The 72,089-nt window shown below is 42.3% G+C and overlaps 1 protein-coding gene across 1 annotated transcript; it reads left to right on the plus strand.

The window, feature by feature from the left end:
- The first annotated feature begins 12,112 nt into the window (after window positions 1-12,112).
- Window positions 12,113-55,686, plus strand: LOC126262988 (CLIP domain-containing serine protease HP8-like). Its single transcript, XM_049959945.1, has 7 exons — window positions 12,113-12,228; window positions 32,317-32,590; window positions 42,670-42,767; window positions 44,934-45,039; window positions 48,878-49,068; window positions 49,944-50,045; window positions 54,359-55,686. Exons 1-7 carry the CDS (start codon window positions 12,147-12,149, stop codon window positions 54,667-54,669), a joined length of 1,164 nt encoding a protein of 387 aa, XP_049815902.1. The 5' UTR covers window positions 12,113-12,146; the 3' UTR covers window positions 54,670-55,686.
- The last annotated feature ends 16,403 nt before the right edge of the window (window positions 55,687-72,089 follow it).

Genomic DNA, 72,089 nt, shown 5'->3' on the forward strand with positions numbered 1-72,089 from the left:
GACGTAGAAGTGCAAGAATGTTGCGGTTAGGGAATCGTCAGTTGTCGTGAGTGTTCCACGAAACAAGTATTGTTCAGCTCATCTCCCAGTACGATAAATTATTAACGCCTGTGGTGGTTACTTTTGAATGGAACCATTCCGTGGTCAGGTTGTAACGCATGTACTGTTTTCATCTGACTGCCCCTTATCAAAGATGTAGCCAGGTTTTGATCAAAAGGGGGCGGAATCTATTTGCTAATGTGGACCTTAAAAAGGCTCCTGTTTTCCAGTTATTCTGAAAACACATTTATTTAGTTTACAGTTTTATCTACATAATTTGCCTTCGGGAAGTTTTCATATAAGATGTATTTGGTCTAGAAAATTAATCAATAAATGCTTTTCTTAAAACAGTGTAACATATATTCTCAACAGCATATATATGCAAATGTACATTTAAATATTTCTTTATCTGACAATATGACAACTTTACCCTACTGCTGGACGAATTAACATTCTAGTATAATATAATGCCTCTTTACTAATAAAACACAGCTCACTAACGCCAAGCAGAAGAATCTTAATGTTGGGTTGAATAACTTACGTAGTTAAATAGGTTCAAAACTCTTTCCACAGTAGCTATTGTATCTTTCTCCTATTACAGCCTTATATATAAATTTACGACTTATCTGCAACCAAACAGAATTTCTTCGGTATGTCAAAGTATCCCAAGTTTTTCAATTTAGTCTCAAATGTCAAAGTATCCCAAGTTTCTCAGTTTAGTCTCAAATTTTATTAAAGTACCTTTCAGTTCATTAAAATTCTTGAGTTTCTTTAAGTGATCGAGAATTTTTTTAAATTATTATTTCAACAGTCAAGATGACACTACAGCAACAAAATTTACTTTTAAAACAAAATGGAACACACAAATACTATGAGCTATAGTGGTATTGATTCGCACAGTGATTTAAACTAGGCTTATAATGTATGTGACCTCATAAATGAGTTTATATTTATCCATGATAACATGGTTAAACAGTCTTTCTGTCAATAAATTCATCTACAATGTACAACATATATTGTTGTTTGTATGATGTCTATTTACAAATTGACAGTTGGACTCACCGTTCCAAGAATATTCCAAATAAGTTATTTCACAGTAAAATATAATTTTTATGTTAAAACTTGAAGAGATGATATAGTCCTGTTCCACAAGTGAGCAATCTGAATGCACAGATGCACAGCACAAAAAGATGATTGCTAGCTGCCTTCGAATTTAAATGTCGCAAAACTATGCATATAGTCGAAATCTTACACAAGCCTACATTAAAATTAAACACTGTCTGCCCAAGAAATAAATTAACTATTCCCCAAATCAATATAAGTACTGCTACAGAAGAATGAGAAATTTATATTTTATATAAATGTTTGTACAACTTAAAAATATTACAGTTAAAAGATAATAATAGTACATCGCAAAAAGAACTAAAACTAGTAAACAAAATAATATGCATAAAAATAATTAATTTGATTAATTTTAAATAGATTAAAGAAATATTTATAGTTTAGTCACACAAATCGGTATGTGAACGTCTTGTACATCAATTATCTTTAGCACAATGGCAATAGGCAAATTATCAGTTGAGTTAAGCAACTTTACTAAAAATATTTTAATGCAGTACAGCAAAATGAAAATATTATTTCTTTTACACTATTCAGGTCATACAACATCAGGGTAGTCATTGAAGGTAAGTCTATCAAATAAACACCATTTGTTTTCCATGAATAATAGGCTTCTTAGATAATTAATTATTTGAAAATGTTTCCTGTAGTTGAAATTTGTCACTTATGTTCTTAAATACCATTGAATTTGTTTATATGCTTGTATAAATACCTCAGAACTTTATTTGATAACTCCTGTAAAAGTCTTCATTTCCATTTTCTTTAGATACATTTAAGACACTTCTGCTATAAAAGGAAAAGATTAGTGTCCAGTCAGTAATTCATTACCCATCGCATTCCGCAAGTAAGTCTTCACTCGTCTTGTTGTGGAAAGTGACCTCTCAGCTTCACATGTCGATACTAGTAGGGACACGAGTACACGGAAAACGTATCGTATGTTCGGATAGAAGTTCTAGGCACAAGCATCAATAACCAATGTAAGTTTTGTAGGCAGGAGAGATTTTCCTTGATAATAACATTTTTCACATCATAATATATATTTTGCTTGGAGTTCGGTTTGAGATACCTTATTATCATAGTAAAATTTCAGTTCTATCTTTCTATCTATCTACATGGATACTCTGCAAATCACATTTAAGTGCCTGGCAGAGGTTTCATCGAACCACCTTCACAATTCTCTATTATTCTAATCTCGTATAGCGCACGGAACGAACGAACACCTATATCTTTCCGTACGAGTTCTCATTTCCCATATTTTATCGTGGTGATCGTTTCTCCCTATGCAGGTCGGTGTCAAAAAAATATTTTCGCATTCGGAGGAGAAAGTTGGTGATTGGAATCTCGTGAGAATATTCCGTCGCAACGAAAAACGCCTTTATTTTAATCACAACATCCCAGTCTGTGTCTGCAATTACTTTTATACCCAAATGTAAATGCTTTGAACCACTAGCAGTTAAATTACAGACTGAAGTGAACAGTAGCGGTGCACAGGACTTGACTGGTATCTTCTCATCCACTACATCCTCACTTTGTCCATGCTGTATCACTAGGATATTTTACAATGGCGCGTATGATGGGGTCCAGTACCGACTGTGTCATGCTGATTATGACCCCCGGAGCACTTCAGCGAGTCAAGGGCTGCCTGGGTGTCTTCAACAGACAATAACTGCTGATTCTCCTGCTCCATCAAGCTGACCCGATGTGCGACAGAATCCCAGGATGCTGCTTGCTGCTGCCGCGGGTGTCGACGGGCTGGCACACGTCACTGTTGCAGACCCCGGCAGGCTGGGTGAGCAAAGAACAAAAACCGTTACAAGCGACAATAGCAGCACAAAGACTTCTCATACGACAGGAAACACACACATTAAACAAGGCGTACTCACTTGTCCACAGCTTCTTCCTATTCTGCTGCTGCTGTGACTGGGCAACACTGGACGATCTTGGTTGGCGCTTCATGCTGACTACAACTGAGGCTGCAGAGCTGCGGGGCCCGCCCTATATCAACGATGTGATCCGATGGTGCGTTCCTATTGGCTACTGCCAATTTCAGGTGCCACTGTTTGCATAATTTTAAACTAAACCAATTTCTTGGCCCTCTGGGTCGGAGGCAGACATCTTTGTGAGGTGGAAAACTGACTGTGAATTTCAAAAATGGCAGGCAGTTATAACAACAGCGTTGGTCTGCCTTAGTTGCAGAATGTATCTTGATACCATTCTGCCACCAGTCAGTATCTGCTCGACAGTATTTTTCTTCAGGCACTCATCCGAAATAACTTCTTTCCATTCTGCACGTAGGAGGCCATGGGCGCAGTCCTCAGCTGTATGCTTACAGGCGACACGGTTGTTAAACTTCTCTCATTCAGAGACCAACAGCTCTCCGGTAGAACACATTCCACACAGCAGCGAGGATGGATTGGTGGAGGGGAAGCTCGATGAGGATGAGAAGTTTAAACTCTTCAGTGGTATTTATCACGTATACGAAACTGCCCGCCTCTTCTGTTTTGGAAGAATGAATGCTTCATGAGGAATATCTCGGCAGTTTTCACATGCGCATGAGCATGTATCGGTTGCGACATGCAACTCGGCTCCATCCTGCTGCGTTGTCACAATCTGCTGAACCGAATTCTTCTGCTTCCTTCTCCTACTCTCTTCCATCATCATAGTCTTCCATCCCCGTGTAGTGAACTGTAGCTACAGTCCTTCCTCGAATGCGCCCATCTAATACAGCTTTTGAAAGGTTCTCTATCCTTCACAATCGTCTCATTGATCGAACACATCGCCATGCTTCCACAACGACAGGTCAGCATAGACTGAACCTCTCCCACCAGTTCTGGTCACGTGAGCAGAGAAAAACAAATTCTCACCCAAATTTGAATTTACCGCCAATTTCTGTGGGAGGAGGTGGAGATGGAACGTCGACACAGCCCTGGGACAAAGAAATTACCACTATAATTCGAAATTCCCGCCAAAATTCTAAATTTCGCCAAAATTCGAAATTCCCGCCAAAACTAAAATTTCCTGCCAGCAGGGTAGGTAGAGGAGACGGAGGGCTGGGGAGGGAGAGGGAGCGGGAAACCCACGTGCAGGCTGAGAAAAATACATAACGTTGTCTGGGGCGGCGGGGGGGGGGGGGGGATGAGAATGGGGGTTAATTAATTGATCAGTTTAATTAATTTGTGTATCAATTTGATATCAAAATTGGCATCCCCAGGTCCTAGAACTACTTCACTGCAGTTCGGATTTGAGTTAAAAATTTATGTTAATCTTTAAAGTATGTGTGCATAATGGACATACACATTTCAGAGGTGAGACCGACCAAAACTGACACGTTTAAAAGATTTAAGAAAGCCTATTTTGACGATAGACCCTAATCTAAGATCTTGTACTGAAAGAGGTTTTTATCGTAAATTTTTCTGTAAACTCCACAACTGACCAAGATCTTTTTTTTTCAGTTTTTCCTGAGTTTCATCTCATACTGTACACTACATGTCATACAGCATTTGACGGGCGGATCCTGACCTGTAGGATATACAGTAATAAAATAATAGACGAAATGTTACTTTACCTACACCGACTTCTTGAGAAAACGTGAAGTGAAACATCTACCTCTCTTCCTTGGTGTCTATTCATTTATTACCAGCAACAATGCGTGTTTAAGTTCTCAAAGTGTAAAACAGAGATTTTGTGCATTGTGCTACGACGAAAATTAATACTTCTGGTAGTTTTAAATACACTAGCGGACACATGACTTTTAACGTTTTCCGTGTGATAGACAAATAATCTACTGTCAAGCATTACAGCACATGAATATTAAGAGTGTTCAATAGTGTCAAGAGTATGTGTCCGTTGTCACGACCGTGACTGTAATTGGTCAGCTGCTTTCAATAAGCGCAGTTTGTTCCTTTTCAAACAACGATGCACAGCCGCCTTGACTTGTGTTGGAAGGTGGAAATGTTGGTCGCAAGGCAGAAAGTTGGGTGCTTCTTCGTTGCTGTAATCGTGAAATCGTCTTTTACTCTTGTCTTTTTCGTCGTCACAACAAATATTAATTTTCTTCTTTATTTATCTGAATTGCAGAAGTAATACTTATAATTCACGAGTGATAGATGGTAGGAAATAAAGTTAAAAATTTAACGTATCTACAGTGTAACCTAGAATCAAACTCACTTCGGTTATAGTTGTCATTAAAGCCACAATTTCGAAGCAAATGTATGTTTTTGACTATATCTGTTACATTTCTCTAGCTCTGGTATTATTCATTTTATGACTTAATAATACCAACTACCCAAAGTTTTTCCATGCAGATTTACATATTTTGAACCTACAGCAAGTAAGAAGGGCGTTTAGCAAGTAATGCAATACATTGTTTTCTCAAAGCAGGTTGGAGTTTGTTGAGGATTCCAAGACGTCATATTATTGCCCCCTCTTTGTGCTATATAATCATATTATTCCCCCTTCTTTGTGCTACATAACCCTATTTTTCAACATAACCTCCGATCAATGCGACGTCCTTATGTCACCCTACTGAGTGGGTCCACATGGTACCATTCTAACGATCGACGTCGGAGCCAAAGTCTTCCTGCATAAATAATCTGCCCATTACTCACGCACAGCTTCGTGCAGAGTGCATTCTTCTTTGGATCAAACAGATAGAGGTCGCAAGGGCTGTAGGGTGGATGAGGAATAACAGCCCAATAAAGCTCTGTGAGCTCCTCTCGGATGGGCAGGCGTGTGTGAGGCCTTGCGTTGTCATGGAGAAGGAGTTCGTTTTATTTTTGTGGCGATGAGCACCCTGAAGTCGTTTCTTTAATTTCCTGAGAGTAGCAAAATACACTTCCGAGTTGTTCGTTGCACCATGAGGGAGGACATCAAACAAAACAACCCGTTCAGAGTCCCACAAGACAGTTGCCATGGCTGAGGCTGCGGCTTTGAACTTTTTCCTCGGAGGAGAGGTAGTGTGGCGCCACTCCATGGATTGCCGTTTTATTTCCGGTCCGAAGTGATCAGCCCATGTTTTCATCGCCTGTGATAACATTCGACAAAAAATTGTCACGATCGGCCTCGTAAAGCCAAGCAGTTCCGCACAGACGGTCCTTCCGTGCTCCTTACGTTCTTTTGTTAGGCGACGAGGAACCCGCAGGGCACAAACCTTTGAGTTCTCCAACTGGTGGACAAGTGTGTCAGCCCTACCAACTGAGACGTCCAGTTACGCAGAGAGGTGTTTCACTGTGGTCCCTCGGTCACCTCGAATGAGTGTCCGCACGTTCCAACAACATTGCAGGAGTCACACCTGTGTGCGGCCGGCCGGCACATGGGAGATGGGACAGGTTTCGGTGACTTTGCTGTGATGATGACAAACGCCTCTCCCAACGACACACTTTTTGTTTTCTGGCAGGCCTCCGAAGACATTCTGCAAGAGCCTATGAATATCTGAGACGTTCTGGTCTTCCACCAAAAGAAACTCAGTGACATCTCTCTACTTGTACGCACCTCCGTTGTCGACAATATTTTGAAGGCTACGTATAATAGGTATAATATCGGAACTTTATGAAGCCATAGGGGTGAAGCTGGAATATTCCACGATGCCCCACAACAAATTACGCATTTTTTCAACCGAATTTGCCCGAGAGAAAAAAAATGTGTTGCATTTGTTATTGAACGCCATTCGTAAATCCATGCATAGGGCATGTTTTAATTTTTTATACTTAATACGAAATATTTTACGCCTTAATATTACATACTTACCACCTTTTTCTGACTTTGGTGCACAAAAAAAAACAACCGAGCTCAAGTAAGATAAATAACGAGCAGTAGTTGGTCTCGGCTAAAGTAGGGATGGGCGATAGTCAATAGTGCCGTCGCTGTATCAGTAGTTTATATCGATCGAAGACCTCGTTCACTATAGAGAGTACACATATGTTTCTCTTTAGATGACTTAAAATCAAAATATATTTCAATTTCACTACACGGCAACTAGGTCGTGTGTAATTTCATTTAGTGACTGGGGGGTTCGGAAACCCCCCTTCCCCCTCCCGGTCACCGCTTTGCACATGTCTTTCCCTTTAAACAATGCTTTCAAAGGCTGTAGTACGACAAAGCCGGTACTTCGTTTCTTCTTTAGAAGCACGTCGGCTTGTCAACAGATTCTTTACCACTGCCGGGTGTCTTCTACCTTTCTCTCGCCAGAATTGAATCGGCGGTGATCAAAACTTGCTTTCGATCGCACTGTTGCTGGTACTGAAAACAGAAGCAGATTGCGGCGTGGAGTCCGACTTTCGTTTAAGGTCCATTCGCACATTCCGGAGGCATTCCACTGCCTCATATGAGAGTTTGATTCCAAGATATGTGGCCTTCAACACTGTTTCCTCGCACCTGCACCATTACGGCTACGGATAGCAGTTTTCGTAAAGGTAACTTGTTATCAAAGTCAGCAGTAACTGAGAACGATGTAGTAAACCAGATGAGGAAGCTCAGGACTTACTGGACCTTATCTTCTCAGTTGATAGTGTCATTTTAACAATAACGATCAGACGGCCAAGAGCATCCTATACAGCATCGTGAATCCAATTTCGTTTATGTGGACTAACGGTCAACGTGGAGAAGGCACGTCACAACTTACAAAGGAATAGTCGTGTCCAATATGGAGAAACCTGCACTGGCATTTTTTATACAAGAAGAATACATCGGAAGAAACATAATATAAAAATTTTATCTTCTGAGACACAATGCAAATATTTTTTTTTAAATGTTGAAAATTACGAAATTCATAGTACGTCAGGCGGCTGGTGAAATGCACATGGCTACCGTAGCTGTAGCAGACAGTGCATGCGCAACGTCGCAGGCGCTCAGCCTTGGTTCACGACACATGGTGAACAGATGATGTGGCACAAAGCGATCATAATTTATAGAGCGAATTTCAGTTTCAGTTGATAGTACCTCTGACACAATTTTTCAGTTACTATTCGCTCGAATTCGCAAGTAATTTAATATCCAAGACAATTAACAATTGCCTATGCGGTATCGTTAAGTGTTAAAAGTGGAGATAAAACTGATTTAAGCCCACACTGCATGGAGTTGCCCTTTGGCAAAACTAACTTTCGTTACGTTTTACACTGATACTTATTGTTTCCATATGGAAACACCATGCATCTAGTATACAGTGGAATCTTTCCTGAACTTTTATTTGAATGTTTCCTCCACAGGTGGCAATACAGTAATTATTTGACCAGAAATATAACGAAGGGCGTGCTAGTGGATTTTACTCCCTGTTGAGCATTAAATTTCATATGTACTTACATGCTGACAGTTAAAAAAGTATTATAGTGTTACAGACGTCTAATAGGAATAGAAAACAAAGTAGATATTAATATGTTCCTTGTAAGTAACTTTCTGTGTACATAAAGCTTTTGTTGCCGTTTGGCAACATAATGCATTCACTCATAATGTTGTTGTGCACTTGTATAGTTAGCTGGCACTCATCACTCATGAATCTGGTGCGATTTCAATGACATTATGGTGTTTCTGTAGTAAAATAAGGCAACATGAGCACGAAAAAAACTTATTTTGCGGATGATGATAGACAGTTAAAATAGCTGCAGACTAAATTCGGTTCTCAGTACCGAGCTGAGTGAAAGTGAAGGGAAATTGGCGATGAAGATGAAATTTGTGACAGTGGCAATAACTTCGTGAAAGCCCAGAGAGAAAACGTTAATCTTATTGTTCCTGAAGTCAATGATTCTCATCTAGGTGCAAATACAAATTAATCTGATTGTGCCTGGCAGTCAATGAATGCAGACACTTTGGTAGTTACAGTAAAAACTTCACTTGTAAGTACAAGTGGATGCTCTCCTGGAATACTTGTGCAACGTAACACATTAAATACAGTACAGTCTCACATAAGAAAATTACGCAATGTATTATGGAAGAATGGAGATATGAAGTTATAGAGAGGGCGAATAAGGGACTTATATGTGTGGAGGACGGTGGAGGGGTCCAGACACTATGTGCGGCCAGAGAGGAGCTTGAGGATACGCAGTCGTGAACGTGCCTTGGCTTGGATTGTCTGGAGATGGGGGGTCCAGGAGAGACGACGGCCAAGGATGACGCCAAGGTACTTAAGGGTAGGGGTGAGGGCGATAGGACGACCATTTGCCTACAATGATCGCCTGGGTCTTAGAAAGATTGACCTTGAGCAACCACTGGTTGCACCAAGCGGTGAACCGGTCAAGATAAGACTGGAGAAGGTGTTGGGATCTCCACCCCTCCTACCTTTTACAAATCCCATCAAATCCTAGAATGCCATTCTCTCCACCTCGCCTATCCCATCCATCTCCCCTCCCCCATGCAGACCCTGTACGACCTTATTCCGTTCCCACACCTCCTCCTTTCCCTCTAACGGATACGGATCCTTTACACCTCCCGTCAACTGGTTCGCCCTCACCTGCTTGTCTCTCCCATCCTCTCCCACCCCTGTCCGCTGCTGCACCTGTATTCCCACGTCCCACCTGCTCTCCATCTCTCCACTCTCCTTACCCTCTCCCAAGATGGCTTCCACCAGCTCCCCCTCCCTGATGATGCCCCCATCCCCTCCATCTAACCCTCCTATCAACTTTGATCCTCCTCTCTCACTTCCTGTGTTTTTTCCTCGGGGCACCCTCTCTCCCTTCTCTCCCTCCTCCCTTCCTCCCCCCATCCTCCCCCTGGGCTTCCCCTCCCCACTCATAGCTTCTTTCCTCCCCCCATCTCCTCTGCCCCTGGCATCTCCACTCTCCCTTCTTCCCCACCTTCTTCTCCCCTTCTGGCAGGTCCTCTGACTCGCACACGTCACGTGAACATTAGCGCGCTGAAGATCATCGCCATCAGTTTCGTGTGTGTGTCGTCGTGTTTGTGCTTCAGTGTTTTTCGCCGCCTACACTCCATCGTTCACGTGTGTCGTCTACATCATCAGTGTTTGTGGACAGTGCTGACAGTCTTTTGTTTTTCTTCGTGTGTGAATGGCTTCGTGTTTTTTAATTGCTGTGTCTACTGTTTTTTGACCACCGTTATGTTATGTTACTTCTGTGTCTTCATTGTTTTTCTCTCTTTGTACTGCCTGTGGCTGAAGAGCGGCGTAAAATTGCCACTGCCAGCCCACCTTATGTAAGGTGTAAAATGACAATAAAGGAAAAAAAAGGAGAGAGAATCAGATGCGCCAGCAGTCGCAGCATATTGACGTTTCCTGAAAAGGTGCTTTTAGTGAAGCTGTATTATCAGAATGGGGAATGTGCTAGTTCATCTTTACGATTCTATCGTCATAGGAAGGGGATTCGAACGGGTAAAGGTCCGTTGACAAATGCAGCTGTGGCGAGAATGATTTCGAAGTTCGAACCCACGGGTTGTTCAGGCGATAGACCCCGTAGTGGCCGACCGAGCACAAGAAATAATCAAACGAACCCAAATGACACAGCATCCCACTGCCGAAGATAGGTACGAAAGTCCCCAAAACAATGGTTTGTTAATGTGTGTACGATGGTCAACACACATTATCAAACCATTGTTTTCGGCACTTTCGTACCTCGTCTTCGGCAGTAGGATGCTGTTTCATTTGACTTCGTTTGATTTCTTACCCCCACCGCCCGCCCCTCCCCCCCTCCCCTCCCCCCAGACACGTATATATACGTAAATTACTCAATGTTTTGTGTTGTATGTTTCAGTGATTGCATATTATGTGTAAGTTGTTTTACCATTATTAATACATTGTCACATAAACAAACTGAATAAATCAAATAACAATTACTCTGTAACGAGCCAAAGTAGGGCTCGGGTCACTTACACTATGATACTCGGAGAACGCCTTTGAATAAGAACCGAAATTTTAGTCTGCTTTGAATTCCCTGACAAATTTTGAATTACCCGCCATTTTATACGCAGGGCACTTGGGCTATGTCAGATGGGGTGGGTGGAGGAGGATCATTTGATAACGTTGCATTGTGAGGTCATTGGAAATCGGGTAATAATGCAGACTGCACCGAAACTCTTCCTGTCGTACTACTGGAAGTTGCATGCAGTGGACATTTGGAGTCGGATACTCCGCGAAGGACATTGCTCACAGGGGCACATAAGGCTGTACGTCTTCAGGGGGCAAAGAGCACAGAAACTGGACAGAAGCTGCTGGCGGCGTGTAGCAATTTCCACAAATCTCCATTTTGCCTCTCGTCAAGGATTCAGGGCGTCGATGGCAGAACGAACCGTTTGCCCTGCAGTGTGTGGATGGTGTAGTTCAGGCCAGATGTGATTCTTTGACGTTTTGGGAGTCTTTATCGTACTTGCGCCCACTAATTCGAGTTACCATGAGCATGAACCAAGATGTTTATTTCAACATTCTCAGCGAGCAAGTGTTGTCTGTGTTTTAACATCTTCATGATGAAAATCCTGTGAACACTCCGTCTTCCAAGATAACAACAACAGTGTTCAAAGGATTGCACACATACGTTCCTGGTTTGACGAACAATCAGGCCCCCTATAACACCCCGACCGGCCCGCCAAATCTCCCGATCTGAATCCCATAGTAACTGTCTCGGACTATTTTAAAGAGTAAGTGAGAAGTAAGACTCCACGTTCCCGCAATGTGGTACCGGTAGCTCTAAGGAATGTAATAAACAATTAATGGCTTGAACTGGATATGGCATACATGAAGAAATCTGTGGGCTGTCTTCCTCGCCGAACTGAGGTCATTATTAGGGTTATAGCTGATGTTAGTGTGCTGTCTCCAGTGCGTGATTAATGTTGTGGGCGGTCTGCTTGCTGGCGGGTCCGCAGTGCACGTGCAGCGTCGCGTGAGATCAACCCTGAGGCTGATGTCCCGGGGAGTCCCCGCAGCTACTGGTTTGGCGCCGGAAGCGCGGGCGGCGGCGGCACGCGGTGCGCACCAGCGGGCAGCGCGCGGCCCTCATTTAACGGAACGCTCCGCCGTGGGCCACCAGTACCTCTCCGGAGCCCGCAGTGCAACCATGGCCAGGCACGAAGCATCGCTCGCCTACTGCGCGTGCGCAATAGCCGTCTTGGCAGCCTTCGCAGCCACAGCAAGTGCCCGTGAGTACATACCGTCGTCTCATTCCCCGTGGCGTGGTCTCCACATTCAGCTCAGTTCTGCCCCGCTTTCGACTGCTGTACAAATGTGTTCAATATATTATTTGTAAACGGTCTTGTGAAGCTGTAACATGATTTCAGCAGAGCTTAACTTAGCGGTGTCTATGCCGTAGGAGTGTTCACCAATGCGACTGTTTGTACCTACTATAAGACGTACACGAGATTTGAGATTTAAACCCAACAAAAAAGTGGATTATCATGTTTAACATTCTTTCAGTCTTATGTCATCACCTGTGTACATGTGCAAAGGATCCTTAATTATTACTCGTCACTGTTCTCGAAAACTGTACTTGCACAAACAAAACGGTATGTTTCGAGGCATGTTTAATTGGGGTGATGGACGCCAGAATTATTTGTTGGTGCAGAGGATAGTTCACACACAATAAAATCTATGTTTCAGTAACGTTGACTGAAGTTTTTCAAGCTTAAGGTGGCCTGCTTGCGTGAGAAAATTGAGGTTAGTTACGCAGAACTTTTATGAAGGGTCTTCTCGAATTATTTCCCAAATTTGCTAGGCGAGCAAGCATTTAACCTTAACTCATAATGTTTTAATTGTCTCCTCTATAATAAACACTAATTGGTAGACATACAGCGATTTGAACCAGATCCTATTTACTGTAACTTGTACCATTTCTTATACTCGTCAGAGCACATGACCGACAGATGTGTTGCATCTCCTTAGACTCTTCTCTCTGAATAGTATGCTCTTCTTCCTATTTACGCTGTGGATGATTGTGTATTGTTTGATTATTGCGTTATGTATATGTAAAACAAAGTGCAAAAAATCATTTTATGTATTCATTTTGTGTCGCGCAAACTAGTCACGAAACGGCACGAACATCAGAAAAAATTTCCAGTAAAGAAATTTCTTGTATCAGAAAAGATTATCTTTAAGTTTAACATTCATCGTCTGAGTTACTGACGTGTATAGCTCTTAAATGCTTTCCTCCATGTCGATCAATGTTACTAGATGAATTTTTGTAGCGGATTGGAAATAAGGGCAGTTAGGGAGCAATACCATGTAGATAAAGATTTGTTCAGCACGGTATACGAAGAAACAGTTGCAGTTCTTCCCTCCTGTCGGTTTGAGTCATGACTGTCAACCAGACCAACGATCGTAGGAACACTGGCGAAATCCTTTACCTTTACCCTTTAGAAGACTGCTACTAAAACAAAATTGAAGTAAAAGTCTGTATAGCCATTTTAAGCTGAGAGATTATGAATTTGGCAAATAAACCAACGTGGACAAATAATTTCAAAACTTTTTCCTAAACAGTGCCGAAGCAAAAGAAACCTCCTGTGGGAAAATTAGCAATTCGTAATCTTAAAATATTAAAATTAGTTCGCGTCCAGCGTGATGCCTCTGTTAACTTTTGCAGCATATCACTAAATGTTGTGTAATGTCTAAATTTATTTTCTACTGATTAGGAATAATGCAGAATAATGTCGAAACGATGTCAATGTTACTATCGAAACTCTTTATATAAACGGTGCTGCCGTGGATGTATCGGCAATAAACGTATCGTGAAACATCCAGACGAATGCTTGATGAGTTTTTAGAGTAACATATTCATTCCATTTGCTATCATCTAGGATTCCACGTGATTGCTCATCAGAGATAAAAAACACTAGACGTTCTAAGTTATACGAAGAAGACTAACTACATTAAATGACTATAGACAATTAGCGCTGCAAGGTTAGAGACCCCATGTGAGCTTCAAAATGCTTCCGTGTTGTTTCTCATCTGCTTTTCAGAACTACATGCGAACCTAATAGACTACATGTAAGAAAGATTGGTTAGTAATATTTACTTTGTTTCAATCTAACGTGCTTATTCTGTGAACAGCGGATTCGCAAATGCCGCAACCCCATTTTCTGCTAAGTATGTCTGTCTCGGCACACTTGCGCTTTCCAGTGAAATGAAAGTAATCACTTTTTAGAAACAGATATAATTTCATTACGTTACTGCGTCAGCGACAATAATTAAGAGCAGGTACTACTAAAGCGTAGTGCAGTCTGTCAGGACAGAAGACTTCTCCGCACAGCTGGAACAGCAGCGCATGTTAAAGAGCCAACGGTAACACGTCAGTGCATGAGTAACAGTTTCCGCTGCGGGTAGACATGAAGACATCCATTTGGAAAAATGGTTTCCAGTAAACTGTTACGAAACAACGTGGCACAATGTACACTTCTCATAGTTCTGCGGGCAGACCTGTGAATGCTCAGAGTCCATCCAATCTGTATGAATATTTTGATAAATCGATCAGAACGTTGTCTACAGATATCATTACTGTATTTAACTATATTGGCAACACACAGACAAGGAGACATTTCGTGTGAAATTCATGACGGGGTCGTTACTCCTGCCCTTACCACTTTCACGTAAACAATGGGTAAAAGCGATTTCTTTTTATTTACGTATCAGGATGACAGATTCAAGCTGATAAATTGGACATGGAAAAAACCGCTAGTGCCACGTTTAAACTACCTAGTGCTCGTAGACTGCAGTGGTACATAATCTTTGTATGTTCCTTCACGTCGTCATAACACCACTGCTAAGTTACAACGTGATTTTAGCGACTCGCTGCAGCTTTACCAACTGGATATAACAGCATCCCTGATACAGACGAAAATGTGGGTTTATGGGAGCGTAAATTTCTCTTGTGGTTGACAAGCGTTTCTTTTCCTGCTTTAGCTTCTTACCTACCGTATTAAGATGCCAACGAGTGATACTTTCCTCTCCTAACGTGCTGCATGTTTTCGTATAAACTTAGTGACTGGATACCATGTTAAAAGCATGTGGTTCAGTTCGTACGAGAACGTAGAGTAGCGAACAAAGAAATCAGAGTAGCTTAGATTGTTTACCCAATAACGAATTATACACACAGTACCGCAACCAACTAAAAAATTTTACTTTTTATAAGAGTATAAATTGTGAGCCAGTGCGCTTATGTTCGGCAGTATTAATAAATTCTTCAAAAGATTTTATATTACATTTATGTGCCCACAGCTTCAAGTACCCGTCTCAACAGGGTTTTAAGGTTGCTGTTGCGCTGGTAGACATAATTTTCTGTTACTGGGGCAAATGACTCACTCTGTCCATCTTACGTTTGCATTGTGTAAGACATATGTCCAGCAACTACATGCAGTTTACATTTGTCAGATACCAGTATGTCAAATATCGAGAACAAGATCAACATTGTTAACTCTCTGGACACAACATGATTGATATCGATTGTTTTTCACTTGAGGCTAGTTTAGATGTAAAATGTAAAATAGTAGGAATTTGTTTCATCAGGTGCGATACAGCTACGTTAGCTGAAACATAGCCAAAAGCGCAGTAGACATCCTTTTCTAACAATTAGCATCTTAGGGATGACTTCACAGCGCAGAGGGGAAATAAACAACAAAAAGAATGCAAAGATTCTAAACAAAAAAACCACAGCAACAAACTATCTTATATGGCATAGGACTTTTTAAAGTTAAAAATTTAACGCTTTGAACGTTGCCCCTTAAACTCTGACACTCAATGTGCAGGCGCACAGTATTTTAAACCAGGATTCGAATTTAAGGGGTATAAATTAATTATTCTGCGGGCATCGTACAGATACATAAATTTGTCGCTCAACTCAACACACATAGTAGCGGTACATCGGTGTTTCTCAATAGTGACAGAGCACTTCAGCAGACTGCCCGCGTCCTTGCCTGTGGTATTTTGCTTCTCAGTGTCTCTTAAGAGCTGTGACTTGTTTACTGATAGTGTTCATCGCGTGTAGTTTCTTGCCTCACACATACGTCCGGGATGTGAATCTCTCACGGAAGCTACCTGACGTGCTACTGTACGCTGCCAAGAACTGTGCGAAGCAACGCGAACAATGGAAGGATAGCAGAAGATACAGCCTAAGATGATGAACGGGCTAACTACATTTAAAACTGTAGTACCTACACGTAATTTTGACAGCCTAATCACTGTCTGTTAACACAGTCATCCCTTTTATTGTATACTTTCTCGCTTGGGGGTCCAAACAAGCAATGACTATGGCACAGAACGTTTTCTGAGCGATAGGAAAATCACCCGTTCCCCACTCTCATGCTACGTATATACCGACAAATATGTGCATTGGAATCATTCGTAGTCTCTCCGTCACAGTAAAACTAAATCACTCCTACAGCTTGCTTAGTGCCACTGAAACGATGTAATATACAGAACAAGTTCAATTAGAAACGTCTGAATTGGTGCCCAAGTGTGGACTCTAAAAGCAAGACACATGAATACACTGCAGATAAAGGTGAAATATGTACGCCACTTTTAACGGTTAACAAGGAGTTCCATTATTCTTACTTCTCTCAAGTAGCAGTAATGTTGTATTAATTTTGAAATATTTCCCGAAAATTTGGAAGGCTGTCCTGGAAGAACTGGTAGGGCTCTCATTTTAGAGGGTTTTCTGCTCATAACTACGTTACACGTAAAATGGTAGTTGTTTCTTTGCCCAAGGTATAGGTTACTGATGTGATGATTTCTGAAGTGACAAGCATTTAGCTGTATTTGACATAGGTATCCAAATTCAAAAATTGCACTAGTTTTGCAATTCTCTCCTTGACGTTTGCTCCTACTGGGCTCCTACAGTGAAGCTGTCATTATACCGTTCAGTGTCACTTTTTTCTTGCTCAATGAAACAAATTATAGTATTGGTTAAGGAGAGGAACTTGACACATCACTGAAACTTAAAGTTCGTCCCAAGACGGCTTTGGTATTTCTGTTTTGTTCCAGTTTTACAAGATATTTCAATAAATAATTCAAAACTTTTGTCATCAAACAGTGATACTCTAATCCGCAGATATGTGTACCTGCGATGTGAAAAGTCCAAGTTCTTAAGTGCAGACGAACTATAAAGCAATTGATAAATAAGCAAATTGCTGCCATGAGGTGACAATTAATACTTGCTTCAATAAGCAAGCTTTCGGTGTGGCGTATGTAGTATTACAGATTGTGGCTAAATCAACGAAAAACGATCTTTTCATGAACAACACGATGATGGTTTAATCCATTCATCAGTATGCCTCTCAAGTCATTGATGTATGCGTTCGTGCTCCCTCTCCACACATGGAAACGCAATTTAATGTGCGAGGATATACTGAGCCGGAGAAGAGAGAGCACAACACTAACCAAGCAGACAGATACAGTGCCTTCGTACTGGATATCTGCCGTCACTGTACGTAGCTGTGTTTACGAGAAACAATGACGTAAATAGGCAGCTGAAGCGTCTGAGAGATCGCCCTATATATATATATGATATATGATATATGATATGATATAATCCGATGGCACTATTTACGGGTTGTTTATGACGTGATTTTTGCAGAATGGGATACTAGCTGTTGTACGTCATAAACAGCCCGTAAATAGTGCCATCGGATTATATCATTGCTCACTCCTCAACTTTATTACAACCCGTATTGATATCACATGAGAACCTATGTTATAACGGCAGATAAGTCATTCCCACGCTCATCGGTGACATTGCTGACAAATACAAATATTACTTATGAAAATGCAGAAAGGGATCGAAACGCCAAAAATATCACAGCACAACGCGACGAAAAACAAAGGGTCAATAGGCAAATGATTTATTAATGGTGTCTTTCAACTAGATGAACTTCATTGATTGGAGAACCACTAACAAGTGTGGGGTGGTAGGTGCAGTACGTGAGTACTAGCAGAACAGAAAACGGAAAATCGTATGTGGCATCTGTACTGACTACTCCACCAGTTTTTTGTCTAAAAAAAGAGAAAGCAGTGTGTAGAAACTACGAGAAAACTTGTGCTACCATTGGGTGTTCGATGTTGAAGGCGACTTCGTTCGAATGGCATAGGAGATTGTGTTGTCTGGCCTCAGAGTGAAATCGATAAGAAGATATAGCTGAAGAAAGGTCATGGGCCTTAGGTGCGCGTTTTGCGTGGAGCCGGTTTTTGCCGCCGGCCACGCGAGGAAAAACAACGCAGTACGGCCTGCTTGAATCGGCCAAGCATTCCTGCTCGCGGATGCGTCTCTCTCGCAGCTGTGTCGGAAGACGGAAGACCACGTCGTTCTACTCAGAGCACGCACCTACCGCGTCATGACGAAAATTTAAAGACATAAAATTAGCCCTGCAGGCAACAGGTGATGGTCTGGCAACACACACTGATCTCACAAGTATTTTGTCATGGTGTTGAACAATTTTCCGATGATTTTCAACACGTAACGCAGCAGAGATTAGGCAGCGACTAGATCTCAGACGACGGCATTTTGATGAGTGTAATGCAAGATCAAGTAACTAAAACAGTGCAGTTAGTTTAGTTTCAACATGCTGTCCTATTACGGATATACATTTAGTTCAGCGATTTACTTATTTTTAAACCATTTTATAGTATATTTTGTCACGCTCTGCAAAACGAATTTATGGAGGCGATCACTTCATCTTTTGATGAAAATTTATTTCCAACAAGACAAATTGTCAAGTGTGGGAATACTATAATATGACTTGGTATTAAATGTGAATGAGGGGCCAGCAAACCAGTTTGGAACCCCACTGATGCTACTCGCCATTGTAAGAGCTATGGACTTGAGCATTGTTCTACTGAAGGAGCACGTTTTTGTGTTCCAATCTTGATCGTTCTTAGATTATCTCCAGTTGCAAACGAGTAGAAAAAGTGCAGTCAAGTTAAGATGAGTAAATAATGTTAAGAAGTCATAAAGCTGTCTTCAACGCAAATGTTGTTTTAATGCCACAACGCTTTAATATGCATTATCTTATTGCAAGTATGCCCTTGCCTTCACCCCTTCATTTGAACTAATTTATCTAGTCAGTTACAGGTGGTTAATTTATCCTGTCAGTTACAGGTGGTATCACAGTTTAGCGTGATCTGCGAACCACTCTGTACCTTAGAATTATTTCCTGCGGATACATCATAGCGAAATGTTACAGAAGCCGTAATTGGCAGAAACATTCACAGGGCTGACTAAATATTGATCTCCAAACGTCTGACATTTTTAATCTGAAGTGAACCCATTTACCCACAGAGTCGTACATAAAGATTAAAATTCCAAAATGGAGTGGTCATCGCCATACGAGCAGAAAAATAGTCCTTGCCTTCATTGGAGCATTCACACCGACTTTCGTGTATTTCGAGTTTTACATGGGCGTTTGAGTGTAATCACCAAAGGAGTCATTCAGCTTTCCCAAATTTATCAGTAACATAATGTTTTAATCATTTCAGGTACCTAGAAGATCATTAGTCTCACACAACTTAATTTCGTAGTTTCCATTACTATAACAGTTTTCAATGGTTTACTTTCTACTGACCTCAACTGGTCGTCAGTAATTCTTTGTAATTTCTTACCAAGAAATTAACATGGCTAAACAGTCGTCACATATAGTGAAACTGAGACTTTACTGGTACTTCCTTAAACTAGAGCTGTCTATTTTAGTAAATCGATTTTGTAATTTTATGTTGTACCAGCTGTATCCGGCCACGCCTTGTTGTGGCCCAGTCTGGTAAAAAGGCAGAGAAAGACAGAGAAAGCACACGCTTCTAATACATGGGAATTGAATATACGTCCTAATATCCTCCTCTCAGCTGCCTCTATACATATACTCCTGCCCTCTTTGTCAATCTCCTACTCTTCCTCTCTAACTCCTACTCTTCCTCTCTAACTCCTTCTACCACGCTCTTATGTTCATTTCCTCCCATCCATCTGTTCATCTCTTCTTCTACACCACTTTCTCTAACCTTAGGGCTTATTTATTGTTGTTACAAATTCAGATTATATAGCAGTATTATAATCATAAGCCAACATTCCAGAAGTGTAACTTACCTGTCGGGGGCTCACCACTGTTTGGTGAGTACATGTTTGGCTACCATGGGACCCCACACTTTGCAGCATTGCTACCTCTTCCTTTGAGGGGTATCTGGACTTTGACTATCTCATATATCCTCTGACTTTCCGTCAGACAGTCCTTTAGGTACAGACCCTGCCTGGAATTGGTTCGCTCCCAGCTCTACCACAGCTTCCATTAAAGTTTATATGGTCCCTATTACTGGGTTTGACCTGTCATCTTTTCCAAATTTTACAGATGTGTTTGTCATGCAGGGAAGGTCGCCCACTGTGGCGTATTCTGTGCCTCGGTGTCCTCCCGCGCTGGCACCCTTCCTTCCTGTTGTATTATGCCCAAAACCAAGCACAGTAGCATTCTGTTGGGGGGGGGGGGGGTGTCGTCAAGTACCTGCATGATGGTAGCCCCCTGACCACACAGGGAACACACTGTTGGTGTCTGCGCTGCACAGTCTCCATGTATGCCATGGAGTTTCTCCCCATCAGGACTAGAGCACAGGGACTCCCGGTAATGAATTTGTGGCCAGATAGCCATTGCTCTGGCTGCTTGGTGCCTATGGGAACAGCCCCATTCGGAGTGGGTAGCACTATAGCGGATAGTTCACGCTTGAATCGACTTAAACTTTGTGCAACTGGTGGTCATATGACTCCAGCAGCCTCTTCACATGGAAAGGTCTCGTATGCTGCAATGAAGTAAGACCCAAATGCGTTCCCTTCCTTGGCTACGCCAAGAGAGAAATAGAGGACTTGATGACTAGGAGCAAAATCCTTACCCCCAAAACCTGATCTGTACCAGAACTGATGAGAACATCTTTTGACCAAAAAGCCTTTATTTTTTGTGGAACGCATTGGAGACAAATGTGGGGAAGTTGCAGCTATCTCTAAGATGAAGAGCACTGCCCTCCTGCCTAAAACATCATATGCTCGCTCACAGGCGCTGCTCTCTCATTAAAAGTTGGGTGACATTCCCGTGACTCACTCCCACAAGTGTCTCAGTATGGTCCAGTGCATCATCTTTCACAATGATATGCTTTCGCAATCTGACAATGAGCTGTGGGGAAACTAAGAGCAAAGAGGTGTGCACTTCATCTGCCATGTACTTAGGGGGCCAAGGGAGTTGCTACTGCGGCGTTCATCTTTGCTTTCGAGGGTAGTACATTGCTTGAGAAGGTCAATCTGGTGGTCTGCTGGTGTGACATGAAACCCTATGTTCCTCATCCTTTGAGATGCTTCAGGTGTATGAAACTTGGACATACAACTTTCCATTGCACTGTTACCCCTGTCTATAGGGATTGTGGACATCTGCTGCACGTGACCTTTCCTTGTAACCCTCCCACCATCTGTGCAAACTATGGCGAGCTCTCGCTGCTAAGCATATGGCTACATTTTTAAACGTGAGGACAAAATCCAGGAATATAAGACCATGGACGAGCTCACATAACAAGAAGCCAGAAAAAAGTAGGAGTGTCTTAATCTCATACAAATGACAAAATCTTACACTACAGCTTCAACGTCGTCACCTTCTCTGTCGATGATGCCTTCCTCTGTTGAGCCTCTTATGGCGTGCTCACAGGGCCATCCATTGATATGTCTCCCAGATGGTCAGCGGCCCTTTCATGCTTCCTTCACACCCACTTTGGGTGCATTTGCTCCCCACCTGCTAGGGACACCCAACCTCAGGCACATCATCCACCTCTGGTTTCTGTAGCTGGGAAGAGGTCCCTCAGGACTCTTCCTTCGATGGTTCACGCTGGTCCACAGATAGGTGCTAGCCATTGGCTGAAGGAACCAAAGGCTGCTGCCATTGGACTTCTCATTCTTCCTCTGTTCCCAAAGGCAATTCAGGGACTCAGGAGGAGCTGGCCGCTGTTCGCGAACAGCTGAACGTGTTGATGGCCGCGGTCAGCCGTCTTCAGGCTGCTGCCTCGGAGTGTAGCGGCATTGGGGAGTCTGGTGTGTCGCAAGGTACACCCCAGGTGTTACATGCTTCACCCACTGTCCCTGCTGTCGAGACATCTTCGTGGGTACCGGTCGCGGTTGGGCCACCCTCTCCCCAAGGGGAGTGGCGGGTTCAGCGGCGTTCGCGGCGCACGAGGCGGAGGGTAAATATGGAGGCTGGCCGTGTGGCATCGCCCGCTCTGCCTGTGAGTGGACATGCGGCTGCTCCTTCAGCAAGGTCCGAGCAGGCACACGGGGGGGAGGGGTTTATTAGTTATTGGGAGCTCGAACGTTAGGCGGGTGATGGAGCACCTTAGGGAAATAGCGGAAAGGTCGGGGAAGAAGGCCAGTGTTCACTCTGTCTGCTTACCAGGGGGTCTCATCCGAGATGTGGAGGAGGCCCTACCGGCGGCGATAGAGAGCACTGGGTGCACCCGACAGCAAATTGTTGCTCATGTCGGCACCAATGACTCCTGCCGTCTGAGTTCAGAGGTTCCTCAGTTCGTACAGGCGGTTGGCGGAATTGGTGAAGGCGGAAAGCCTCGCTCGCGGGGTGGAATCAAAGCTAACTATTAACAAAATGTCCAGACACTCTGTGACCAAAATGGTACTGAAACAGAGGATGACAGACTAAAGGCCGAAATACTAAATGTCTTTTTCCAAAGCTGTTTCACAGAGGAAGACTGCACTGTAGTTCCTTCTCTAGATTGTCGCACAGATGACAAAATGGTAGATATCGAAATAGACGACAGAGGGATAGAGAAACAATTAAAATCGCTCAAAAGAGGAAAGGCCGCTGTACCTGATGGGATACCAGTTCGATTTTACACAGAGTACTCGAAGGAACTTGCCCCCCTTCTTGCAGCGGTGTACCGTAGGTCTCTAGAAGAGCATAGCGTTCCAAAGGATTGGGAAAGGGCACAAGTCATCCCCGTTTTCAAGAAGGGACGTCGAACAGATGTGCAGAACTATAGACCTATATCTCTAACGTCGATCAGTTGTAAAATTTTGGAACACGTATTATGTTCGAGTATAATGACTTTCCTGGAGACTAGAAATCTACACTGTAGGAATCAGCATGGGTTTCGAAAAAGACGGTCGTGTGAAACCCAGCTCGCGCTATTCGTCCACGAGACTCAGAGGGCCATAGACACGGGTTCTCAGGTAGATGCCGTGTTTCTTGACTTCCGCAAGGCGTTAGATACAGTTCCCCACAGTCGTTTCATGAACAAAGTAAGAGCATATGGACTATCAGACCAATTGTGTGATTGGATTGAGGAGTTCCTAGATAACAGAACGCAGCATGTCATTCTCAATAGAAAGAAGTCTTCCGAAGTAAGAGTGATTTCAGGTGTGCCGCAGGGGAGTGTCATAGGACCGTTGCTATTCACAATATACATAAATGACTTGGTGGATGACATCGGAAGTTCACTGAGGCTTTTTGCGGATGATGCTGTGGTATATCGAGAGTTTGTAACAATGGAAAATTGTACTGAAATGCAGGAGGATCTGCAGCGAATTGACGCATGGTGGAGGGAATGGCAATTGAATCTCAATGTAGACAAGTGTAATGTGCTGCGAATACATAGATAGATCCCTTATCATTTAGCTACAAAATAGCAGGTCAGCAACTGGAAGCAGTTAATTCCATAAATTATCTGGGAGTACGCATTAGGAGTGATTTAAAATGGAATGACCATATAAAGTTGATCGTCGGTAAAGCAGATGCCAGACTGAGATTCATTGGAAGAATCCTAAGGAAATGCAATCCGAAAACAAAGGAAGTAGGTTACAGTACGCTTGTTCGCCCACTGCTTGAATACTGCTCAGCAGTGTGGGATCCGTACCAGATAGGGTTGATAGAAGAGATAGAGAAGATCCAACGGAGAGCAGCGCGCTTCGTTACAGGATCATTTAGTAATCGCGAAAGCGTTACGGAGATGATAGATAAACTCCAGTGGAAGACTCTGCAGGAGAGACACTCAGTAGCTCGGTACGGGCTTTTGTTAAAGTTTCGAGAACATACCTTCACCGAAGAGTCAAACAGTATATTGCTCCCTCCTACGTATATCTCGCGAAGAGACCATGAGGATAAAATCAGAGAGATTAGAGCCCACTCAGATGCTTACCGACAATCCTTCTTTCCACGAACAATACGAGACTGGAATAGAAGGGAGAACCGATAGAGGTACTCAGGGTACCCTCCGCCAAACACCGTCAGGTGGCTTGCGGAGTATAGATGTAGATGTAGACTCCTTCCCAGTCATTGTCTACAGTGGAGAAGGACAAAAATAAATCCTTTAAGACAAAGGAAACTGTGGTAGCCTCCACACCATTGGACTCTGCATGTACTCCATCTGTGCCCAAGATGGAGATAATCTTGGTCCCTGAGACAACAGATCTCTCCAGGCAATATTCCACAGAACCTATGTCAGTTGCTCCCCTGCGCCACCCCTGCCATCTCAACCAGTGGCTGTACATGATACTGTGTCGTAAGTTGCCCTGTCCCACCTCCACCCAGTCCCTTCATACCTCTGCAGTATTCAATCTGATTCTCCAGTAGAAATGTAATGGATTTTTCCACTACCTGGCTGAGCTACAGCAGCTTTTAAGCACTTGCCCTGCATCCTGTATTGACATCCATGAAACGTGGTTTCCAGCAACTTGAAATCCTGGCCTTCATGGTTGCCAAGGTTATTTAAAGAAGTCCACAAACTATGAGAGGATATCAGGTGGAGTTCTTATGTATGTGCTTGACCCTGTATACAGTGATCTTGTGCCTCCTGATACACCTTTGGAAGCTGTTGTTGTTTGGGTAGGGACACATCAGTCTTCTACCGTCTGTAATGCTTATCTCCCTCTTGATTGTGTGTTCCAAGATGCACTGTCTACATTACTCTCTTAGCTCCCCCAAACTTTCCTTGGCTTGGGCGACTTCAACACCCATATACCTTTGTCGAGCAGTACAATAACTGTCCATGGTCAAGACATCTAAACTTTATTGGCAGGACTTGATCTTTACTTTTGAACTCTGGTGCCCCCACACACTTCAGTGTGGCACACTGAACTTATTCAGCCATTGATGTCTCCTTTTTCAACGCTGGTCTTCTATCAACTGGATTGTCCATAATGGACTGTACAGTAGTGACCTCTATCTTCCTGTCCCTCCCTCAGCATTGTTCCTCTGGATGCCCTGCCAGATGAGCAATGCGGCTGTTCAGCATAAAACGGCAGCCATTCTCTTGGTAGTCAACCAAGCCATCCCCCCTTCCTCAAGATCTATCCCCAGTAAAAGAAGATATCCTGGCGGACCTCAGAGATCACACCAGCCAATAGAGATCATATGTGGGCTCTCCAATGCCGTAAGCACCACCCTTCACTGGAGCACTTCATTACCTTTAAATGGCTCCAAGCCATGTCTGCTACTCATAAAACGAAAAAGCAAGAAACCTGGTAGTGGTGCTTTTCTACCTCCGGGTCATGTACTTCTCCATCACAGGTATGGGCAAAGATCAGACACCTTTACAGCTTGCACTCCCCTGCAGGTATACCAAGTATTTCCTTAGGTGGTACCATTTATGCTCCAGATAACGTCATGAGACATTTTGCTGAACATTGCGCTCAGTCATGCTCATCTGAGAACTACCACCCCGCCTTTTGGCTCATTAAACAGTGGGTGGAGCGAATGCACTTATCTTTTGCTGCCTGCCACCTGGAGCCATATAATTGTTCCACTCAATGAATGGGAACTCTGCAGTGCCCTAGTCCATTGGCATGATGCAGCCTCAAGGCCAGATCGCATCCACAGCCAAATGCTGAAATATCTCTCAGTGGATTGTCAGCATCACATCCTTGCCCTCTTTAATCAGATCTTGACTGAGAGTGAGTTTCCATCCTAATGGCGAGAAAGTACGGAAGTTCCGGTACTGAAACCAGGTAAGAACCCACCTAGAGATAGACAGTTATCGCCCAATTAACCTTACCAACATTCTCAGTAAGTTGCTCAGATGTGTGGTGGGCAAGCAGCTGTTTTGGCTCCTTGAACCTTGAGGCCCTTTGGCTGCATCTCAGGGTGGTTTTCACAAACACCGCTGCACTGCTGATAATTTGGTTCACCTGGGGTCCACCATCTGATGGCCTCTGCCAGCCATCAGCACCTCAGCCTACAAAAGACTTAAGACATGAGATGGTGTCATCACATCCTTACTATGTTATGTGTGTGTTCTCTAGGGTCCACTCCCGATTTTTGTCAAAAACTTCCTTCCACTGCATGTGCTGTATTCAAGTGGGTGTTTCACTCAGTATCCCCTATGCCCATACGATATCCTGCAGAGCTCTGTACTAAGCATCCCCCTCTTTCTAGTGGCCATCAATGGCCTAGCGGCGGATGTGGGGTTTTCACTTCGTCCTCCTTATATGCTGACGATTTTTTATTTTATTATTGCTCTTCTAGTATGGGTATTCGCTGATCATCCTGTACAGGTTGCTACGCAAAACGCGCAGACATAGGCTCTCACCCATGGCTTTTGGTTTTCAGCTGCCTTGGCTCATGTCATCCACTTCTGTCACCATCATACTGGCCACCCACACCCAGAGCTTTACATGGACGATCAAGTAGTTCTTGTAGTTCTGATGTGTTGATTTTTGCGACTGGTCTTAGATTCCCAGCTAACTTGGCTTCCACACCTTCGCCAAGTTAAGTGAAAGTGCTGACAGCACCTCAATACACTTCATTGTCAGTCACACTAACTGGGTCACAGATCTCTCTACCCGTTTATGGCTCTAAAAAGCCCTTATTCTGTCCCATCTTGATTATGGGAGTCTTGCATATGGTTCAGTATCACCCTCAGCATTTGCAGATATTGGACAACATTCATCATTGTGGGGTCTGACTTTTGACAGGAGCCTTCTGCACTAGCCCTCTGAACAGCCTAAACGTCGAGGCTGGAGTCACTCCGTTACCTATCAGGCACCAGCAACAGTTGCTCAATTACATTACATGCATTTATAACTTCCCTGAACGTCCCAACTACTGCGTCCTTCTTCTTGAAAGGAAGCTCCACCTCCCACAACAGTGACCCAGAACTGGGTTTACAATTACTGCATACCTCCAGTGTGTTTGTTCAGAACTGTTACTTCCTCCACTGTCGCCTCTGGTCAGGGAGACATTGCTTCTGCACCCCTTATTCATGTTCGATCTTGCACTTGCAACAGTATCCTAATGAATGGTGACTCCCTTAGCAGCCTTCATGCTATAGACCAGTGCTACTCTCCTCACCCACGGGTTGCTGCTATCTAGGATCTTGTCCCTGACCTCCACCAAGCTCGATGGCCAGTAGTTCTCGTTTGGGATTTCCAGTTGACAAGCTGGCCATTAATATGCCGATTCTGGAAATTGGGGTCCCTTTGGTCTTTTATATGCAGTCAATCGCTGGAAGTCTGGAACTCAGAATAGTCTGCCCTGTTCTCCCAAACACTAAGGAGACTATTGTCAAATAGCAGTCTTTCCTGCATGCTTCTCAAAGGGAATCCACCGTCCTCTGTCTACTCCACATTGGCCACACTTGGCTAAGGCATGGCCACATTGTTTGACATGAGGATCAGCCTCACTACCAATGTGGAGCCTACCTGATGGTGGCCCCCTTTCTCATAGACTGCTCTAATTTAGCTGTTTTGAGACAACATATTAATCTTCCTGAAATGCCACCTCTGGTGCTAGCAGATGACGCCAAAGTGGCTGAACTGGTGTTACATTTTGCCCACGAAGGTGGTTTCTATTGATCCCTGTAAGGTAGGCCATCTGGCCTCATTGAACACCTGAGGTATTGGATGGGCACCTCTCTCCTGCCCTCATCCCCCCCCCTCCCCCCCTCTCCGCCGCCCCTCCCCCCCTGGGGCTCCCTTGGCGTTTGGTGGCCCTTGCCTGGTGACCTAGCCTGGCTCGTATCCTTCCAATCTTTTTATTCTTTTTCATTTCTCATTTTTCATTTCTCAATTTCAATGCCTTGTCTGTACTCATGCTTTAACGACTTTTCTGTGTGGTCTTTTTTATGGGTTTTATTCTGTTTTTATTGTGTTAATTACACTTAGGTTTTCCAGTATTTGCCTTTCACCTCCTTCCCCTGACAACCACTCCTGATTTCTCCTAAACAGATGAAGAGACTGATGGCCTTGTAGTTTAGTCCCTTTCAGTCCAAACAAACAAACAAACAAACAAACCAGCCAACCAACTAACTACAACTTTCGTGTTTTCTGTGGAAATTGTCTGTGAGGAAGAAAAAAAAACAGCAATGTGTTGTGTATCGGTCTGTACACGAAAAAAGGGAGTCATATCTCGGGTTCTGTTGATGACTGAGAAATGGTTTTAGATAGCTCTTTAACTATTAGAAGAATGGACATACTGAGGGGAGCAGTGAGTATGACGGGAAGGGATGCTGCGTAAGTGGAGTGCGGTAAGTTGGGAATTAGGGGTGGATGGAAATCGTGCTCAGATACCCGAATTTAAGGCGAGTGCTCGCACAGAGCGGGAAATCCGAGATCGAATCCCGCTCCAGCAAAAGTTTTCACTTGACGTCATTGAATTCATTTCGACACCCAGATATCTCCAGTGTCAAAATTTATTACATTTCATAGTGTATATCTACGTCTGTGGCATGAAGAACGGTATCTACTAGTTTTGCCCATCCTAAAGGACAGACAGCACACACAAATTAAATTGGAATGATCACGTGGATAATGTTATGGGGGGGGGGGGGAAAGCAAACCAGAGACTGCGTTTTATTAGAAAAACAATTTGCAGGTGTGATAAGTCGGTAAACAGACTGCCTATATTATGATTGTCTATCCTCAGAAAAGGGTAGCTCGTGTTGTATTATAGGAAAATAAGCGATAGTGTCACAGATACTACAAGCGAGTTGGCGTGACAATCATTACAACAAAGGCGTTTCTCATTGTGGGGAGATCTTCAATCGCCAGTTTTCTCTTCCGAATGTGAACATATTTTAATATTTTGTTGGCAACCAAGCACATTGGAGGAAAAGACCATGATAAATTCACAGCTGACTTGGAAAGATTTAATCATTCGTTTTTCCTGCACACAGCTTGAGAGGGTAACAATAAGCAGATGACTTGGTGTTCCAATGAACCCTCTGTCAGGCACTTAATTGTTTGTTGCAGAGAAGTCATGTACAAGTAGGTCCAAAAGTTAGTGTCTGCCTCATGAATATATGGGACAAAGGTCAGGAAACAGAATAAATGAAGGATCTTGGTAAATATAAGTTTAGTCCACCTCTTGTTTCTTACTGACGCTGCTGTTTCTAAACATTACGGATGTTTCTTTATGTGCATAATAAATTAGTAGATATGCTCACATGGTGCGGGTAGAAATCACGGCCGTTTAATTTTTTTCTAGGAGCTTGGTTGCTTTGTTAGGAATTGTTTAATCCTCACAATACCCACGCATTTTCAACAATGTGTATCACCAAAGAAAGGGGGGCAGGGTACCTCATGTCATCTTAAAAAAAAACATAAAATCTGATATTACTGATATTAACATGGTTTTTACAGAAGTACTGAAGTGGGAGTAGGATATTGTGAAGTCACATCCGGTATTGAGAATTAAATTTGTGTGTTAAGTTTAAAAGAGCAGTTTTAAGCAATCATGAAATCTGGTACGCGACTACATTAAAAACAATAAATATTTTTATAGTATAAAGTAGTGCCTGATTAGATCAATACTTTCAGAAGGTGGGCACAAAGAATCCTCCCACACCTTTGGTATAGCCGGCGTTAATAGCTGCTAACACTTGGTTCAAGAATCATGAAAGAAGGTTGTATACATGGAAAAACCCTGGAGATACAAAAAGATTTCAGATAGATTATATAATGGAAAAACAGATTTAGGTAAGACATTTCCAGGGGCAGATGTGGACTCTCACCACAATCTATTGGTTATGAACTGTAGATTAAAACTGAAGAAACTGCAAAAAGGTGGGAATTTAAGGAGATGGGACCTGGATAAACTGACTAAACCAGAGGTTGTACAGAGTTTTAGGGAGAGCATAAGGGATCAATTGACAGGAATGGGGGAAAGTACAGTAGAAGAAGAATGGGTAGCTCTGAGGGATGAAGTAGTGAAGGCGGCAGAGGATCAAGTAGGTAAAAAGACGAAGGCTAGTAGAAATCCTTGAGTAACAGAAGAAATATTGAATTTAATGACGAAAGGAGAAAATATAAAAACGCAGTAAATGAAGCAGGCAAAAAGGAATACAAACGTCTCAAAAATGAGATCGACAGGAAGTGCCAAATGGCTAAGCAGGGATGGCTAGAGGACAAATGTAAGGATGTAGAGGCTTATCTCACTAGAGGTAAGATAGATACTGCCTACAGGAAAATTAAAGACCTTTGGAGAAAGGAGAGCCACTTGTATGAATATCAAGAGCTCGGATGGAAACCCAGTTCTAAGCAAAGAAGGGAAAGCAGAAAGGTGGAAGGAGCATATAGAGGGTCTATACAAGGGCAATGTACTTGAGGACAATATTATGGAAATGGAAGAGAATGTAGATGAAGATGAAATGGGAGATACGATACTGCGTGAAGAGTTTGACAGAGCACTGAAAGACCTGAATCGAAACAAGGCCCCGGGAGTAGACAACATTCCATTAGAACTACTGATGGCCTTGGGAGAGCCAGTCGTGACAAAACACTACCATCCGGTGAGCAAGATGTATGAGACAGGCGAAATACCCTCAGATTTCAAGAAGAATATAGTAATTCAAATCCCAAAGAATGCAGGTGTTGACAGATGTGTAAATTACCGAACTATCAGTTTAATAAGTGGCAGCTGCAAAATACGAACGCGAATTGTTTAGACGAATGGAAAAACTGGTAGAAGTCTACCTCAGGGAAGATCAGTTTGAATTCCGTAGAGATGTTGGAACACGTGAGGCAATACTGACCCTACGACTTATCTTGGAAGAAAGATTAAGGAAAGGCAAACCTACGTTTCTAGCATTTGTAGAGTTAGAGAAAGCTTTCGACAATGTTGATTGGAATACTTTCTTTCAAATTCTGAAGGTGGCACGGGTAAAATACAGGGAGCGAAAGGCTATTTACAATTTGTACAGAAAGCAGATGGCAGTTATAAGAGTCGAGGGACATGAAAGGGAAGCAGCGGTTGGGAAGGGAGTGAGACAGGGTTGTAGCCTCTCCCCGATGTTATTCAATCTGTATATTGAGCAAATAGTAAAGGAAACAAAAGAAAAATTCGGAGTAGGTATTAAAATCCATGGAGAAGAAATAAAAACTTTGAGGTTCGCCGATGACATTGTAATTCTGTCAGAGACAGCAAAGGACTTGGAAGAGCAGTTGAACGGAATGGGCAGTGTCTTGAAAGGAGGGTATAAGATGAACATCAACAAAAGCAAAAGAGGATAATGGAATGTAGTCGAATTAAGTCAGGTGATGCTGAGGGAATTAGTTTAGGAAATGAGACACTTAAAGTAGTAAAGGAGTTTTGCTATTTGGGGTGCAAAATAACTGATGATCGTCGAGGTAGAGAGGATATAAAATGTAGACTGGCAATAGCAAGGAAAGCGTTTCTGAAGAAGAGAAATTTAACATCGGGTATAGATTTAAGGGTCAGGAAGTCGTTTCTGAAAGTATTTGTATGGAGTGTAGCCATGTATGTAAGTGAAACATGGACGATAAATAGTTTGGACAAGAAGAGAATAGAAGCTTTCGAAATGTGGTACTACAGAAGAATTCTGAAGATTAGATGGGTAGATCACATAACTGATGAGGAGGTATTGAATAGAATTGGGCAGAAGAGGAGTTTGTGGCACAACTTGATTAGAAGAAGGGATCGGTTGGTAGGACATGTTTTGAGGCATCAAGGGATCACCAATTTAGTACTGGAGGGCAGCGGGGAGGGTAAAAATCGTAGAGGGAGACCAAGAGACGAGTACACTAAGCAAATTCAGAAGGATGTAGGCTGCAGTAGGTACTGGGAGATGAAGAAGCTTGAACAGGATAGAGTAGCATGGAGAGCTGCATCAATTCAGTCTCAGGACTGAAGACGACAACAACAACAACAACATCTGTGATTTGAAGACAGTGTCCATATTTCGTGTACGTGGCGCCCAGAAGATGAATCTATGATTGATGGAATGCATACGGTACAAGAGTGGTGGTGGTGCTACAGCGTCCCCTGTGTCCTCAGAGCGGTGCGAGTCGCCGTGCGTGCGGGTGTCGGAGTGCGGCTGGCTGGCGGCGCTGCTGCGTCGCGAGCCGCGGCCGCCGGGCGTCTCCGAGCTGCTGCGGGGCCTCGTCTGCGGTAGGGACGGCCGCTTCGTGCTCGTCTGCTGCGGCCCGCCGCCGGGGCAACCCAAACCCAAACCTCAGCCACAGCCGGAGCCGAAGCCGCAGCCGAAGCCAGATGGGCCCGTCTGGCCACAGGATCCTCTGCAGCACCCCAACCTGCGGCTCCTGCCCATGTGAGTGGCGCCGTCTTTCCCATGTCTGCTATTCTTTTCTCTAATAATGACCGCTTATTACTAGATACAATGTACATGCCAACTTCATAGTCAAAATTTCGGAGGTTGTTCAGTCATATTTTCTTTGTTTTTTCGTTTAAGGGACCTGTAATCTCGGACGGGTCATTGCAGAAACGCAACACAATTAAGGGACCCCTTTTTGAAACCTCGTAATTCACATCCATAGAGATTCGTAAATTTCAAATTTGGCTCATAGTGACGTGCAACGTTCCTCTCTATTGGTACAAAAGCGTGGCGCCCTGCGACGTCACCCTCGGACAGGACGATGCTTCTGACAGGAAGGTGTCACCACATGCGACAAAAAAGCCCACAGCTCAGACATTTATGTGACATGTAAGGTGGATTAGTGGTGTCACATTGGCACCAAACCGTGATGACTGGGTGTTGTGTGATGTCCTTAGGTTAGTTAGGTTTAAGTAGTTCTAAGTTCTAGGGGACTGATGACCATAGCGCTCAGAGCCATGTGAACCATGTGGCACCAAACTTCACCACAATTCTGCCCAGCACCACCGTGTCAAACAATGGATGGGTTCTCACACCCCTATTTTACACCTTCTTTTGACACCTTTCCGATGGAGGTTAGTACCGCTACACACCAAACCCCTTAAACATCCGTCAGGCAGTGTTTGCCTCCCTTCAGGAGCTAGAACAGCGGCAAACCAGAATGTGTGTCGACGGGTAATTTCGTAATGTGCTCAACTAAGGTGCATGGGTGGCACTCAGGACATTGCTGAACTTTAGGGTCTTAGGGGGATAGTTTGCTGTTTCATTTACGCACATTCTAGTACTGTGTCCTCCAATCCTCCAATCCTTCTCCCCCCCTCCCCCCCCTGCGATGACGTCATAGCAGGGCTCGAAGTGTGACGAAGAAAACGTCTAAGTATCCGTTCCTTGCCGCAGATCATCTTCAAATTTCACTGAATGATTTTGAACGATTCCTAGTAACTCTAACCTGTACAAGAAATCAAAAATTGTAGTCCGCCCTCCGAAGAGGTCAAATCACGTTTAGTGGATATGGGAGCGCCGCGTTAGTAATAAAAACAACAATCAAGTCGTAAGTAATACGAGGAAATATTAGAATACTGTTCGCTGTGTTTTACTAGAGCCTGGAAACTATTTTTGTGGTCAGCCAGAAACCGATGCAGGACATACTGACCATAGTTCCCAGTCTGCAAGTCCACATTCTTGTCCAGCCTACTGAAAGAAATGTTTCTATTCTCTATTTGCTCAGCGGAATGAGGACTATAATTATAAACGAAGATTTTGAGTTGCAATTGATAGATATATTTCGTAAAGTTTTCACACGCAGAACATTGTAATATTCATTATGTTAATACAAATTCTCTCTATCCTAAACAGCTCTCAGCAGTTCAGAGGCGACCTCTAGAGTAAGTTCCTATTAAATTGTCTTTCTTCCTGACTTCTGATAATCAAAATAATTGCTCGTCACAAAAGTGGGAAATAATTGTCACCCGGATCTGTTAACATTACAGGCGTCACATTAATAGCTACTTCCGGGAAATCTAAGGTATCCAGAATAGTTTACAGTCCTCGCGATTCCACTTGCTATTATTACGGAAAATGTACGTTTAGTAACAGCCTGTCTCTGACGTCATCCGAGGCAGCGCGTACTTTAGCGTTTCGCTGACGCGGATCGTACAGGTGCAAAGTGAAGTCTTGCCTCCCTGGCTGTATTTATATACTGGCGCAGCGGACGACTTACAGAGCACCTGCTCTCATCCGTTCTATGACCACAGTAGCAGCCTCTAAACGGCCACTTTCACGGACTCTCAATATTTGATGACAATGTCATGAATCAATTTAGAATCTTTGTAATTTTTGTATGAATTTAATTAAGCTGGATAAAATCACAGAAAAAGTTTAGGCTCGCCTGCATTTAAACTTTTCTATCTAGAATATTTAGAACAGAACTGACAGAAGAACATGACCTCTGAACTATGAGACCTTGTGTTTGTTATTATTCATATCCAGGCCTTGAAACGTGCTATAGCTCTAGCTACTACATATAAGGATCTTTTTGTTCCGAATTTAGTTTTAAGCAAATTATTCGAAAATTATTAGAGATAGCTGAATGGGGTTACATAATGTTTTTATACTAAACTGAAGCTTCATACAAATTTTCATATTTCTAAGTCTATATTTAGCGCCTTCAATTTTTCTTAAAAATCGTGGATTCTGACCAAAATATTGCTTTAATCGCGTTGAAACTTGTACCAGTTAATTTTGACATACATCTGCATGCTATGGTCAATTTTTGGGCTCCTAGCTTTATTATTAGGGCCACTTTTCTAAAAACGATTTATTTAGGGAAAAATATTAATCTCATCAATCTGAGATTTGGCAGCTTAAACATTAATATACTAAAGCACATACTGACAAAGTTTGGAAAAGCAAGTTTTTTTTAATTTCATTGTTAAATTATGGTACAATACTTGTGTGCTACACACAGCCACGTTGTGGTGACGTGGCGCTACTAGCAGTGAGCCTGGGTAAGTCCCGGCCCACTCGCTCCCCTCTGTATCTCTCAAATGATACAGCGCTTGTTTCGCCACATGGAGAGACAACCCCACGATTTCCTTGGAGAAAGATTGGAATGTCCGAGTGTGTCAGCAGTGTCAGACTGTCAAGAATAGTTTCCAGTTACTCACTGGACTGCAAACGTTCGTTTTCGACCGCAAAATGTGTGGGAATCAAGCAGAAGGGGTGGTTTCATTGGCGTCCTTTATGAGAGTCCATGAGAGCTTTTCGTGGCAATTCTGAGCGGCGGTGCGTCTGGAATGTTTTCCTCGTCCACTTATAAAAAAAAAAAAAAAAAAAAAAAAAAACTGTGTGCTTATAGTGTTGGGCATCACGGTTCTAACATCCATCACAAAGGCGTCAAATGAGAGTGTGAAAGTAGGGGGAGAGGGGGAGGGGGTAGCACGTGCCAATAGGACATCACTAACCCACCTTACATTTCACATGAGCGACTAGGCTTTGACCTTCTTTAGCATGTATCGACATCTTGCTGATTGATGCCACTTAGAGCTCAAGCGTAACGCCGCAGGGCGTCATACTTTTGCACCATTAGAGAAAAAAGTAGTATATACATTTGAACCAAATTTCTAATTTATGTATTTTGATGGGAAACAATTATGGGGTTCCAAAAAAGTGGTCCTACAATTCTGTAGTGCAGTGTGATTACGACTTACTCTGTTTCTTACCCCAGTTACCTTTGTTTCTGTAATAATACCGTCCCAACAGTGAATAAACCTCCAATCACCAAAAAGTAAGATACAAAATACCACTCCCCAGGGCACTCACCATTCTTTTGTGAGTTCCTGCATGGCGCATATGAGGCCTCAAACTATTATGGCCCATTCTTCCTTCTCAAGCTGCATTTCCTTCTCTGTGCCAATCCCTCCCTATTCTCTCCCCTTCCTTCTGCACCTTCATTCCCCTCTCTCGATATTCTTTCTTATGTCGATCTGTCTACCTACCTGGTTTTTTGTATTCCTACCTGTTCCCCTCACCTTTTCCTTTTCGTGCTTCCTTTTTGTCGTTTTCGTCCCCCCTTTGGGTTTCACCCCCCACTTCTAAGATTTTCTCTCTGTAGTGTGAGCAATTTGGGAAGGACTGCCTCCGTAGCATCTATGGCATGGACTCCTCTACCCTCCTCCTTTCCCTCTTCCCCTCTGCTGTAGCTGCCCCTGCCTACGCCAGGCTAGGTCACCAGCATGTGTAGCCCATCTGTGTATTGGGGCTATTATCTACCCATCCTGCTGAGCCCCCTGACAAGAAAGGTATCAAGCTTCTGATACCTGAGCTGTTACCTACCCATGTATGCCTAGGATTTGTTGCTTGTCATTCTGGAATATCAAAATTCCCGACGACAGCTGCCATGCCAGAGCGCCCTTGCTGTGGCTGGGTGGCGCCAATGGGGAGAGTCCCAGACTGGAATGGGTAGTATGAGGGCAGACGCTTTGCACATGAAATTTATTAAGTTCCAAAAAACTGGCTGTTCTTCTAAGGCCAGCTCTTGAGTTGGTAATATATCATTTAATGCTGCTCCTTATGTCTGTGCAGCCTTTCCTGGTTACATCGTGGGAAGCGAGCCACGCTCGTCATCTTGGGGTGAACCACTTTCCCCTGTTCTGCAATAGGACTGTTGTGGACACTTTCACCGACATCAAGCCAATCTGGAACGATGGGGCATTCATTTCCTTTAGCGTGTTCAGAAAGGTTGTAAGGACAATCGCACTGACGCCTTTATTTTGGCATTTGAGGAAATACTTTCCCAGGGAAGGCCAAAGTTGTGTGTTACTGATGTGATGTGAAGGTGTACATCCCACCACCCACGAGGTGGTTTCGTTGCTTGCATTTTGGGCAAATCTCCCTGCTGTATGACAGACCCTCTACGTGGTGGGTGTGGAAGAAAAGGGAAAGACTCTGTGTTCTACTACCCTGTATGTTAAATCATGAGTCACTCTTCTCGCTAATCAGATTGCCTGGTTTATTAGGAGAAAAAAAGGAAGTATAAGTCCCTTGATCATTTATCCTCCACTGAAACTAGTCACAAATATGATTGGCTTCACCCTGTGTTGATGTCTAACTTTACCTCCGTTGTATCCTTTCCCCCTCCTCCTTTCGCCAATCGTATCCCCCTCTCCTCCCCCCCCCACCCCTGTGGTTCCCGTACCCTCCCTTCTTTGGTTCAAATGGCTCTGAGCACTGTGGGACTTAACATCTGAGGACATCAGTCCCCTAGACTTAGAACTATTTAAACCTAACTAACCTAAGGACATCACACACAGCCATGCCAGAGGCAGGATTCGAACCTGCGACCGTAGCAGCAGCGCAGTTCTGGACTGAAGCGCCTAGAACCGAACGGCCGCAGCGACCGGCACCTTCTTTGGTACTTGCTGATGAAGGGACTCCTTCATGGTACCGCTACTCCCAGTGCTTCATAGGTCAGAGGCCTGCTGCCACAATTCAGTCGTGGGACCCACATCCTGTGCGTCCCAATGTCGCCTGCTCTCCCTCAATTCCTGATCTTGCAGAAGCCTGCTCTTCCTCCATGTCTTTCCCTCCTCGACCTGAGGAGGAGGAGCAGGAGCAGGAGCAGGAGCAGGAGCAGGAGCAGGAGCAGGAGCAGGAGCAGGAGCAGCAGCAGCAGCAGCCCCAGAATACGGCCCACCAATGCCCCTGGAGGTTCCATTCTCGCCCCCCCCCCCCTTCAAAATCTGAGTTTGAACTCGTGTGAGTGTATTTCACCCTTTTCTTGTTTATGGTGGATGGTGACCTGACCCTATGATTGTCTCCAGCCCATGTTCCCCCCCATTTAGATCTCCATTCTGGGATTATTCAATGGAACTGTAATGGATACTAATTTTACCTCCCAGAGATGCCATCCCTTTTTTCCGTTTACTTGGCAGCTTCTGTTGTTCTACAGGAATCTCATTTCCGTGATTCTCACTCGCTGACTCTTCATAGGTTCTATGTTATAGGTTGGTACAGGGTCAGCTTTTTGAGGGCTTCCAGTGGCATTTCCATGCTGATGCATACAGATGTTGTTAGTACATGGATCCCCCTTCATGTTACATTGTAAGCAGTTGCTGTCTGCGTCCACTTGGACTCTGTAGTCATGGTTTGCAATCTCTATCTCCCTGCCGACAGGTCACCTACACTCACTGCCCTAACTGCCCTCCGTCAGCAACTCCCTGCTCCCTTCCTCCTGCTTGGGGATTTTAATGTCCATCATCCTCTGTGGGACAGTGCTTTTTGGGCTAGTAAGAGGCTCCTCGTTGACCAGTTTCTTGCAGACCAGGGTCTGTGCCTTCTTAAAGATGGTTCCCCTACCTATGACATTTTCTCCGCCATTGATCTTTCGCTCACTTCCTCTCCCCTTCTCCCTCCTTGCACTGGTCCCCACGTGACGTCTACGATAGTCACCACTTTCTGTTAATTTTCTTTCCCTTCCTGTCTCTCAATGGCCAGGTTATCCTACTAGGCTTTCCATCATGCTGATTTCCCTCTGTATATAACTCCCTAGTCGTGTTTACACCTCCTTTGTCAGGTTGTACTTCTGATGTCGTTCTTGATGTGCCTGATTCATACTGGCAGCATTTCCATTCCCAACTCGACAGACTCCATTTGCTGCTGGTCAGACCCATGGTAGAGGGTGGCCATTGCCACCACCACAGATGATTGTCATCACACACTCCAACATCTTATGTAGCATGCACGCTCTGGTGCTCTTACTACCCTTAAATGTCTTCGCACCAGAGGCTGTTAATTTACTTAATCAAACAACAATGAAGCTTTTGCTGGATGGAGACTTCTTTGGGCCCTCTCTTCTTTCTGCAATTCACCCCTAACCCTCATTCCATCCATAACCAATTACTTCAATACCTAAATCCTCCACAATGACAATATCTCCTCCAGGTGTCTAACAGTATTTGGCTCCAAAGTACTTTCTCCTTTCATTGGAGAGACAGTATTATGGTTCTTGCCCTTAACCCTGGCAAGTATCCATCGTCCATTAATAGTTACCAGCCAGTTAGTGTGATCAATGTCTCTTGCAATATCTGGTCTCACGTTTCTTCGCAAATGTGGTTTGTCCGCCCAAGTTTAAGTCCTTGAATTAGCCTCTGAAATTAGTCCCTTATTAGCGTTAGTGTTTGGCCATGAGGGCCTTGACCTTGCTTCCATACCTGCCAGTTTCTCCCTCTCATTTTCCCTATGTTTTGTCCGTTCTTTTGTGCCATATTGTTTCCCTGATTCTTGTGTCTTCTTCACTCGTTGTTGCCCCCGATGTGTCTTGATCGTGGTGTGGTGTGCGGACCGGGAAATTTCGGTGCTGTTGCTGGTGCCGCAGCACACACAGTGTTTCTGGGGTGATTATTTGCTCTTCTGCTGTACCAATCTTCCTTTTACCTATTTGTTCACCTGTTTCTCTTGCTCTTGATTGAACTGTGCTCTTCATGTTGTTGCTCCCTTTGTTTCGGCCACCTTAGATCATGGGTCCAATGACCTCGCTGTTTGGTGATCTCCTCCAATCAACCAACCAACCAACCATTAAATACAAAGTAGTAAACATGCTTCAGATACGGAAGTACTATGATCTTTGTTTATCAGACTGTGGGACCATGCAAGCCAGACCTACTTGGTCATAGAACGAGTCAGTACACAATTTCCAGAACACTGACAAGAAAATTTACAAATTAAAGAATTAATAGAACACAAAAATATTATGAGCGCTTAGTAATTAATAACGTATTACAGAGAGAAGTTCAGTTACTGCAAGGAATTCCTTTATGCATCAGGAGTAGTGTGCCATAAGGAAACCCGTAAACTTGGATTTGAATTCTTGGGATTTATTACTCGTGTTTTTAGTTCTGCTGAAAGTCTGTTGAAAATGAAACCTGCAGAACAGTGCACACATGTCTGTAAAATGCTAAAGCGAATACTATGCAGGTGCATACCTTTTTTCCCGCGTAGTGAACGAATTGCAGTTTCTTCTGAGCGACAAATTACTTGACGGAACAGGAATTGGATAGAATTCCAGGACAACTCAACAATGGCCTACACCAACTTCGTGAACTGATACACAAGAAGAGTCGGATTGCCCTTTCCTGCTCTAAGAATTTTGTTGATGAATGCAGAATTGCCAGTTCCCCTAGTTGTTGGAGCAGTTCAGCATAGCGCCCTTCAGTTGGTTCACTGAATGCAATACACTATGTGCGTATTCGCCAACTCATCATTTAAGTACCGATAATGATCTGCATCACTGTTAATCTAAAACTGACACTGTCTGAGAAACAAGCCCGAAGCGTTACTGAATACAAATTGTAGGGCAGAGTAATTTTAGCATTACTGTTGTCAGCAACAAGTACAATGAGTGAATGGAAAAGTTTGTTTGCAAATGAGATACATAGCACATATTTTCCATATCTGCACTCTTGTGCAGTTATTTTTTGTGTAACATATGTTCAAACATGAATGTATGTATTTGGGAGGGGGGAGGGGAATGGGGGCGGTAGGTAATGTAAGAAAATGCATTTACTCTGAAATGATTCACCAGAAACTACGAATCTCTTCTATCAACTTATAAAATATCCCTAACCAGTCTCCGAAATTTTGTCAGCCGAGTCCCTCGTACCCTATACAGAACTCAGATCATTTATCGCCACCACCATGACTTCCAAAGCGGTTTTTTTTCCCATCGTAAACCTCTTTCAAATGTTCAAATGTGTGAATTCCTAAGGGACCAAACTGCTTAGGTCATCGGTCCCTAGACTTAAGCACTACTTAAACTAACTTATACTATGAACAACACATACACCCATGCCCGAGGGAGGACTCGAACCTCCGGCGGGAGGGGCCACGCAGTCCGTTACATGACGCCTCAAACCACGCGGCCACAGCGCGCGGCGTAAACCTCTTTCTCATCACGACTTTCATCCTAGTAAGTTGATATATGTCCCCACTTCTGTGATAGAGGTTAAAGTAAACCTGCATAACCAGTGCACTTTAGCAGACAACAATATTACTCCCATCGGAACCGGGATATGTGCACTTTCAAACGAGTACCTGGTTTCCTGGACATATCATAACCACAACCATCATGTCGTCAAAATCTGTTCACTTAGAAAGAACCAGTAATCCCCTTTACAGTATCGAACTCACGTGTATGAAACTGGTACAAACTTATGCTTACTTTACGACTGAGTCAGTGTGTTAAATATTGGATGTAAAACATGTAAGCGAGAACAAGTTTAGAGAAGGTTCGAAATTGTGTGTGGAGTTTGTGCAAATCACTTAGTGCTCTCATTCTCAAATACTTCTGTATTAGCACTCCGGGAGTTACGCTGCCACAAGACACATACAGAGAACTGTAATACTCTCCTTACTATGTTCAACCTTTCGACATAAGGTTATACCTCTTAATGGGTAGATTATAGCTGCATTTTAAATTTCTAGATAAACTCGGCAATTCTATGAAGTATTGAAAATGAAATAATTGTTGCCCCCTAGAAGCTTTTAGACAAGCTACATGCAGCTAGTATCGTGCACCATAAACCATGAACCAGATTAGCTATTTAGTAATGCAGGCGATTCATTCGACAAATACAAAAAAATTTCTTTCTCTAGTTATTCTTTAGTTTTAAAAACTCTGAAAGATTTTTAGAAAACGTCTAATACCATTTGTAAGAGGGCACACTGAAAGTAATACCTCCGAATTTTTTATTCTGTTCTCAATACCTGCTGAGGTAGTACATGTCATACATACTGCTAGGTCGACTTTCCTGCTTTGCTGACGCAAGTTGCAACCCTCTGCCACTAGATGGCTCCGAATTGTAGCGTGTAACAGTGGCGGTGTGTAACGAAAACATGTAGAAGAATGAAAGCTTTGTATAGTGGTGATTGTATCGACACTAGTAATGTGCGACGTTGGGTTGTTCTTGCTCGTAATGAAAGAAATGGTGTCTAACGTCAATATGTGTGACTGAGTTCCGACAGAACGACCACGTACAGCAACCAACGAGACTAATCTGAATCAGTTTAATGATCTCATCACAGAAAGAAGTCCCATAGCACAGACACAGTTTTCAAGTAAGTGCGCATTTGCAATTTATGCGTAAAGATGCTGCGAGACCCCCAGAAAACTGAAAGCACGAATTAGAAGAGTTCGTCAGCACATGAAGCAGCACCTCCTTCAGCATGACAATGCTAGACGACACACGAGCGCTGAGAAACCAGCAACACTCCGACGCCTTACATTCACGGTCATCGATCATCGTCAAACATTCCACAGTGACATCAACAAACTAGTCTTTTGTTGAGAGAATTCTTTTCGTCGTCCTAGTTACTTATCAGTTTCTAAATCTATGAAGGTACATAACATGATGATGCTATTCAAAAATGGAAGAACGTCTGTTGCCACTACAAGCTTCGTTATTTGCCTGTGACAGGAAGACACATTTCTGTTCCCTACGCAGTGTGCTCATGTGTTTCAGGAATACTTGCGGACAGGACGACTCTGACCGTGTCTTCGGCGGCAACGTGACCGCCGTCAACCAGTACCCCTGGATGGCGCTGCTCGGCTACTCGTCACGTAAGTTGCACGCCACACTCCTATTCGCCTCGTCTGCCTTGTTGCTGACAGTTGCTATTACTTTCTACTTAGCATTGATAAAGTGTTCTGGAGAAGTAGTTTATTTCGAAGACACACTTGGATAAAATTCTTTCTAATTTTAACCGAAGCTTCTGGCACCTTCCTCCGTTCTCATCAGAAGGTGAATAACACTGGTAGTTTATTATCTTCTGCTTGAGGTCATAAAGATGTATTCCGCCAACTGTTACACACTAAGTACCACAATCACTTGAAATAGCCAGCTTCGCGATGAGTACGGGGAAAGTGGCCGGAAGCTTCAGTTATCATTCAGACTTAGCGCATCAAGATACAGTGAGACTTCCAACTCTCTCTCTCTCTCTCTCTCTCTCTCTCTCTCTCTCTCTCTCTCTCTCTCTCTCAACGTAAAACTTGAGGATTTACACAGAATAGATCAGCTATAGACAGTTATTTACTTTGACATGTTACTTAAAATATGGCTTACACTGTAAATTGGACCTTCAACGTATACAACTATGGCAAGTTGTATGTACAGTACATTTTTAAAAAATGTTTTAACTAGAATAGTTGTTCGATAACATAAGCCAAAATATTATCAATCTTACTAAAAACAGAAATTCAGCTTGAGTTGATGAGGACGAATTTCAGCTTCATACCGCAATGGCCGTTTAATTCACACTAATAAGTACAGATTTATACTGCCTAACTGTAAGAGATTAAAGTCTGATTACTACTTCAGGTATTGTTTCCTATTTCCTGTGAAGACTAATGTAAGTTCATAATCTTCAGCTCAGTGACTGTCATCGATTATTGCTTTCAGATGAGAGTTGGTAGAACTAAATCAGAATGCAGCAGAAATTCTCGTTTTAATGGTTCGTTCTCTCAGCTCAGATTACCAGTTCAGAGTTTGACAGGAATAATAAGACAGCCGGGGCGGCAGAATATCTTCATTAGGCACATCGACGACACTTCTCTTCGTCGTGTACAACCACGTTATTAAGGTCTCTCTGAGTGTTGTCACTCACACCCTGGTGTCTCCTCCTCTTTTCCTTCCATTAAATTAATGAGCTACGTCAGTATTGATTATGCTTTGTAATAAAACACAGTGATGCATGTCCTTAGAATGAAAGAGATCGTTTAAAGGCCACTGGTTCCCTCTGACTGCTGTTGATAATAGATGATTTAATGATATTACGCACGGCTATTACCGAGCGAGGTTAACACACTGGACTCGCATTCGGCAGGAAGACGGTTCAAACCGCGTCCAGCCATCCTGATTTAGGTTTTCCGTGATTTCTCTAAATCGCTTAAGGCAAATGTCAGGATGGTTCCTTTGAAACGGCACGGGCGCTTTCCTTCTCCATACTTGCCTAATCCGAGCCTGTGTTCCGTCCCTAATGACCTCATTGTCGACGACGTTAAGCACTAATCCTCCTCCTCCTCCTATTCCTACGGCTATTCGTCTTAGATGTTCATGACTGCGGTCGAATGACTTCGACTTGACCTCATGGACTTCATTTACAAATTACTAATCGCTGTATAGCTGAAAACAAGTAGTATACAAATAAATATTGTTCAGTGTCACGCAGAACAATGTTACCATTTCTTAAAAATAGTTTTGTGATCTGTTTTGCACATAATAATGAACCCGCGTGCGACCAACTGATTTTAAAGAGAATATGTGAAATGTAAGATCTGGTACGTGATTCCAATAAGTGGATGTGTAGTCCTGAAAATACCAGCCATAATCGTGCAAGAAACGAAAGATGATTAAATTAAAAAGTAAAGCTGTCGTTAACGTGTAGGTTAGTTTGAACATCTCAATGTCGTTGCGTTCCTCGGAGCTTCGAACAAACGTAACCGACTAGTTGTTGGGAGCCTACAGTTTAACATGGACTAATAACGCTGCAGATAGACATTTTTCACTTTAAGAAACATTGCCAGAGGTTAAAACAGGAATAAGTGACATAAGTCTTAGCACGGACTATACATCCATGTACGTTAATTCGACGATTAAGTCCATTGCAGACCTCAATAACAGCTGTAGTTTTAACGGATAACCACCATCTAAGTCATGATTTAAGCATTAGAACGAAATCATTCGTACATGTCTTGTTGCTTTAGTACTGAGATGCTTAACGATTGCAGGCGGCAGTTCTCGGGAGTTCCTGTGCGGCGGCTCGCTCATCGCCAGCCGCTACGTGCTGACCGCCTCGCACTGCGTCAACGGCAGGAAGCTCGGCTCCTACAGGCTGTGAGTACACCTCTCCATACGGACTCCCAGCAGCGTGTCGTCATCGGTAGTGCGTAAAGTCGGCAACGATAGCAACTTTTGACGTCTTCTGGGGGCTGCACCGTTAGCTGTGATGACATAGGCGTAGAATCGTTCGCCTCACGCGATCATTGATTGACTGGTTGTTATGTGGAAGATTTACTTTGAGGCGACGCGCCGACTGAGTGCCATAGGACGCTCCGACTGCTTGAAGCGCTGAGTAGTCATCTAGTGGGGGAGGAGTGTCTGAACATCAGGGTGGTACGGAATAGAGTATTCCAGGTGAAATGGCTGGCAATTTATCACTACGCTATTCCGTATACGACAATTACAAATGCAGCAGTACTCACTAACCAATAAGATTCATGCTCACCTACAGATTACTTAGGTGCAGGTATCCGCCATACTTCATAACGAGTGCGATGAAACAAATTCTACATAAATATCAAAGCTCCATAACCTCCTACATGCTGCTGGAAAGAATAAATGTATGGATCCAAAAATCTATTAATGGTAGCAACCTATTTTGGATTCTTCCAATGTTCTGTTGTACTGAACGCCTATACACGCCTGTGGTATTAAAGACTCTGAGAACCGGATTTCAGAAATGGATGGCCAACTGGAAATATTTTAAATGCCAGTTGATAGTAAGATACACTCGTAGGTATCCTGGGTGTATATCCTGTAAGATGACTGAGCTTGCAGTTGTTAATAAAGTTGTGCATCCATCCGTGAAAATTTGCTCATAATCTGTGAGTGGTTCTTCTTGGAACCTCGGCGCCACTGTCATCTGCTGGTTGTTGCTCTAGGAGCCCACTTCACAGACTGTCTGGACAACCCTTATCAGTCGTACGTAATTCTGCCAATACGAGGCCTAGAGCTGTTCTAGCAATCAGATGTCAGTCTTGTGGTGGCTCTAGGTGTCTCCCTAGTAACGGACTGCAAACCATTTTCTGTTGCCATTTCACAATCTTGGCATCGTGCAAGCCAAACTTGAGCGTTATATGATCTAAAACACGAGGCTAGAAAAAGCTACATGCGGAAAGACTTCACCGATATTTCGTTCTGTTTCAGACTTTTTTATAGCTGCTTTTCATGTTTTACTGAACTGATTCTTTAAGAGCATCTACTCTGATTTACATAAAATTTGCTGATACATAAATCATACATTTGAGACTATCATACGACCAAGACACTAAGTAAATCAGTACAGAAAGCAAGTTTTGCACTGCCAATGTCACGGGCAGCTATCAATACTCCTGGGAAAAAAATTCGAGAGGATACGGAACTTCGACGAATTTTATATACATATATTATTATAGAGTATATAGATTGTACAAGTAACTGACAATACTCAAAGATCTTGTTCAGCGATGTCACTAATGTATCGACGTGTAGATGGGACCGAAATTTAGCAAATTCCTCGTAATGAGAGGACTGTTTTAAGGAATTCTGCAGTTTTCGTGTTACAAATGTTTAAAAGCGTTTTATTAGCATGTAGATCATTCCGTTTGTGAAGAGCTGTGTTGTCGTCTACCAGTCAACATAGAAAACAAAAGCGTTGCACTGTGCATTTCTCATTCAGTATTTTGTTTAAAAATATCATAGGGAATGGAGACTAATATATATAATTTTGTGAACATGTTTTCTGATCGTTTTTGTTATAGGGGATGACTTCAACTTTCTAGTTATAGATTGGGAGAATCATGCTATCAAACTGGTGCCAGACCAGGAATTCATGTGACACTGTTCTGAATGTCTTGTCCATTAAAATTTCCTGGAGCAGATAGTTACAGAACCAAGTCGTGAAGGTGAAGTTTTAGACCTCCTAGCAACAAACAGACCTGAACTTCTCGAATCACCTAACCGGAGTGATCGTAAGGCAGTGATAGGATCTATGACTGCAGGTATTAAAAGGAATGTTAAGAAACGCTGGAAAATATTTTTGAAGAGCAAGAGGGAAGATACAGACCGCTGATTACCTGAGCAATCTGTATTAAACACTCAGTATGAGAACGAAAATGTGGAGCACAAATTGAAAGAAATTCCGAAGCAGCCTTCAATATGCCATAGACAAGTATGTTCGGAGCAAGGTCTTAAGTGATGGGAAAGACCAACCATGGTTTTTATAGCCATTTTAGAAAACTACTTCGTATAGAAAAAGAAAACAGCACAGATTTAAAAGAAATCAAAATCTAGCTAGCGAATAGACGCTCCCCTTGTTGACTCGTTTTGACTCTGTCTGCGGCTTGGGAGAAAGCCACTACGCTTTTTATCTTAGTAGCAGCACCCGCTGTTTAATAGGCTCTATGTTTTACAGTCAAGCACCCACCACAGATAAAGTCAGGCAATAATGCAAATAAATAAATAAATAATTTATAAATCACCTTATAAAAACTGAGGAAATTAATGGGATAATGGAATAATGTAGTCAACACAATGACGAATTCGATCTAAAATGGAATAAAGTTTTGTCAGCAAAACTTAATCAAATACGACAATAGATTACAAAATGTTATTACAAGCGTGTCTGTTCTGCCTGAAGTTGAAAAATAAAAATTGTAGCGGGTACAGCGAAGTTGCATAAAATAGCGAACTACTTGGCAGAGTCACCTATACTCTCAGCTAAACGAATTATAAACTCAAATCCAAGACCTGACGAAACAGTGGGCCGAAATTTACTCAGTTATGCTGCACTCCTATTCGTAGTTCATCACGAAATACTCACTCGCGTCAAGCTAATGTCCTTCACTTACGGGAAAAACAAACACTCAAGAGGAAGCGAATCTAAAGAAAATGTAACTCATCCACCAAAGAAGGGGCTTACAAGGCGCCTTTTCGACCGATTCATCATTCTGGGACCCTTATCAGGTACGACCAATAGAGAGAGAGAGAGAGAGAGAGAGAGAGAGAGAGAGAGAGAGAGAGAGAGAGGGGGGGGCGTATTTCGTCATGGGATCGTTTGGTCACAGCGAGAGCATCATGGGGAAGCTCGACAGACCGCAGTGGCAGACACTACAAGAGAGGCGTTGTTGTGCATCACGGAGATATTTATCGTCCAAACAGTCGAAATACTGAAGGGGGGCTTCCGAAGTGTGCCAGATAACGTACTACTTCCTCCCCATATATCTGGCGAAATGACCACAACGGGAAAATTCGGTAGGTTAGATCTAATTCAGAGATTTACCAGCTGTTATTCCTCCTAAGTGTCATTCGCGAATGTAACAGGGACGGGGGGGATCAGTTAGCGGTAACAGACGTACACTCCATAGCACGCTCTGAGGTAGCCCGCGGAGTATTAATGTAGATAACAAAATGGTTCAAATGGCTCTAAGTACTATGGGACTTAACATCTGAGGTCACCAGTCCCCTAAACTTACAACTACTTAACCCTAACTAACCTAAGGACATTACACACATCCATGCCCGAGGCAGGGTTCGAACTTACGACCGTAGCAGCAGCGTGGTTCCGACTGAAGCGCCTAGAACCGCTCATCCACAGCGGCCGAGTAATGTGGATAACATCTACCATCTATTACCATACAAATCGGACGTATATGTTCTTAAACAAATAGGTTTCATAAAACTTGTCATGTGAGCAGTTCAGATTCTCATGTCTAATAAATTTTTAATTGTAACAATAGTTTACATAGGGAAAGAAAACAATGAAAAGTATTGCATTGCAATAAGCTTGCTTTCAGAAAAAGTAAAGATATGGGCACCAGCAGTAATAGTGAGCGGTTTTGATATCCAACCACAGATACTTCGCTTTGAATGGTGGCAGTGTCTAACGTATGCACGTTTTTCTTCCCTGTGTCAGGGTGGCCGTGCGGCTGGGCGAGTGGGACCAGCGCACAGACGTAGACTGTTCCGTCGACTTCTGCGTTCCGCCGGCCGAGGACTACGGCATCGAGGAGGCCATCCCCCACCCGGACTACAATCCACAGTCCACCAGCAACGCCGACAACGACATCGCGCTGCTCAGACTCGACCGCGACGCGCCCGATAACTGTGAGTGTCGCGCTGCCGGTCACAACGCTTCCGTAGCCGCACTGGCAACCAGAAGTTAGGTTATAATGTGTCGTTACCTGACTGGTACAGTTTGTCCAAGATAAGTCGCCCTCCACCCCTTTCCAGTATTTTCTGGAGAAAACTTAGACCCTTGGAGCGAATCACACACAAGCTTCACTTCAGGCCTCTCCATCGACTGCGACAGTAAACGTATGTCTCAAACGACATATTTTTTGCAGTGAGAACCAAACAATTTTTGTTGTAAGATAACAGTGCTTGTTAAGTTAAACGAAACACTGCACGAAGAAATGTCGAAGTCTAGGCCTATAAACGAAGATGGTGTTCATATGAACAAAATTTCATATTTATCACGTCATTGCATAATGTAACTAAAGTGTCGATCATATCAGCGGAACAGATACATTTGTGCAGTTTGTACAGTAGGCGTATTTGTGTTTCCATCAAATGAATTGGGACGCCATGCCACCATAACACTTTTCGACTGTTTACCGTCAATCCAAATCAACCACTGAGGGTGAAGGATTTTTCTTAAAACAATAAAAACAAGAGCAGGTAATTCAAACTATATTTCCGTTAAAGGTAACTAGCCTGAAGAATGACCCAAAACTTGTTAATTGGAAGCGGTTTTTCTGTGTTCCCCTGTGTGCAAGGCTGACTATGCTTTTAATTTTGTTTGTTTATAGTATGGAATAATTTGGACACTCATAATTCACTACACCTCAGCAGCTCTGTTTGATTTTTGTGCAGCTATAGACATTTTTTTAGTGTGTGTTTACGTATACTTATTTGATAACAATTTATTCCCAGATTTGTTATCTTAGGTCTTACAAGAGATACATTTCTTTAAATTCCAGCTTTCATCAGACCAGTCTGCTTGCCAATTGCTCCTGAGATCAGGCAGGCAAATTTCGTCGGGAAGAATCTCGTTGTGGCTGGTTGGGGTACAACGGAATATGGTAAGCCTCTCCATGTCTCAACAACTTTGGAAATGTATCCTCAATAATGAAACCATATCATTGTGAACCTTGACACTCTTATTTTGGGGTGGCTAAGATAGTCATCACTCTCATGTGTCATTCCTTCACAGAAACAATAAAGGCAGAGCATTTACTGTATGTCGTCGATTTTAAGACTGGCAAATTTTAAAACGATTGTTAGCGTCACAGAGCATCTTATTTCTTTCTTTTTTTTCCAGTGTTCCATTCATACCACCACTAGGAGTAAAATGGGCTTCGTAACTCATCGCTAAATTATCGTTGTCGAAATTCGGCAGGCAGCCGGTTATCTTTTACTTTTTATTTTTTCAGAGAATTAAAGCTTTATCGACGAAATTCGTGAGGAGACGTTTAACTGCGGTGATGGTAGTATTTATAAAGCCTCCGGTTATTCACACACTCTTCGTTCATTGTAGTTCCTGACAGATTTTATTGACCCTGGTTTGAAAAATCCAAGTGCCCGTCACCTTGAAGAGATTTCTTATACAATGATGATGTTTTTACGACGATAATACACTTCAGGATTGCGAGTTAGGCGCAGCTACTATGCAATCATTCTTGTTAGCTAAGTTCTCCATAGATGTTAAGAGTAAACGTTATAATCTGGAAGGTGTCATTCCTTCAAAATTTTCATAAATTCTTTGAAAGCAGTTGATTACATTCTAGCTCTTTATAGAAAGGATACCTTTTTCCCACAAATAATATATCTATTCAAGCATTTATATGCTGCACATCAGTTACCGAGATGATTTAAAATATCTTCAGAAATATTTGTGTTTTCAGATGTTTTCAGGGGTTCAGAATCGGATGTATTCTGAACCAAAACTATTACGTAGAAACCAGTAAATATTTCGTCAGCTGCTGTTACATTTTTTTTTCTCTTCCAGAACATGAAAGGTACTACTTGTAGCGAGAGGTTTGGTTTGCTCGCGTTCTATACATATGATCTCTGTTTTAGTGCTGTTTAGATGCTATTATTTCGATACGAATAGTTCTCACCTGCACTGTTATAAAGAAAGTCCTCAAACTCTATGAAGCCAATTAGAAACTTCGAAACTAAATTGTGAAGATATTTTGGACATTGCAGTATAAGAATTTTATAACCTCACATGCAGGTCGACTGACTGTGCAAATGAAGAAATTTAAAACGTACTTACGTGATTCTGACAGAATACTTATTTTCCCTATATCTACGGTGTTACTTGGACGTTATTGTGGAAATTCTTGTGAGCAACATGTCTTTCTCATGGTGGTTTTTCTGAACCAGAACCACTACATTTTATTAAGGTAGCTCCTCAGCTGTCTTTCAAAGGCTATAGACACTCTGTTCTAGTCCTGTTATCAGGAAACATCCTTGGTCGTAGTGGGAATCAAACCTCTAACTACTCTGCTGACTCCTGTATACCCTTCGCAAATTTTCATACTCAAATAATTCATTTATTTCGGCTTACATTAATCCATCATTTTCATTTTATTATGTTTGGCCGACAGTGCGATTAGATGTTTGCACTGTATAAAAAATGACTTGGATAGTAAAACAAAAGCCTGGGAGAACGTTTGTCATAACAAAGCAGTTTCATAAAGTGAAGCTATCTGTTAACTTACATGCTTCGCTATGAATAGCCTATTTGCACTCAAAGGTTTCCTGTATTTCTCTTTAGTTTCTTGCATTTACTACCTTGTCGTGTTCACACTTAGGTAACTACTTTTCATGTGACTCATAGATTCTGGGTCTAAAGCAGTAGTTACATATACATATTATTACCTGGAATTTCTTCATATAAGTCGGGCAATGACACTGAAATATCTGGGGGATGGTAAAACCTATCATGTCACGTTTTGTGCATACTTAGTCAGAAACAAAAAGGCAGTGGTTTGATGCATTTATTTATTTGATTGCGTTTATTTAACACTGTAAAATTTCCAGTCTAAGACATGGTTGTACTGCAGAAACTAGCCTTTCTATCCAAGGCTGTATTTGACAAAACTGAAGTAACACGTGCAATGTTTTGATTATTGTCATTACTTTGTGGCTTAAGCATTTTGCTAAATGCCTCCACATATGCTTTATGCAATCACAGTTCATGAGGAGAGGTGTACTTAATGCATCAAAACGGACAAGATAATGTGTATTTAGTTCAGGAGTCCAAACAAATCAATATGCTAAACACTTTACATTTTAATATATCACCAACTGACGTTTCCTTCCTCTCCATTCACTTTCGGGACACAGAAAGAATGACTGCTTATATCCTTTTATGCACATTGTAATTAGTGTAAGCGTGTCTTTGCCATGCCTACAGGATTGATAAGTAGGAGGCTGAAGCAGATTTCCGGATTCCTCGCTTAATACTGGCCCTTAAAACTACGTTAGTGTACTTTGTGGGGATAGTTTCTTATCTTCACGCATCTGCCAGTTGAAGATTTTCAGCATTTCCAACACACTTTCGTAGACCAAACAGACATGTCACATTTCACGTTGACTCCTTTGTGTACGTTCAGAATCCCCCGTTCATTTGCTGTGGATCTCACATACTTCAGCAGAAGTTCTAGGATTGGGTGCACGAAATATTCATACCTAATCTCTCTTCTTGACTGACTGACTACTTTCCCATCACCCTGCCAACGAACCAAAGTACGCCACTGACACACTGACGTTCTTTCTAAAAGATACTAACATTTTGCACTTCCTCTGTTACACAATTTTGCATTTCTGCACTTTTAAAGCAAGTTGCTAATATTTTCACTACACTGAAATCTTGTCCAGAATATGCAAGGGTGCTTGAATTGTTCTTGGGCACTGCATTGGATGATTTAGTGGATTTTGTCAAGCCAGCAGCTCCTCTTCGTTTGGTATCGCCTCGTAGAAATATTGTGCAGTTCCTACAACACTATCCGATGCAACGCCTGATAACCTTTCAAGCAGCTACTTCGTTAGAAAAGCCTTGTGTGTGCTGATCTTACCTAGAAATATTTCATTGGAAACCCAAAAGTCGTAGGTTACTATTAACACTGTCTCCAGATCATTAGTTTAATATAACAGTCCCAGCTCACTTACCTGGGCACGTCTGAAGTTATAGATGTCTAGATGACTGCGTCCTCTCCACCAAGAAAACTTCAGTCTTGTTACAGATTTAGTTTGGTACATCACACATAAATTGTCATCCGCAAACATACTCCACAAGCCACCATACGGTGCATGGCGGAGGATATCTTGTACAACTCGTATTCATTCCCTTTTGTGCTACATCCGCAAACGGAGCGATGAAAAAGACCTCTGTATGAGCACTGATTTCTCTTAACTTCTGTTCACGGTCGTTACACGAAAATTAAGTCGATGACAATAGAATCGCACGGAAGTCTGCCACAAACGGCAGTTCTCTTATTACTATTCCGTAGAATTGTTTCAGCAAACTGCTGACCATTTGCTTTCCTTACCTACCGTCCTTATGGGCTCATTCTGTTTCTTTTTCATTACGACGACGACTCAAACCCGCGTCTAGCTACTGTGATTTAGGTTTTCCGTGGTTTCCCTAAATCGCTTCAGGCAAATGCCAGGATGGTTCCTTTGAAAGGGCATGGCCCATTTCCTTCCCCATCCTTCCCTAATCCCAGCTTGTGCTCCGTCTCTAATGACCTCGTTGTCGACGGGACGTTAAAGGCTAATCATCTCCTCCTCCTCCTCCTCCTCCTCCTCCTCTTTTTATTCCGTTCAGACATTACGCCTATGTATTTAAGCGAGATAATTGCATCAAAAAGCACATCATTAATACTGCATTCAAAAATAACAGGACTTTCCTTCCCACTCTTCTGCGTTACTTCACATTTTTAACAATTCGAGCAAGTTCCCATTCATCACACCAATTACAAACTTTCCCTTACGCTAGAGCATCATTAGCGAACAGTTGCAGCTTGCTGCTCACATAGGTAGGTTGTCGCATTTCCCTGGGGCACTCCTGACGGTAACCTTGCCTTTAACGAACATCTGTGTCCAGGACAACGTACTGGGTTCCATTACTTACGTCTCTGAGCCACTCTCACATATCATATTCTGTATGCTCGGACGTTTGTCATTACTCTGCAGTGTGGCACTGTGTCAAACGCCTCTCAGACATATAGAATTATGGATCTGGCGGTTGCTCTTCATCAATGGTTCCTTTGCACGAGACTTACTTTCTAGATTCGAGCTGATTTGTCAAAAGACGTTTTTTGTCGCAGAGGAATTTATTGTAAGCCCCTGCTTTGGTTAACAAAAGCGTGTTTTGTATGTACAGGTGACGTCAGTCCAGTGAAGCTGTTCGTCGGGGTGCCGGTGGTGGACGAGCAGACCTGCCAGCAGCGGTACTCGCGCTGGAACCGGCGCATCGTGCCGTCCCAGATGTGCGCTGGCGGCAGGGAGGGCAAGGACTCCTGCACCGGCGACAGCGGCGGCCCGCTCATGGCCATAGAGGGCCGGCCCCCCAGGGGGATCCTCATCGGCGTCGTCTCGTTCGGCCCCCGCGAGTGCGGCATGAAGGGCTACCCTGGCGTGTACACCCGCGTCTCCTCCTTCCTCACCTGGATACTCGACACCATTCGGCCTTAACTCCACGCACACAGCGTACACCAAACCACACCGTCTAGACCTCTCATCACGTGCGACATTTGACTGGATGCATCCAGACGAAGTTCGACACTCACACATTAATGTTCACATTAGGACAGCGAATATCACAGATATTACACCTTAAGAGGTGTTAGCTCTTACCAGTATCTTTTCCACATGCCATTACTCACCATCGTCTTCAAAATACTCGTAATTTCACTATAAATTTTTCTTTTGTTATCTTTAAATGTCTAGTACACACAACATTCACAAAAACGATCCTTAAAGGGAAAAAAATGCAACACATTACTGTCATGTGATATCCATGTGTGAAACATGTTAAGAACCTGATTATTATGGGAAGAAGCTCCGGTAATTAGTAATAAAATCCATCCTGAGAACAACAAAATTTCGTAAAGTTTCGATAGCTGCACAACATTATATCGACAACTGAAAACACCGAAATGGAACGGCTTAATCTTGACGAGCAAGTCATTCGTTGTAAATTCTGTGACAATGTGGCTGTAAATAATGTGACAATGTGGTACCGTTAACAACAACTGCTGCTTCAGCTGACACAGTGTACTGTTTTATGCTGTAACAACGAGCGCTGCCTTCTCATACCCGTTTGCGCTCTAGTTTAAGGAATTGAATTTCCTCCAATTATTCTCACTCATATCCTGCATTCACCAAAACCAGGACTTCTTTGGCCACATTGTTGTTGCTCGTTATCTCAGAAAATAATTTAGTTTGCAACATTTAATATATTTGTGTGTTCTTTGTACATTGCCAGTACCTACATTCCGTTCTGGTTTCCTGTGACACTGTTTCGTGATTACATGTATAGACGTGCTTTCAAGCAGAGAAAGTGATTTTGAACATTGAAACCATACTGTGTATTGAAGAATTTTTACAAACTTAATTTATTTTGTTATCCTTGCACATCATGGGAGTGAGCTGTACCATGATGTATAGACTTACTTTTTTTACTCATTTATAAATAAACGTTTTAAAGTATATCTTCTTTCATTTCTGTTTCATGTAAAACGAAAGCATAGCAACGTCTGATCTTGAGGGTTTCTTGTGGTGTCACCGCCAGACACCACACTTGCTAGGTGGTAGCCTTTAAATCGGCCGCGGTCCATTAGTATACGTCGGACCCGCGTGTCGCCACTGTCAGTTATCTCAGACCGAGCGCCGCCACACGGCAGGTCTAGAGAGACGTCCTTGCATTCGCCCCAGTTGTACAGCCGACGTTCATAGGAATGGTTCACTGACAATCACGCTCTCATTTGCCGAGACGATAGTTAGCATAGCCTTCAGCTACGTCATTTGCTACGACCTAGCAAGGCGCCGTATTCAATTAATATTGAGCTTATTATAAAACCTGTACCGTCAAGAGCGATGTACACCAATTATGGATTAAAGTTAAGTATTACATTATCAACGTACTTTATTTGCAATTCTCAAGACATTGTCCTGTTCCAGACCTCGCGCCAGTCTGCGTGTAATTAAACGCGTGCATTTCGGCCGCCTCTAGCAACACGGTGTTGGCTCTTCTGCCAACACTTCATTTCTCATCAGTAAAGCAGTCGCCCACAGACAGACAATACAGGCTTTGACGCCTAGCATGTCTGCATTGTGAACACAGTTTGTTACACTTTTGTCACAGTTGCAAATTACTACTGACCCATAGGTCTGTTGCTGGAGAAATTATCAGTATACTTGAAGCAATAGTTAAATTTTCTGAATGTTGAAACTAATTTGTCAGAAAACTGACATTCTGAAATGTAACTACGATATAATATTTAAATACCCAGCAACCTATAACTCTTTGAATAGTTTTGTTCATACGAGTTTAGAGTGTTCTGTACTCATATTCATGGCTGTGGCTCCTGGTGACATCTATTTTGGGAGACACTGGAACATTATCCTTCGCTTGAATAAACATTCGAGGACATGGAAACAGAATCTAAGTGGCGTCACCTCGAAAGGTGTCCTACAGGTTTCAAACCATATGGAATGATCATTATTATAATTACGTATTTCACCATCACATCTGCACTGTTCTTTCTTTAAAGTGCGTGCAGATCATGGTTGTTACAAAAAAACACCAAAGTGTTCCACAGTAAGCGGAAAGATACACCCTATTAGAAACTGTACGTGAAATTACGAACAAATCACCACTTGACTGTACATACTTCCTGTCACACCGGAAACATAGGCTGTTGCTAACTGACATGAGCAAGAAACCATCCAAGTGAACGACAGAGATAATCTTAGTTATTATTCATAAACTAGCTGTACCTGCCCACACATTGCTGTGGCTCAGTCTGGTTCAATGGAAAAGAGAGAGAGCGAGAGCGAGCACAAGTTTCTAATTGATATATGCTCAAGCGCCAAAGAAACTGGTATAGGTATGCGTAATGAAATACAGAGATAAGTAAACAAGCAGAATACGACGCTTCGGTCGGCAACGCCTATATAAGATAGTGTCTGTCGCAGATGTTAGATAGGATACTGCTGCTACAATGGCAGGTTATCAAGATTTAAGTGAGTTTGAACGTCCACAAGCGATGGAACACAGCATCTCCGAGGTAGCGATAAAGTGGGGATTTTCCCGTACGACCACTTCACGAGTGTACCGTCAATATCAGGAATCCGCTAAAATATCAGATCTCCCACATCGCTGCGGCCGGTAAGATCCTGCAAGAACGGGACCAACGACGACTGAAGAGTATCGTTCAACGTGACAGAAGTGCAACCCTTTTGCTGACTGCTGCAGATTTCAACGCTGGGCCAGAAACAAGGGTCAGCGTGGGAACCATTCAACGAAACATCATCAATATGGGCTTTCGAATCCGAAGGCCCACTGTGTACCCTTGATGATGACTGCACGGCACAAAGCTTTAGCCTCGCCTGAGCCTGTCAACACCGACAATGGACTGTTGGTGACTAAACATGTTGCCTCGTCGGACGAATCTCATTTAAATATGGAACGAGCGAATGGACGTTTACGGGTATCATGAATTCATGGACCCTGCATGTAGGCGTGGGACTGTTCAAGTCACGGCTCTATAATGGTGTGGGACGTATGCAGTTGAAGTGATATGGGATCCCTGATGCGTCCAGATAAGACTCTGACAGGTAACACGTACGTAAGCATCATGTCTGATCACCTGCATCCATTCATGTCCATTGTGCATTCCGACAGACTTGGGCAATTCCTTCCAGTAGGACAGTGCGACACCCCACACGTCCAGAATTGCTACAAAGTGGGTCCAGGAACACTCCTCTGACTTTAAACACATCTGCTGGCCACCAAACTCCCAAGACATGAACATTACTGAGCGTATCTGGAATGCCTTGCAACTTGCTGATCAGAAAAGATCTCCACCTCCTCGTTTCCCCCTTCTCTCTGACTTTGAGCGATGTTTATTCTTGCTACTAATTCATTTTCAGTGGTAGTATTCTGATCACAATCCGTTAAGCCAGAAATAAAACTATCCCGTTTCTGTGTAAATCTTCTGCGAAAAATAAAGCAAATCCGCATATTTTACGGTAGAATAAATTCTCTTTTAAAGGCCGTTTTACTAGAAACCTGTACGCTGATGTTTGAAAAACACATATATTCTATACAAGGTGAGTCACTATCTATTACCACCACGAATAACTCCGAAAGTATGATAGGAGCTGAAAAATTTGTGGAACAAAAGTTGCATGGGATGACGTGGGCCATAATATGACGTTGGTTTTTTGTTGCTAAGTGGAGTCGCTTCAGAGACAGTCAACTTTTTTTAATGGGATGCTATAATTTGGTACTTATTTTCTGATAACGGCTATCGAGACGAATTCAAATGATGTGTAACTGTAACGTCTTTGAAGGTCACGAAGGTGGCAAGAACGTCCATTTACAGAAGGTGTTCGAAGTGATGACCATTGGTGTCATTGCTCCAGTCTTCCTATCATGGATTGAGTGGTATTCCTTATCACATCGGCACTTACCGAAGCACATGCTCTGACAATTCCCTCTCACGTATCTTCAGGTGTAGTTGGAATGTCTATGTAAACAATGTCTCTTACGAATCCCCACAAGAAAAAATCCAGAGGCGTCAAGTCTGGCGAACGAGCCGGCCAGGACACATCGCCACGTGCAATACAACTATTTGGGAACTCTCTCAACAACTCATTTCTAGCCATCAGCGAAAAATGTGCCGGACACCTGTCGTGTTGATACCACATTCTGTTCCTTGTTCCTGAAGGTATATCTTCCAATAACAGACCTAATGTTTCTTGCAGGAAGTGGTGTACTGCCTACCATTAAGATTTCGTTCGATGAAATAGGGGCTTAAAATTCTGTCCTCCAGAATCCCACGCCATAAATTTACCGACCACGGTTTCTGGTGTGCAACTTGCCGCAGCCAGCAAGAATTTTCAGTTGCCCAATAATGCATGTTACGCAAATTAACATTTGCGTGGTTCGTGAATGTAGCCTCGTCAGTAAATAAAATCAAATTAATAAATGTGTCATCCCTCTGAATCTAAAGTTGAGCCCATCGTCAGAATTCAATGCGACGCATACAATCCGTACCAGTTAATTCTTGGTGGAAACTGATATGGTAAGGATGATATTTATGGTGATGTAGAACACGAACAACACTATTTTGGCTCATGCCAGGTTCCCTTGCGATCTGAAGCGAACTAACACACGGATATCGAACCACAATGGCAAGAGTATCAATTTCCATTTCCTCGTTAGTATCTTTCCTTAGCCGGATATGTTTCCGATGCGTTAAAGATCCAGTTATTCTCAATTTATTGTACACGTATTTAAATGTACGACGTGTTGAGTGAGTACGTTGAGGATATCTTTCAGCGTATAAGTCTCTAGCTCTCACTGAATTTCGTTGGCATTCTCCATAAATGAGAAGCTCATCGACTTGTTCTTCGAAGGAATACATCATTCACATTCGCTTGATTCGGCGATACTACTCTTACCATTCCTATTAGTGTTGTACTGCGAAACCGTCGAATGGTGTTTGCATGTCAATGGTACGTTAGATGGCTGCGCCGTATTCGGCGAATATTTACTATTTGCACGATATACGAGAGAGAATGGTCAGAGCATGTGCTTCGATAAGTGTCGAGGTGATAAGGAATACCACTCAATTCATGATACGAATGCAGTACTGCATTGATGCCAATGGTCATCACTTCGAACACCTTCTGTAAATGGACATTCATGCCACCTTTTTGACCTTCAAAGAACTTACTGGTACACAACATTGGAATTCGTCTCCATAGCCGCTATCAGAAAATAATTATCAAACTATAACATCCCATTTAAAAAAAAAAAGTTGACCATCATATCTCTGACGTGACCCCACCTAGCAGCAAAAAACCAACATCATATTATGGCCCCGTTGTCCCATGCTACATTTGGCCCACAAACGTTTCAGCTACTACCACACTTTCGGAGTTATTCTAGGTGGCACTAGTTACTCACCCGGTATATGTTCACTACAGTATCGTTGGAAAATTAAAATTGTGTAGCCTGTATTCCTTCAGACCTTCATTGCACTGGAGTGCAAGATTTTTAATCAGATTGATAAAGTGCATTTCGATATTTTTGGTAACAATGTTTCTCCATTATGTAGTACATACCTACGTATAATTTACAAAGTAGGTACATACAAACACGCACGTATTCGAATGTAATTTTGTGTCAAAATTTCAAGTCGATCGACGCAATACTTCGAGTTTAGCGAGCACAAACTTACTGAGGCTGAATTTTTATATATAAGATGGCAAACTTTTATTTCTCAACACACCACATAAAAATGCGGAAATGGATTAAAACAAAATAATATTCAACGAATAGTTACAAAACTTAGAAAATGCTTACAAAATTCCACACAATATTTCCGACACTAAACTACTCATAATCGTATATAGTTCAGCGAAGAGGAAGTGAAATTGATATATAACACAGCGATGACATTAATAGACGTGGAGATGAAGGTCGAATGCAGAAGAACGAGGGAGGAGATCGGCCATGTGTTTTCCAAAGGGACCATCTCAGCACTTGTTTTTGTGGTTTTGGGAGAAAACACGAAATCCATACAAACAGGTGGTCTGGTGGGAATTTCGTCCTCCCTTTCCCTCAAAAGGGAGTCACGTAGCTCATTTCATAATTTTCCAGCTAACGTTTTGGAAAACCTCTCACTGGCGAAAGCTGCAGCACGTTACTGAGGCATGCATGTCTCTGAAAGCCAGTAGCTGGCTACTATGCAAGTACCCTGTGGTGAACTTACCCCTCCTGCGTTCTGTATTTTATCTACCCTTCTTCTAGCTTCTGGAGCGAGCTTTCCAAGAGGAAGAATTAAGTTTTGCAATATGGCAACCAGCGTCCAATAGATCTCAACGAGCCGAGCTGTAACTCTTCATGAGCAATTCCCATCTATCTGCAAACAAAGAGTGCATCAGAAGAACAAGACAGTATTCTCCCGAAACGATAAAATTTCTCACTGTCCATTTATCAGCGTCCTTGTTTCCTCAGAAAATATAGTCCGAATTCAGACGTCCTGTTGCAACTTTAGCAAGTACGAAATGAAGCTACGCTGCAGAAATGACGCATTTCAAACGTATTACATTAAGCAACATTATCTGACTCCAGTTTCCTAGATGGAACATACTGTAAGCAAAGAAAGGAATTTCATATTTATTGTAGAAGTTTTCTTCGTGTAAAATCCACAAAAGGTGGATGACAAAAGGTCCAAATGAGTTTGCAGAAAATAAATTTTCTATGTTATTTCTGAGGTTTCCCGGGCTTGATTGATACTGTTTTTCCGATTGCAATAAAATCCTCCTGGGCGAGTGACCGCGTCATAATTATAGGATACTACCAATGTTTCGGCTTCTTTTGCAAACAATCTTCATCATGGTGATTACAGGCATGATTCCATGTGGCTTTTGGCAGCCTATATTTTTATTAGGCGACAGGATCGATGAGAGAGGGTATAAGATGCTAGTGCAGGGATGTTTGATGCGAATTTGTGATTGTATGTTGTCAGCGAATCCTCATTCAGCTGGTACCAGGTATCACGCGAATAATACTTGGCATAGAGGGGAACGTTTGTGGGGCGGCAGGTGGAATAATAGAATAAATGTTTTGTATTTATGCTGTTTGCCGTTCTCAACACTGGCTCTCTAACTACAATATTGGCAACCAGAAAGTGATTAGCAAAACGTGAAGCCTGTAATTAGAATTCCTAGTGCCCACTTCATCTGAGAAATACATTTATAGCTACAGCTTATAGCTCTGAGGAATTAGGAGATTGTCTGGGATTCATAATCAAAAACCATTCTCTCTAAAATGTTCACTATATTCTTCTAATGCGCTGATGCCACTATAACTGTTCAAATTAAATGTTTAAGTGAATGCTCGCCATAATTTGATGATAATGTTCATCAAACGCCACACTAAATAATGGTAGAATGTCTGTCCGGCGGCGGCACGTGAAAATACGACATACGCAAACTGAAGATAGATCATCAAAGTCATCCCAGAATTAACACTTCACTTGAAAACAATTTCATGGTTATGCGTGTCCCGTTTAACTTATTACGGCATCCGGGGCTGTTTATAGCAATGATACCGACGTGACCCTACTCCCGGCACAGGTGGTGCGCTAATCAGCGTCTGGAGAGAACTGGGGCCTTTTCTCGCACAGTGTTCTTACATATAAAGCCGCGGTGCGGACGGCTAAGGGAACGCCTGATCAAATCTGCTCTCCTGACTAGCTGCTGGGCTAGTAATGCACCACTTTAAGTTATCGAATAAATATTGCTTCCTTTGCTGATGGCCGATGAAGCTTTCAATTTAATTGTGCAATCAGCACACAAGTGAGTAATCATAATAAAAGTCTCAAGTGGCTAAGTCAAATATTTTGGGCGAGAGAATTAAATTAATTTCACTACATGCAGTAGACGAGCTCTGAACTTGCTCTTTGGAGATACGCTGTAGCTATAGTTTTATAGTTATTCTGTTGAAACGTCTGACATTTTTATGATTGTAGCGGATCTCCCTTCTACTTAAATTTAAACATCCTAGCTTTATTTATTCTCCTACTTAATCTAACTTGCTTCCTTAATTTCTAAGACAAAAACCAGAAAATCATGAATTTCAACTAAAATTTTAATTTGTGAGATCCAGAATACTGTTTCTACTAAATTATTATGCAAAAGGAATCTAAATATAAGTTTTTAAGTTTCTAGCTCTTTTCTGTTTTGCCAATGATTTTTACAGAAAAACATCCAAATTTCGAAAATGGTTAAAGTTATTGAACTGATATCCAACACATATTGATTTTGTATTATTCCTGACATGCTAGAAACGTTTCAGGTTATTTACTTCATTTTAAAGTATTGCGCAATATTTATGACGTCAGAGCTAGTTACAGCGGACTAGGCTGGCACACAATGGAAAGACTGATGTGAATTTTATAAGGCGTGAGTATGCTGCTACATCACCCTCTACTTATTTTTTTTTAATGTAAATGAAAAAAAGTTAATTACAAAAAGGGAAGCAAGAGTAAAGATTAACTCCCTATGAAAATTAAAATTGAAATGTAAACATATAGAAATATTAAAAGAAAACTTATTACCTACTTCAATTATTTAAATTGCTGGCATGTTCATTGCCTCTTAAGCAACATTATCACTCAAAATTTAAGCAAAATCAATGATATACTTTGACATACATATTGCCTTAGACAGACAAACACATAAAAATATGAAAAATTATGAAAATCTTAAATCCATTAAATTGTCTGTAAATATTTTACATACACAAATTCAAAGAAAATAACATAGTTATTCATGATACATAAACAGATAATTATATCTTAGCAGTCTTTTCTAAACCTGAAAGAAAATTTCACAAATCATGACGATTTCAGTTTTACACACGTGGTTGTAGCCGCTTTGGCTGGCGTTCTACACTTCCATTCACAAGGGTAGAGGAGGGGAAGTTGCTATGGTGTGCGTCCTTCACGTTCACTCTAAATTACATGGGGAAAGGGGAGGGGTCACTGTGATTTGTGTCCACGTCACTCCACGGTTTCACGCAGCTACCAGGCTGCCATTATCTGGTTTGTCCATTAGAACAAACAAAAAGAGTGCCTCAGACTCTGTTCACTTAATATCTAAAGGTGGGTCACAATGAAATGGGGATATATACATTTTATCTTTCAATATGTTACTGGAACAAAGTAAACAGAACTTTTTCAATTTTCCTCTCACGGTTACTTAACTGTCATTAAATTGGTAAACAAATGGCTCAAAACGCCGTTAGTCACATACTAGAGAAAATTTATGCTCAAGGCATACAATCATAAATCCTATTTAATCTCAATTTATTATTTCTTGGCCAGAACACTGAACCAATGCTCAGTACATTCTTGATACATTTTTATTTTATTTGCTTAGCTGACTCATCTTCGATTATCTAATTCTTAGAGATAGTATGAGTATATTTGATTAGTAGTTGTCTTCTCAGCTTTTCTGTACATGTGAGTAACTTGTGGTAATAGTATACTTCTGAGTGTTCAAAACACACTACATTTAGTTGACTACTAAATCCACTTATTGGTCTTCTGCTGCTGTGTCAGTTCCACATCTGCAATTATGCACTTACTTACTTTGCTAGTGTATGAACGTAAGTAATACTCACTCCATTAAAATTTAAAGCATAGGATAGCACATTTATTTCATATCTATAGTGTATTGCAGCTGATCAGTTTGCTCACATGGCAATCCATTTCCACTCAATCGGATGCTTAAACCACAGGTAGTCTCTCTCGACCTACCACTTAAGTGGTGGTGGTGGTGGTTAGTGTTTAACGTCCCGTCGACAACGAGGTCATTAGAGACGGAGCGCAAGCTCGGGTTAGGGAAGGATTGGGAAGGAAATCGGCCGTGCCCTTTCAAAGGAACTATCCCGGCATTTGCCTGAAACGATTTAGGGAAATCACGGAAAACCTAAATCAGGATGGCCGGAGACGGGATTGAACCGTCGTCCTCCCGAATCCACTTAAGTGCATTAAGTAATTATGGCCGAGTGTAATGCTAAATTCCTTAAACCTATAGGACACCATCAGCTGCTCCGTCTCATCAAACGTAAGGGTACCTATGGTCGCATTCACGCCTCCAACTCATAACCTCAATACATGTAGGTGTGTCCTGTCACACACTACACCAAATAACGGTCAGCTCCAACCTTATAAATATTTCAAGGACGTGTCCTTCACGTCTCAACCACAAACACTGTTCAGTTCTATTACACTGCCATTCCTTGCTACACAAGGTGAGTTCATTCTTACAACTTATCTGCATATTTTTCATAACACTAAGCAATCTCTTTTACTATTAATTAGTTAGCTCTACAGCATACAATAGGTTTCACTGCCACTTCAGATCCTGCTTGTACACGATTTTGTATATCTTTTTAAATTACTGTTGGTGGACCATTTCCAATAGAACAACAACTTTGTACTTATAATATTACCAGGGTTCTATACATACTTGTTACTCAAATACCTTTGTATCTTAATTACATCATAGTTCTCCTTTGTTTATGTCACTGTTAGGTTTGTCACATTAGGTATTTTCTTCACTAATCGGTGGATAGAATGGTTACAGAACCCATGGCTTGATAGCTATGACGGAAAATTTTTGTATTGCAAAGAAGGAGTCGGAACTTTGGTGGATAGGAAAGATGAAGATAGAGTGAGACCTGAAATGGGAAAGAAGATCTCACCCAGCTGGGACTGCACAGCTGCCACACTGTGTAGAGGTTACAGAACAATCTCCTCCCTACAGAATTCATTAGCTTAACGCTGGCTTGATAGTCATGCCGGAAGATTTTAGTATTTGAGAGTACGAGCCGAAATTTTGGTGGATAGGAAAGACGAAGAATGAGTGAGATCTGAAAAGGAAAGAAGATGTCACACAGCTGGGACTGCACAGCTGCCACACTTAGTAGAGGTTACAGAACAACCTCCTCCCTACAGAATTCATTAGTTTATTATTGGCTTGATAACCATAACGGAAAAATGTAATGTGTTGGAAAGAAGAGGTCGAAAATTTAGGTGGATAGAAAAGATGAAGAGAGAGTGAAATCTGAAATGGGAAAGAAGATCTCACACAGCTGCCACACTGTGCAGAGGTTACAGAACAGCCTCCTCCCTACAGAATTCATTAGCTTAATGCTGGCTTGATAGTCATACCGGAAGATTTTAGTATTTGAGCGTAAGAGCCGAAATTTCGGTGGATAGGAAAGATGAAGATAGAGTGAGACCTGAAATGGGAAAGATGATCTCACCCAGCTGGGACTGCACAGCTGCCACACTGTGCAGAGCTTACAGAACAACCTCCTCCCTACAGAATTCATTATCTTAATGCTGGCTTGATAGTCATACCGGAAGATTTTAGTATTTGAGAGTAAGAGCCGAAATTTTGGTGGATAGGAAAGATGAAGAATGAGTGAGACCTGAAAAGGAAAGAAAATCTCGCACCGCTGAGGCTGCACAGCTGCCACACTGTGTAGAGGTTACAGAACAACCTCCACCCTACAGAATTCATTCACTACCTATGAACTTCTTTAGGTCGATCACGTTCCTGAGACCGAATAGATTTTTACTCTTAGGGTACTCTAGCCTATATGCATTGGCATGTGGTTTTCCTATGATCCTGAAAGGTCCTTGGTATACGAACATGAATGTCTTTGTTTCTGCATTTATTTTCTTTGATTTTTCCTTGGTTTTGACAAGGACTAACTGACCTATTTCAAAACTGGTGGGTACAGCTTTTGCGTCATGACGCTTCTTTCTTTCTAATGTTCTTTTCCTTATATTTGCCATAGCCCTTAACTTCTTTTCGTCAGTGGATATTTGCGTTAGAATAGGTAATTCTACCATATCTGCAATTACATTGTGTGGTTCTTGGCCAAGCATCAATTCGTAAAGCGCAAAACCAGTTGCATCATGCCTTAAGTTGTTAATTACATTCTCAAAATACTTCATGTGCTCTTCCCAACTTGAATGTTTCCGAGCACAATAAGTCCTGCAAAGCATATTCAAATCTCTCATAATACGTTCACTCATATTTCCTTGGGGGAAATACGCAGATATTTTCAGATGTTTCACTCCGGCCTTATCCAGACATTCTTTAAATCTATCAGAAGTAAATTGAGGCCCATTGTCTGACAGCAAATTCGTCCGAACGCCAACGTTCAAGAAGAAATCTTTTTCCAACTTTTCTACCAACGTTTTTGCATTTGCTCTTTTAATTGGGTATAGCTTAACATATTTACTAAATCCATCCACAACAACAAAAACATGGGTGCACCCACCTCTCGAAGCAGGAAGAGGGCCAAACAAATCACAAGCCAGTAATTCTAGGGTTTCAGTTGGCTCTACTGAATGCATATCCCCTTGTATTCTGGTGTTAGCAGCACGGACTTTCTGGCACACTACACACGATGCTAGACGCTTGGCAACACGGCGGTAAATGTTGTCAAACACAACCTTCTCTTTTAATTTGGCAATGCACTTCTTTGCACCGTAGTGCCCATACCTCAGGTGTACATAGTCGATTAGTAAGTCTACATGTTGTGAGGGAAAGCACAGCTTCCACTCTGAAACTCCTACATTTTTCCTTCTAAACAGAATACCTTTATGCAGACAATAGTATTTCGAAACCTTAGGATAGTTCGAATTTCCTAAATAGCTCTTCACTAATTTCAGCTGGTCATCTGCATTCTGCTCCCGTCTCAAGTTCTTAATCACCCTCTTTAATGCACTTTCTTCCTTTACTTAGTGCAATGCAAACATTCGTACTTCACTTAGGTCAGTTGCTATAATTCCCGCGTCATCACATAGCTCCGCACTTCTAGATAACCCATCAGCTACCAGATTGTGTTTTCCTTGAATATATCTAACCTCAAGATCAAACTGCTGGAGATACAATGACCATCTTACCAAACGAGCATTCCTCAACTTACAGGTCTTTAAAAAGGTCAACGCCTTATGGTCACTGTAAACAATTATCTTGTGACCTAATAGATACTGCTCAAATTTCTGTACCCCAAATACAATTGCCAATGCTTCTAGTTCTGAGATGCCATAATTTCTCTCTGCTGCCTGTAAAGATCGACTTACGAAAACTATAGTCTTGTGCACTTCTTGTTCGTTCTCTATTTCTACTGGGAATATCTCCACAGCTATACCAAAGCCACTAGCATCAACAGACATACAGAATGGTTTTTCAAAATCAGGATGATATAAAATAGGAATATTAATTAAAGGTTGTTTAAGCACCTCGAACGCCTGTTGGCATTCCGCTGTCCAAACCCAAGGGGTATTCTTTTTCAGCAGGAGGTGAAGACAGGGTGCATTAAAAGCCTGATCACTAACAAAACGCATATAGAAGCCGAAAAGACCGAACATCGATCTCAACTGCTTTTTGTTTCTGGGAGCCTCAAATTTTTCAATGACTGCTAGCTTGCCTGGGTCAGGCGGAATACCTTTTCCACTTATCATATATCCCAAGAAACCTATTTCGTCTTTAACGCACTCTGTCTTTTCAATCTTTAGTTTCATGCCACCTCTCTCAGTAGCCTCTAACACTTCTTATAATAAAACTATGTGTTCTTCCCAGGTAGGAGTTGCTATTAACAGATCATCTACGTAGACTGTTATTTTATTACTTAAGGCTGGTCCTAAAACATGGCACATCACACTACGAAGGCACAAACAGAGATATTAAGTCCGAAAGGTACCACACGGTATTGGTAACAAACTCCTTCGTAGAAGAAAGCTGTGTACTTCCTTGAACTTTCCGCCAGTGGCAAATTCCAATATCCACACGTGATGTCCATGTAGTTGTTGTGGTCTTCAGTCCTGAGACTGGTTTGATGCAGCTCTCCATGCTACTCTATCCTGTGCAAGCTTCTTCATCTCCCAGTACTTACTGCAACCTACATCCTTCAGAATCTGCTTAGTGTATTCATCTCTTGGTCTCCCTCTACGATTTTTACCCTCCACGCTGCCCTCCAATGCTAAATTTGTGATCCCTTTATGCTTCAAAACATGTCCTACCAACCGGTCCCTACGTCTAGTCAAGTTGTGCCACATACTCCTCTTCTTCCCAATCCTATTCAATACCTTCTCATTAGTTATGTGATCTACCCATCTAATCTTCAGCATTCTTCTGTAGCACCACATTTCGAAAGCTTCTATTCTCTTCTTGTCCAAACTGGTTATCGTCCATGTTTCATTTCCATACATGGCTACACTCCATACAAATACTTTCAGAAACGACTTCCTGACACTTAAATCTATACTAGATGTTAACAAATTTCTCTTCTTCAGAAACGATTTCCTTGCCATTGCCAGTCTACATTTTACATCCTCTCTACTTCGACCATCATCAGTTATTTTACTCCCTAAATAGCAAAACTCCTTTACTACTTTAAGTGTCACATTTCCTAATCTAATCCCCTCAGCATCACCCGATTTAATTTGACTACATTCCATTATCCTCGTTTTGCATTTGTTGATGTTCATCTTATATCCTCCTTTCATGACACTGTCCATTCCGTTCAACTGCTCTTCCAAGTCCTTTGCTGTCTCTGACAGAATTACAATGTCATCGGCGAACCTCAAAGTTTTTACTTCTTCACCATGAATTTTAATACCTACTCCGAATTTTTCTTTTGTTTCCTTTACTGCTTGCTCAATATACAGATTGAATAACATCGGGGAGAGGCTAAAACCGTGTCTCACTCCTTTCCCAACCACTGCTTCCCTTTCATGCCCCTCGACTCTTATAACTGCCATCTGGTTTCTGTACAAATTGTAAATAGCCTTCCGCTCCCTGTATTTTACCCCTGCCACCTTCAGAATTTGAAAGAGAGTATTCCAGTTAACGTTGTCAAAAGCTTTCTCTAAGTCTACAAATGCTAGAAACGTAGATTTGCCTTTTATTAATCTTTCTTCTAAGATAAGTCGTAATGTTAGTATTGCCTCACGTGTTCCAACATTTCTACAGAATCTAAACTGATCTTCCCCGAGGTCCGCTTCTACTAGTTTTTCCATTCGTCTGTTAAGAATTCGCGTTAGTATTTTGCAGCTGTGACTTATTAAACTGATAGTTCGGTAATTTTCACATCTGTCAACACCTGCTTTCTTTGGGATTGGAATTATTATATTCTTCTTGAAGTCTGTGGGTATTTCGCCTGTGTCATACATCTTGCTCACCAGATGGTAGAGTTTTGTCATGACTGGCTCTCCCAAGGCCATCAGTAGTTCCAATGGAATGTTGTCTACTCCCGGGGCCTTGTTTCGACTCAGGTCTTTCAGTGCTCTGTCAAACTCTTCACGCAGTATCTTATCTCCCATTTCTTCTTCATCTACATCTTCTTCCATTTCCATAATATTGTCCTAAAGTACATCGCCCTTGTATAAACCCTCTATATACTCCTTCCACCTTTCTGCCTTGCCTTCTTTGCTTAGAACTGGGTTTCCATCTGAGCTCTTGATATTCATACAGGTGGTTCTCTTCTCTCGAAAGGTCTCTTTAAGTTTCCTGTAGGCAGTATCTATCTTACCCCTAGTGAGACAAGCCTCTACATCCTTACATTTGACCTGTAGCCATCCCTGCTTAGCCATTTTGCAATTTCTGTCAATCTCATTTTTGAGACGTTTGTATTCCTTTTTGCCTGCTTCATTTACTGCATTTTTATATTTTGTCCTTTCATCAATTAAATTCAATATTTCTTCTGTTACCCAAGGATTTCTATTAGCCCTCGTCTTTTTACCTACTTGATCCTCTGCTGCCTTCACTACTTCATCCCTCAGAGCTACCCATTCTTCTTCTACTGTATTTCTTTCCCCCATTCCTGTCAATTGTTCCCTTATGCTCTCCCTAAAACTCTCTACAACCTCTGGTTCTTTCAGTTTATCCAGGTCTCATCTCCTTAAATTCCCACCTTTTTGCAGTTTCTTCAGTTTCAATCTGCAGTTCATAACCAATAGATTGTGGTCAGAATCCACATCTGCCCCTGGAAATGTCTTACAATTTAAAACCTGGTTCCTAAATCTCTGTCTTACCATTATATAATCTATCTGATACCTTTTAGTATCTCCAGGATTCTTCCAGGTATACAACCTTCTTTTATGATTCTTGAACCAAGTGTTAGCTATGATTAAGTTATGCTCTGTGCAAAATTCTACAAGGCGGCTTCCTCTTTCATTTCTTCCCCCCAATCCATATTCACCTACTATGTTTCCTTCTCTCCCTTTTCCTACTGACGAATTCCAGTCACCCATGACTATTAAATTTTCGTCTCCCTTCACTACCTAAATAATTTCATTTATCTCGTCATACATTTCATCAATTTCTTCATCATCTGCAGAGCTAGTTGGCATATAAACTTGTACTACTGTAGTAGGCATGGGCTTTGAGTCTATCTTGGCCACAATAATGCATTCACTATGCTGTTTGTAGTAGCTAACCCGCACTCCTATTTTTTATTCATTTTAAACCTACTCCTGCATTACCCCTATTTGATTTTGTATTTATAACCCTGTAATCACCTGACCAAAAGTCTTGTTCCTCCTGCCACCGAACTTCACTAATTCCCACTATATCTAACTTTAACCTATCCATTTCCCTTTTTAAATTTTCTAACCTACCTGCCCGATTAAGGGATCTGACATTCCACGCTCCGATCCGTAGAATGCCACTTTTCTTTCTCCTGATAACGATGATGTCCATTGAGGTTAAGAATTTTACTCCCCGGAATTTTTGCAATAACTCGTCCATGTTCTGCGGTCTATCACTTTCCCTAACCACTATTTCATTCAACCAACGAGAGTCCAAGACCAATCTGACACTCCCGTCTCTTTTTGGTACAACAACAAGAGGATTATTCCAGAATGAGATTTTCACTCTGCAGCGGAGTGTGCGCTGATATGAAACTTCCTGGCAGATTAAAACTGTGTGCCCGACCGAGACTCGAACTCGGGACCTTTGCTTTTCGCGGGCAAGTGCTCTACCATCTGAGCTACCGAAGCACGACTCACGCCCGGTACTCACAACTTTACTTCTGCCAGTATCTCGTCTCCTACCTTCCAAACTTTACAGAAGCTCTCCTGCGAACCTTGCAGAAGGTAGGAGGTAGGAGACGAGATACTGACAGAAGTAAAGCTGTGAGTATTGGGCGTGAGTCGTGCTTCGGTAGCTCAGATGGTAGAGCACTTGCCCGCGTTAGGCAAAGGTCCCGAGTTCGAGTCTCGGTCGGGCACACAGTTTTAATCTGCCAGGAAGTTTCAATAGGATTATTGTACTCACTGACC

The sequence above is a fragment of the Schistocerca nitens genome, chromosome 1 (genome assembly GCF_023898315.1).
Source record: "Schistocerca nitens isolate TAMUIC-IGC-003100 chromosome 1, iqSchNite1.1, whole genome shotgun sequence".
Lineage (NCBI taxonomy): Eukaryota > Metazoa > Arthropoda > Insecta > Orthoptera > Acrididae > Schistocerca > Schistocerca nitens.

Coding starts and splice junctions, on each gene's coding strand:
- LOC126262988 (XM_049959945.1), top strand. CDS start 12,147: ATGGCCAGGCACGAAGCATCGCTCGCCTACTGCGCGTGCGCAATAGCC. Junction 12,229..32,316: donor CGCAGCCACAGCAAGTGCCC/GTGAGTACATAC, acceptor CTGTGTCCTCAG/AGCGGTGCGAGTCGCCGTGC. Junction 42,768..44,933: donor GCTGCTCGGCTACTCGTCAC/GTAAGTTGCACG, acceptor TAACGATTGCAG/GCGGCAGTTCTCGGGAGTTC.